The 72,089-nt window shown below is 37.7% G+C and overlaps 1 protein-coding gene and 1 long non-coding RNA gene across 2 annotated transcripts; one reads left to right on the top strand and one right to left on the bottom strand.

Moving 5' to 3' along the window:
- Positions 1 to 17,558: 17,558 nt before the first annotated feature.
- On the bottom strand, positions 17,559 to 32,512 carry LOC118912945 (olfactory receptor 2Z1-like). Its single transcript, XM_057490449.1, has 2 exons — positions 32,299 to 32,512; positions 17,559 to 18,490 (listed from the first exon to the last, which is right to left on the bottom strand). The coding sequence occupies exons 1-2, from the start codon at positions 32,510 to 32,512 to the stop codon at positions 17,559 to 17,561; spliced, it is 1,146 nt and encodes a 381-aa protein (XP_057346432.1).
- Positions 32,513 to 35,844: 3,332 nt separating this feature from the next.
- On the top strand, positions 35,845 to 58,282 carry LOC130680289 (uncharacterized). Its single transcript, XR_008993242.1, has 3 exons — positions 35,845 to 35,897; positions 36,391 to 36,436; positions 57,299 to 58,282. It is a non-coding gene; the product is annotated as an uncharacterized LOC130680289 (long non-coding RNA).
- Positions 58,283 to 72,089: the final 13,807 nt, after the last annotated feature.

Genomic DNA, 72,089 nt, shown 5'->3' with positions numbered 1-72,089 from the left:
ATAAAGATCAGAGAAGAAATAAATAAAATTGAGAAGAATAAAACAATAGCAAAAATCAATGAAACCAAGAGTTGGTTCTTCGAGAAAATGAACAAAATAGAAAACCCTCTAGCAAGACTTATTAAGAGGAAAAGAGAGTCAACACAAATCAACAGTATCAGAAACGAGAAAGGAAAAATCATGACGGACCCCACAGAAATACAAAGAATTATTAGAGAATACTATGAAAACCTATATGCTAACAAGCAGGGAAATGTAGGAGAAATGGATAAATTCCTAGAAAAATACAACCTTCCAAAACCGACCCAGAAAGAATCAGAAAATCTAAACAGACCAATTACCAGCAACGAAATTGAAGCAGTAATCAAAAAGTACCAAAGAACAAAACCCCCGGACCAGATGGATTTACCTCGGTATTTTATCAGACATACAGGGAAGACATAATACCCATTTTTCTTAAAGTTTTCCAAAAGATACAAGAGGAGGGGATACTCCCAAACTCATTCTATGAAGCTAACATCACCCTAATTCCAAAACCAGGCAAAGACACCACCAAAAAAGAAAACAGCAGACCAATAACCCTGATGAACGTAGATGTAAAAATACTCAACAAAATATTAGCAAACTGAATTCAAACATACATCAAAAGGATCGTACAACATGACCAACCATGATTCATCCCAGGGATGCAAGGATGGTACAACTTTTGAAAGTCCATCAACATCATCCACCACATCAACAAAAAGAAAGACAAAAACCACATGATCATCTCCATAGATGCTGAAAAAGCATTTGACAAAGTTCAACATCCATTCATGATAAAAACTCTCAGCAAAATGGGAATAGAGGGTAAGTACCTCAACATAATAAAGGCCATCTATGAAAAACCCACAGCCAACATTATATTGAACAGTGAGAAGCTGAAATATTTTCCTCTGAGATCGGGACCTAGACAGGGATGCCCACTCTCCCCACTGTTTTTTAACATGGTGCTGGAGGTCCTAGCCACGGCAATCAGACAAAACAAAAAAATACAATGGATCCAGATTGGTAAAGAAGAAGTTAAACTGTCACTATTTGCAGATGACATGATACTGTACCTAAAAAACCCTAAAGACTCCACCCCAAAACTACTAGAACTGATATTGGAACACAGCAAAGTTGAAGGATACAAAATCAACACACAGAAATCTGTGGCTTTCCTATACACTAACAATGAACCAACAGAAAGAGAAATCAGGAAAACAACTCCATTCACAACTGCATCAAAAAAAATAAAATACCTAGGAATAAACCTAACCAAAGAAGTGAAAGACTTATACTCTGAAAACTACAAGACACTCATAAGAGAAATTAAAGGGGACACTAACAGATGGAAACGCATCCCATGCTCATGGCTAGGAAGAATTAATATCGTCAAAATGTCCATCCTGCCCAAAACAATATACAGATTTGATGAAATCCTAATGAAACTACCAGCAACATTCTTCAATGAACTGGAACAAATAATTCAAAAATTCATATGGAACGACCAAAGTTCCTGAATAGCCAAAGCAATCCTGAGAAACAAGAATAAAGTAGAGGGGATCTCACTCCCCAACTTCAAGCTCAACTATAAAGCCAGAGTAATAAAGACAATTTGGTACTGGCACAAGAACAGAGCCACAGACCAATGGAACAGACTGGAGAATCCAGACATTAACCCAGACATATATGGTCAATTAATATTCAATTAAGGGGCCATGGACATACAATGGGGAAATGACAGTCTCTTCAACAGATGGTGCTGGCAAAACTGGACAGCTACATGTAGGAGAATGAAACTGGACCATTGTCTAACCCATATAAAAAATTAAACTCAAAATGGATCAAAGACCTGAAAGTAAGTCATGAAACCATTAAACTCTTGAAAAAAAACATAGGCAAAAACCTCTTAGACGTAAACATGAGTGACCTCTTCTTGAACATATCTTCCCGGGCAAGGAAAACAACAGCAAAAAGAACAAGCAGGACTATATTAAGCTGAAAAGCTTCTGTACAGCAAAAGACACCATCAATAGAACAAAAAGGAACCCTACAGTATGGGAGAATATATTTGAAAATGACACATCCGATAAAGGCTTGACGTCCACAATATATAAAGAGCTCACACACCTCAACAAACAAGAAAACAAATATCCCAATTAAAAATGGGCAGAGGAACTGAACAGACGGTTCTCCAAAAAAGAAATACAGATGGCCAACAGACACATGAAAAGATGCTCCACATCACTAATTATCAGAGAAATGCAAATTAAAACTACAATGAGGTATCACCTCACACCAGTAAGGATGGCTGCCATCCAAAAGACAAACAACAACAAATGTTGGTGAGGCTGTGGAGAAAGTGGAACCCTCCTACATTGCTGGTGGGAATGTAAATTAATTCAACCATTGTGGAAAGCAGTATGGAGGTACATCAAAATGCTCAAAAGAGACATACCATTTGTCCCAGGAATTGCACTCCTAGGAATTTACCCTAAGAATGCAGCAATCAAGTATGAGAAAGACAGATGCACCCCTATGTTTATCACAGCACTATTTACAATAGCCAAGAATTGGAAGCAACCTAAATGTCCATCGATAGATGAATAGATAAAGAAGAGGTGGTACATATACACAATGGAATACTACTCAGCCATAAGAAAAGGGCAAATCCTACCATTTGCAGCAACATGGACGGACCTGGAGGGTATTATGCTCAGTGAAACAAGCCAAGCGGAGAAAGAGAAATACCAAATGATTTCACTCATCTGTGGAGTAGAAGAACAAAGGAAAAACTGAAGGAACAAAATAGTAGCAGAATCACAGAACTCAAGAATGGACTAACAGGTACCAAAGGGAAAGGGACGGGGGAGGATGGGTGGGTAGGGAGAGATGAGGGGGGAGAAAAAGGTGGGTATTAAGATTACCATGCATGGGGGGGTGGGAGAAAGGGGAGGGCTGTACAACACAGAGAAGACAAGTAGTGATTCTACAACATTTTGCTACGCTGATGGACAGTGACTGTAAAGGGGTATATAGGGGGGACCTGGTATAGGGGAGAGCCTAGTAAACAAAATATTCATCATGTAAGTGTAGATTAATGATTAAAAAAAAGCAGTTCCTGTGTGGTGACCTCCAATGAGTTCTACACAATGATATAAAGGGCATATAAAAGTATAGGCAAAGGTTCTCTTTGTGTTTATACAGAGGATAAAAGCCTAATTTGGCTACCCTGAAAATGAACTAAGATACGATATGAAAAAGAACTTCCAACAACAGCACTCTCAGGAAGACTCATGCCAGAAGATGATCATCAAAACACCCCAACAAAGATCCACGCACTGCTACAGGTGTAGATGCACTCATCCCACCAGTTCCTGGACTTGCCATGTGAATGAAGAAGGAGATATCTAAGCTGGCCTGTGCATACAGTAAAACAACAAATTTGACTGTATCTATACTGTTGGAACTCAACCAAGAATTAGGAGAAGTGCAAACTGTAGCGCTAAAAAATCTTACAACTACAGGCTATTTACTGTTAAAAGAACATATGGGATGCGAACAGTTCCCAGGAATGGGTTGTTTTAATTTGTCTGATTTCTCTCAGACTGTTCAAGTTCAGTTGTACAATATCCACCATATCATAGATAAGTTTTCACAAATGCCTAATGTGCCTAACTGGTTTTCTTGGTTTCACTGAAGATGGCTGGTAATTATAGGTCTGCTTTGGTTATGTAACTGTACTCCTATTATGTTAATGTGTGTGCACAATTTAATTAGTAGTTTAAAACCTATACATGCTGAAGTTACTCTACAGGAAGATATGTCAAATAAATAATCAATCTTCCCAGGTTTTCTTCCACCTGCTACTTCTATAGCTTTTCTTCTTCCTTCCTAATTACAACCCTTAAATAGAATTCATTCCTCATATCAAATTACCGAGTATCATAGTTCTTCCAAGTGGTAAAGATACCTCAATACAAATGCTGGGCATAGAAGCCACAGGGCATAAATATGCAAAGAAGTAAAAAGCTAACCTTTTCTAACAATAAGGCTTCTCTCCCACTTACCAACTTAACATTTCCCTGTATGGCCCCGGAAGATGACTGGTTAGCCAGAGACGGGTAAGATTCCTCAAGGGAGGAACAATCTAAGACAGGCACAGTCACAGGGCGGCCATCAGGTGAGAAAATGGGGATCAACCGAGGTGAGGCTTAGAACCTCACCCCCCCTGTTCTGAGAGAAATCTTCTACATACGTGGATGTTTTATTGCCCTTGTCTTGCTTGGATTAACACACAGTCTACAGGCACACACCTGATCGTCTACATTTGCTCTCTTACAACACTAAACTATGTTTTCTACCTTTATCTTGTATCTACCTACCACTTCAGCATTTTATAAAAAATAATAATAATAAAGAGAGAAATGTGGTATCCACATATAAATCAAGTATAAAAATCAAATGAGTATTCATATTTGAACTGAGTGTTTATAGTTCATAATGCATGAGCAAAACCGAAAGCTTCTGTGATGACTGCCCTTGTAATGTTCACCATGTAACTTATTCACTATGTAAGAATTTGTTCTCCATGTAAGAACTTGTTCATTATGCTTCAGAAGATTGGAGACAGACGAAAATTAGGCTTGGGGTGGATTAATGATTGTGCATTGAGCATTGACCCCCTTATACAGAATTTGATTGTTGTTAACAGCCATTTGATCAATAAATATGAGAGATGCCCTCACACAAAATACATATATATATATATACATATATATATATGTATATATATATATATATACTCACACACTTCCAATTGTAAAATAAATAAGTAACCGGGATGTAATGTATAGCATAAGGAATATAGTCAAAATATTGTAACAACTTGGTATGGTGATAGCTGGTACCTAGAAATATCATGTATATAAATGTTGAATCACTGTGTTGTACACCTGAAACTAATGTAATACTGTGTGTCAACTACCCTTCAATAAAAAATAATTATCTAAAAAATAAATAAATAAATAAATAAAATAAAATATGTAGTATTCTTGAAGAGAATTGGTTAACCTGTTTAACAGTGAACACAAATTAAATATTAACTCATAAGTGATGAAATGCACCATGTAAATTAACAAAGATATGTTTATTCACAATTATAATTAAGAAGAAAAAAATCCAGGTAATTTTTTCAGTATTTAAATGAATATCTACTTGCTGTACACTGTTATCCAGATGAAAATAACCATCATTGATCACCGAGAAAGAAAAGGGCTGCAAGTTTCATCCTTTTTTTTGATTACTGAAAGGCTTGGATCTATAGCCTTGGAAAATTCTTACACTTGTAAATCTCTGCAACTGTGTTTTAGTCACACAGAAAAAGACCTACATCCTACAAATTTTGATTTGAAGATCTCAGTTTAGATATGAAGAAAACCAAATAAAGTATTCTCTTGCCCCAAATTGTTAAATCCCCAAATTTAATGATGTCACAGAGAACTGTCACATCTCATTCATCCAACTATCCCACATTATCTCAAAATAAAGCACCATCTTTGCATCTCTGAAACAAGAAAGAAAGACGTTTCTTCATAGCACCAACCATTGTAAGATTTTGCTCTAATTGAACATCAGAACCTTGAAGGTGAAATGCTAGAACAAAAGTTTACAGTGTATCATCTATTTCTCTGTTAATTTAAATGGATTATATGGGAATAAAACTAAATGTTATGAAAACATATGACTACACACATCAGTCTCTAACATAATCATTATAAGTGTATGCACCGTAAGTTTTGGTAGTATATTCCAGGCTTTGGGATTTATGTATTATGCTTCTACCAATTGAGAAGGACTCATGAAAGAATACTTGATCAATAGATAGATTGATGTTTGTGCTTCCATGAAGTAATCTATGTTTTTAAATCCTTATATACCTTAATACATAATATGTATATGAGATGTGCTTATATATATGATACATAATTTTAGCAACAATAAAAAATCTAAGATCCCCATCCACCTGAGCCCCCAACCAACAGCTAGCACCACCTCTCTGAAGGGTGTGTGAGCCATCTTGGGTGCAGACACCACTTTTCATTTGAGCTGCTCCAACTGATACCTTGCAGAACAAAAATGAGCCTCCTAGAAAACTCTGTCCAAAAAGCAGTTTAATAAACAAAAATATGCTGTTGTTGTTTTAAGCCACTATGCTTTGGAATGACTTGTCATGGAACAATAGTAACTAGAACCTATTTTGGTACCTCGATGAGAGTTGCTCCAAGAACCAAGACTAAAATCATCTGATATTGATATAGGAATTAGGTGGCTGACATAGAATATAGAAGGACCTTAAAGGCACTGTTAGCAGAAATCGAAGTTCTTGAGAATCCTATTGAAGAGGATTTAGAGGGAACTGCAAAAACTGTCATGGGTGGGTGGAGGAAAGGGACACCTTTTATGTAAACTGTGATAATATGTAAAAGAACAAAAGATTCTAAGGAACTCAGTGATTTAGCTAAGGATATCTCTCCAGAGATGATGTCTATAATGCCACCTCTATTTCAGGGACTAGGTCAGAAAATGAAAAGATTGAGATAAGGTAAAGAAAAATACATGCTAATACAGGAAATGAGGATATACTGGGTCTGAAAAGAAAATACTGTTCCCTAGCAAATAAAAATTAATTGAGAATGTGGAGAAAAGGAATCTTCTCAACTGGTACATCCACTGTGGAAATCAGTATGGAGGTTCTCAAAACTAAAAATAGAAATACTATAGGACACAGTAATTCCACTTCTGGAATTTACTCAAAGAAAGCAAAATCACTAAATCAAAAAGATATATGTCTCCTTATGTTTACTGCAACATTATTAAATATGGCCAACATATGGAATTGACTAAGTGTACATTGATAGATGAATGAATAAAGCATATGTCATATATATATATATATATATATATATATATATACACACAATGGAATATTGTTCACCCACAAAAAGAATGAGTCTTGTCATTGTCTACACAATGGATGGACCTAAACAGTATTAAACTGAGTGAAATAAGACAGAGAAGACAAATACCATAATATTTCACTTACATATGGAAACTAAAAAACAAAAACAAAAATATAGACAAGAAAAACATAGACTTCTAAGCACAGAGAATGGGTTGGTGATTACTGTAACACAGGGAGATGGTGAATGGATGAAATAGGTGAAGGGCTAAAGAAGTATAATTTTCAGATTATAAAATAAATTATCCATGGTAATGTAAGTGCAGCATATATGATAGATTCAATAATATTATATATCTTAAATATGAGAAATGCCCTCACACACACACAAAAAAGTACACACTTCCAATGGTAAAATAATAAGTAACCGGGATGTAATGAATATAGTCAAGATATTGTAACAGCTTGGTAGGGTGATAGCTGGTACCTAGAATTATAATGTATATAAATGTTGAATCACTGTGTTGTACACCTGAAACTAATGTAATGTAATACTGTGTGTCAACTACCCTTCAATAAAAAATAATTACCTACAAAAAATAAAAATAAAAATAAAATTAATAATATTATATATATTTGTATGCTTACAAAGGACAATGACACTTTCTGTGGTGAGCACTTAATAATGTAGATAACTGTCCAATTAGCATGTTGTACACCTGACACTAATGTAATACTGTATATCAGCTCTATTTCAATAAAAAAATAAGAAAGGGACTCAGGCCAAAAGTCAAATACAGAATAGAGATGTAAAATCACCAGTAAGAACTTCAGAATGATTTAAAACCTTATGAAACAGTTTAGGCAGACAAAGAGTTAAGGCAGACTTTATGGTCCCGTCTTTTAGATTCTTTTCAGTAAAAAAATAGTACTTCCAAAGGCTTTAGGGTGTTTAGTGCAGCAGCTTTATAGACATCCCATTATGGAAAGGGTTTATATGACAGAGATTCGTAGTTGTGGATTTGTGTTAAAGAGTGAATCCAAATAGGGTACATAGAAAACCCACAGCGCTTGTAAGCAGGAGCACCTCCAGTAAGGACCATGCGATGGGCTCTTACACAGAAACAGTATGTTCTTGTGACAGAGCAAGTGTGCTTCAGAACTAAGCAGCAAGAGCCGTGGAAACAGTTGCCAGAGAGACATTGAGTACTTGTAACTCCAAGGGGAAAATGAGTTCCCAGCCAGGGGCAAATAATCTTTGAAGCTGAAATCAGTCAAAGGGAGAAAAAAAAACATGGGAAAAATCCTCTTATTGCCTACAAACAGTTGTCCACCACTGCTCACCCATGTCTCTTGTGACTCATCTGCAAAAGGACCCCACCACACCTCTCTGGTCCCAGTGTGCACTCACACCCACCCACCTTGTACTCACCTATTGACATGGAGATGGACTACTTCTCTCCACCCTGTGGAGACACCTATTGATATGGAGATGAACTAAGGACAGGTGAGAGATCCTGAAAATATTGCAATTTTAGCCACAGCCCACCCTTCCAGAAATCTCGCCTCACAATCTACAAGTTTCCCATCTTCCACAAGTGAGAAAACTGGAGCACTCTAACCAGACTAATAACATACAAAGGACCACTTCCCAGATTCCAAGGATTGGGAGTGTAACTCTGTAAAGAGGAAATCCTGGGGCAAAATACCTAGCTGAAACTGAAATCAGTCAAAGGAAGAAATAAGTTTAAAACCCATTTATTGTGTACAAACAGCAGCCCAGGGGCCATCTCTCTCATCTGCTCCAGTAGAAGCAAACGAATCCTCCCAATAACCTCTCAGGTTCATATAAGCCCTCAGTCACCCAGGAAATGGCCCATCGATATGGAGATAACTACTTCTCTCCACCACTTAGGAACACCTGTTCATATGGATATGCACTAAAGCCAGGTGAGACATTCTGGAATATTACAATTTTACCCACAGGCCACCCCTCCAGAAATCTCACCTTACAATATACTCGCTCCACATCTTAAGCAATGTCCCCTGGGCACAAAAACTTGAGTATTGTGACCAGACTAATGACGTACAATAGCAATAGCAATAAAATAATGATAATCCTCAAGCAGAAGATTCAGCTAGGTTCAAAGTCCAATGCAAAGTTAGCTTGTCCATTACAGAGGCAGTGTGTAGCTGAATGGGTAGGGAGTTCAGAGCAATAAACATGTGGCAGCGGAGGCCAGGGGACAGGTCTAGGCTACAGGAAATATAGAAGAAAATATACTTAAGTTCAATAAGACACATTTTAATGACATGAACAAGGCAACTCTTGTCCATCAGGTAGGATGCATGCAAGAGAGTGACAGTGGCAGGAATGGGATCTCATCCTGGTCTAGTATATCAGACTTTCACCCACCTCCCTGTGGGAGTTACAGATGGTTCAATATGGTACATGCACTGGCCATAAAGATAAAACAAAACTTCCCTGTAAGATGCTCTTACCTCCTGGATGTTTGGGTACACTACCATCATGTACTTTGGGGGCCATTTTGCTGTCACTCTAGGAACAAACAGGAAGCCAGTTTCCAGAACTTTAGTTCAAGGTTCCAGAAGGGTGAGCCATCACTGGTCCATGTGTCAAAATGTCCAGGGCCACATCCACTCAGCAGAGTCTCCAGGGTTTAATGCAGTTGGGGCTGCCAGCAGGATGTAGCTCTGCTGGACATATCTTGGCTTCAATAACTCCTCTTTGGTTTGCACATACAGTTGTATAGGAGAGGCAGCAACATGTGTGAGCATGTCCACAGGGCTCAAGGATCCTTTTTTGGGGCTTCTCATTCAAACACTGTAGCATTGTCCATAAGTGAACTGATCAGTCCTGTAGACTATTGATGACTGACTTCAGGCCAAATTTCAACAAACTATTGTACCTATCTATCATGCCTTTCAGAGGAGGGTTATATGGTACATGAAACTTCCTCTTTATTCTTAATTGCTCCAGCAAAGTGGGTGCCTTAATCACTCTCAGTCACTTGTGGTTGGACACAGGCTGTAAGAGATGCTCTATGGTCATTTGATGATCTGCATGACATGCAGGAAAAGCAACCAATAGGCCAGTAGCTGTGCCCACACAAGTCATGGCATACTGAAGTCCTTCTGATATGGGCAGAGGCCCAATATGTCAATCTTCCACCTGACAAGGGTATTGGCCCCTTTACCATTGTCCCCATATTGTTGTAGGAATTGTATGAGCATACAAGGCAATACTTCCTTCTGGGCTCTTCTGACTTCTTTAAAGGTCAAAGGTAATTCCCACTGATGGGCTACAGCCCACACTGACTTTGTCCCGCATGCAACAAATGCTAATGTAACCATTGGGCTGCATCAGAGGCAGGCTTTCCTTCCAGTCAGAGCACCTGGGCCAATGTGTCTGCTTCATCATTCCCTGGGGATGCCAAAGGCAAATGGCCAGTCACATGAATTACAGTAACTGTCATAGCCTGACCAAGGCCCATAGGTATTGCCACAAGTCTTTCCCCGAAAGGGACAAGTACCCAACCATCCAGTTGGCATGGTACCATGTTGGTAGCCACAGGGTCAAGCCCCAATAGACCACCCAGTTGTCAGTGCACACAGTTATAGGAGAGGACTCCTGGGTTATCATGAGCCATACTGCCCACAACTCAGCCCATTGACTGCTCTTCCCCTCTCCATCCTCCATCCATATTGTCTCAGTCTTAGGATGGAAACCCACAGCCTTCCACATCAAGGGCTGCCCATGTTGAGGGGCAAGAATAGTAAGTAGGGATCCAGGAGAAATAAGGAAGGGGTATGGAGCACCAGATTTCTCATTCTTACACTGAGCAACTCATTAGGCACAGGGGGTCCATATTATAGATATTTTTCATGCCCAACTCCCATAACACCTGCTGGAGCTCTTCATACAATTTCCAGTTAGTGGACAAGTATAGTAAATCACTCTGATTAGGCCAAACTGCTCTGATGGCTCCATTCAGCCAATACAGGAGAGCCTGAGTGCCTGAGGTGTGATGGGCACTTTGCAATCTCTGCCAGAGGGAAGGGTGTCATCAGGGAAGCCAGTCTACCCATTTCAGAACCTGACATATCAGTGTTTTTCACCTCAATATCCCGGAGATGCAAAAGCCATGCAGGCAGAAGTTCCAACAGATTCTGCCAAAACCAGATGCTTATATCCACCAGCTCATATAGGGGCAGAGCATGGAGTGCTCCACAGTCTGGGGAGGGAGCTGTTTCTCCCCCTGAGGAGCCTGTGGTTGTTGCGTTTTTATTTTCTTAATTACAGCCAGGTGGGCCTTTAATATAGGAGGGACTGGGTCCTCAGGGGTGGCCCCTGCAACAGTTCTGCCCAGGCCCCACCCCCTCATCCTCTCCTAGCAGGTCCTCTACCGTCTCCCAGGCTGCAGTCCCCTCTCTCTCCTGCCCCTCCCCCATGGGAGGATTCTCCTGCAACACGGATTCTCCTGCTGCCTCCTCCCTGGCTGCTCACATACCTTCCAAGGGCACAATCTGTGTTCTCAATAACTGTCTCTTTCTTCAGGGCACTCCATAGGTCATTGCCCAGCTCCTCCAAACAATGTCAACACCTGCGTTTCTCCTTGATAAGCCTTTCCACTATTCTTGAGAAGCAAGCATCCCACAATCTCAGCTACCACACAGTCACTCAGGGCTCCTAAGCACTCTTCTATCTCATGGAGGGCTAATTCCACAGCTTCCAGTGTCGCCAACATTTCCCAACTCTGGGGAAAGGCCCAGCCATCTAGGAGGTGCTTTACTGTAGACCAATTTCCCACAAGGGGTGTCCCAAGGGGAAGCCTGAAAGTTAGGGGGCTCCCGGGTAAAGCCGCATCCTCCACCACTGCAGCCACTAGGACCTCCCCACCATCCATAGGAGGGTTCCAGTCATCTCCCCACCATCTCCAGGGGCAGCCTGCCCAAGAGTCACACTCATGAATACAGATTTTGGGTTGAGAGGTCCTGCCAACTGCTGCAAGGTGTAACTCAAGGGGAAAATATGTTTCCAGCTGGGGGAAAATAACTTTGAAAACGAAATCAGTCAAAGGGAGAAATAAAGTGGGAGAAACCCATGTGTGGCTTACAAGCAGTCATCTACTTCCGCTCACCCATCTCTCATGACCTGGCTGTAAAAAGACCCCGCCACACCTCTCTGGTACCAGTGCAGACTTGCTCTCCACACCCCTATAATCACCTATTGATATGGACATGGCTACTTCTCTCAACCCCTTGGAAACACTTCTTGATAGGGAGATGCCCTAAGGCCAGGTGAGAAATTCTGAAAATATTGCAATTTTACCCACAGTCCTTTTCATGGATTGACACCAAGTGTCCAACACGATTATAAAATTTAATGAACCAGTGGCTATTTTCCTCCTCCTTTCCCCTTTTTGTTGAAATTGTACTAACAATAATCCTGAATCAAAAATTATATAACTCATGTTGTGACAAAGCCCAGAGTCCATGGAGCAAACTGAGGTAATTATTACAATTCCCAGCTGAACTCCTCTCCGACCCCCAGAACCTATCCAGCCATCTGGAGAGGGGTCCTCCATCTCCTATTTATACAATTTCTTCTCCTGCTGCATAGAACAGAGATAAGATGGTCTTGCTGAAACCTGGTCATTGAAGCTTCCATTGAAAAAATAAATGTGTGTCATTTTAGACATCTATTGCTTTAAATACAGAAATAACAAATAGAATGTTACTTCAATAATTATTTGTTTTCCCCTAGACCCATGACAAAGATATCAATATTATTCTTACATTTTTTTTCATAATCTGGAACCACTGTTCTGATAAATTCATATTCTGTTGGGTAACATTTTTTTACATTAGGAGAACTCCCTTACCACTTCAGCTTTAATAAAATTTCCTTAAATGCTTTATAGAGAAAATAATTCAAATGCATGTATTTCAGGTAATACATTCTGAATTCGGTATTAGATGCTGAGGGGTCCATCATCTGGGAACATGTACCTTTGCTTCTCTGTGCATAGCAACCCTTGCTACGAAAATAGCATTGCTCCATCTTGAGCAAAAAAAAAAAAAAAATTGGATTTAAATTTATTTAAATATCATGAATATATAATGATATAGACTTCAATGTCTGTATGTGGGGTAGATTAGCTACATGACCAATCCACCAAAATTAGATGGATAAACAGGCTGTTTTGGCAATATGTATATATTATATATTTTTTGCCAAACAAAATTAATTATATATATATATAATCTGAGGTGAAAATAAGAATCCAGACAAATGATAATCATATGAATCTTTTCATTACCAAGAACATAAGTCCTAGGACATAAACAAACTGCTATCACAGGAGCTGTACAGAGTGGACCCTCAGCATTAGCCTCAGCTAGAATTAATCTCCTTCCACCAGTAGGTGCAGGAACACTGAGAATATTGTTTACCTTGCTGCCAGTAAGTTGAGTGCCTGAGGCTTTGCTTGATAACTTGTAGGTCATGTGAACTGCCACCTCTTCTCTGCTGGAGAGAGAGGCCATGCAGGTCAGCACAGAGCATCCAGACATGTGGGTGAAGGCCTCCTGGACACACAGCCAAGCCAAGATCGTAGACTCCAGCCAAGTCTAAGAGCAATCTCAAGGGAAACCCATCCCAAAAGAGGAAGTCTCATTGAGCCAAGTGATCTCACAGTACTTGGGAGGTAAAAGTAATATAATTGTTTTAAACAGGTAAATTTATTTATGCATGCTACACATTAATACATACAAAGATTGAGTGAAATTATACAATATCATTTATTGTTTGAAAAGACTTAATGGTGCAACAAAATTAGTATGGATTAATAAATTCTATATAATGCATCTTAGTCATTAAAAAAATAGAAACATAGTACATGTTGTCTCAATGGGCAGAAGCAAAGCATAACGTGGAAAATAATCCATTCACAAGAGACAGGAATGAGAAGACAGGGAACCTGGAAAAGTAAATAATTGGAAAGTACTAAGTGAAATGGTAGAAATGAATCTAAATACATCAGTTTTTGAGAAAATATAAACATACCTAATCCTCCAAGTAAAAAAAAACAAAGAATGAAGACTTGTGAAAGATTATTGTTTTAAGTATGTATATCCAAAATGTACAGATACAGAATGGATGAAATGTTAAAAAAAAAGGTATGTCAGGCAAACGTTAACTCAAATATTAACTAAGCCCTAATTTTATTTAGCTACATTATTATTAAAGTAACTAAATTTTAGGGTAAAAATATTAGATCTAAAAACATTCACAAATAGCATATAAGATAGGTATTATTCCCAGCATGCAGGTCATTAACTGTTTGTGGACAGTCTCATTCCCTGCCTTCCTCTGCCCTGTTCTGGGGCTGAGGGTGGTGTATTTCCTAAGACCGACAGAAAGGTGGCTGGCTTTCTCTACAAAATTCTGTTCTCAGTAGCTGTGAAAATTTGGAAGATCCACCTAATTTTTTCTTTCTCTCTCTCTTTTTATTAGGATCTCTGGTAGTAGCTGAGACTTCCCATGGTCCCAGTTCCCACAAGAGAGACATTCACATGTTCTCATGTGTAAACTTCTTTCTCACACAGAAGTCACATTTCAAGGATATAAGGGTGAGCAAGATGGTTCAACAAAGAGAGTTTCCCTTACCTCTCACAGCAATGTGGCCACACTCTAAGGCGAAAGGTGCCTCTGGGAGAGCTTTTGGATGCAGACAGAAGCCTGTGAAGCCCCAGAATGAGAAGGTTCCTTTGAGAAAGTGTGTCACAGCCTCCGTGGGAAGCTCTCTAAAGGCGGTCCTGGCTGCAGGCCCAGAAAACCCCATGTCCCTCAGGTCTTACCGTCAGCTCTCTCCGGCTTTGGGCCCACGCTCAGAGCCATCTGCACAGAGCCCGGGGGTACCCTCCCCCGCCGGCCCCCAGAGGCCGTCCTGCCAATCTTGTTTCAGCCATGGAGCCCGAAGCACCCCTGGGAACCTCCTCTCAGAGGAGGAGGAACAGCCTCTTGTACAGCTCCTCTCAGCCATAGTCCCGGGGAGTCCCACTTGACCAGGAAAGCGGGAGGGAGACCCCACGACCCCGGGCCAGGCCTGCCGTCCTCCATTCCAGATGTGGTCCTGGGAGCAGCCGAGAGGGGCTCCCACCTTGCTGAGCTGGTGCTCATTGCCGGGCTTGGCTGCTGATGGACCTGCCCGGGACCCAGCAGCCCTCGTCCTGGGCATCTGGAGGGAGCCCTCCCCACCCATACACCCCACAGCAGGTTCACCCCCTACAAATAAGCTGGGGACTCTGAAGAGGACCATTTTCCCAGCGGTAACCCTATCGAACAACATCCTGAAGGCAGTCCCTTTCATGAGATACACACACACATGAGCGATTGGGCTGAAAGAAGTATTAAAACTAGCTACAACTAAAAGTATTTGATAATGGAAACACAATACAAGAAGATGTGAAGTGTGATGTCAATCGGATAAAATGCTACTGAAGTTAAGTTGTAACCAGTTTAAAATAGACTGTTATAATTAAACAACTACTGTTATTAATAAAATAGACTTATGATATTTTGTAAGCCTCATGGTAACAACAAAGTAAAAGGTTATAGTAGATACACAAAAGACAAAGATAATGAAATCAAAGCCTTACCCCCCAAAATAACAAATCACAAAGAAAGACAGCAAAGTGAAAGGAACACAGACATTACAAAACATAGAACAATTATGAAAAAGTCAATAGTAAGTCTTTACCTATCAATAATTACTTTAACACTAAATGCATTAAATTGAATATCAAAATGCATTAAATTCTAAAAGAGTCTTCATATAGTTTATGAGTGATTTAAGAAAAGTGTATGCTACATATAAGAGGTGATTTTAGGTGGCATATCAGCTAAACATGTATGGTTGGAAACAGCTATCCCATTCAAATGCTTGCCAGGAAAAGAACAGGAATGGCTTTACTTCTAATCAGACAAAAATGATTTAAAGAAAATCTGTCACAGGAGAAAAATAAGATCATTACATACTGGTATGAGTTGGCTAATCAAGAGGATTAAACAATTTAAAATATATATGTATCCACCATTAGAATGCTTAAATATATAAAGGAAATATTAACCACATTTAAGGGAGAAATGGGTACAACAAGAATTGGGGCAACAATCTCCCCCTTGAAGCAAGGGCTACATCATCTGGACAGAATAAGGACACACCTAATGGGCTGTCCTTTACAGAAATGTCTTAATCACTTTGAGAAGACTGAAATAATGTCAGGTATCTCTCCCAAACACAGTGTTAAGGAAATGAAAATCAATCCTAGGAGGAAAACTGGAAATTTACAAATCTGTGGAGATTAAGCAATACATTACTAAATAACCAACAGGTCAAAGAAGAAAATAAAAAGGAAATCAGTGTCTTAAGACAACAGAAAATGGAAAAGAAAATATACAAATATGCATGGTGTATAGTGAAGACAGTTCTGAAAAGTAGGTTTATAAAGACAGACTACTTATGGTGAAGGATATTTACTAGGTTCATCTTTGGGTCATTCACAATACATAAAAATATTGAAATATTTTGTTGCTCTCCTGAAAAATTACAGTGTCTTCTATAAATTATGTTAGTAAATAAGAAACTTCAATGTTCTTATATAACACATTTCAGGGGAAATGATAATATGCAATTGCCATATTGTGACAAAAGGTATGATTAGTGATAAATATATTTCAGATACTAAAAAAAAATACAAAGCAAAAGTCATTAAAAACTAGACGTAATGTATAAAGCCATAAAACCAGGCAATTTCAGAAGTAAATATTAAACAGCTAAAGATAACTGTAATAAAAAGTGATGGGTATCAAAAAAATTCTATACAATAGAAATAAAACATCTTCACAAAAATTTGTTTTATTTTGGAAATGACAAGTATTCAGTCACATAACAAAGACAAAGTAGATAAAGCAATACTTTAATAAAAGTATCTTAAGAATAAGTGAAACAAATTATTTAATTAATTTGTATTGAAAAATATAGTGAATTACTAAATATTTCAATAATTACATGTCAGGCTTTAAGAAACAAAATTTTCTTAGGAAAAATAGTTAGAAAAATGTATATACTTTAAAATCTTTTTATTATAGTACTTACAGTGGTAGCTTGGGAATATATATCTAAATTATTCCAATAAAGGAAATTAAATGATGTCCTACTTCTCTTAAATAAATATGTGTATTTATAAAATGAACAAATAAAATAGGAATAAAAAGTGTTCTATACATTATATGAATAAAATATCTCAATTTTTGTTGTCATTCACTTCTAATGTACACATAATTAGCTATCAGAAAATGACCATGTCAAACTGTATCATTATACATGGCATTATATGCTTTCCTCTATCCCCTATTTCTCAAATACATGGTGTCACCTGTTAAATGCACATGGATATGTCTGTATACATACCTGTTAATTCCATTTCAAAGCAGAAGCTCACGCTGTAGTGGATTCACATTGTAAACAACAGCACAGCACAGCCCTCACTTCCTGAGAAGCCGCCTGAGGGCTCTGGCGATGTCCTTGTTCCTCAGGCTGTAGATGAGGGGGTTGAGCGTGGTGGTGAGGATGGTGTAGAAGATGGAGTGCACTTCATCCCGCTCAGGGGGGTGGTAAGACTTGGGCAGAAAGTACTTGAAGATGAGAGCCCCATAGAACAGAGACACCACAGTCAAGTGAGAAGAGCAAGTAGCCAAGGTTTTCCTGAGCCCCAGGCTCGAGCGCATGCCCAGCACAGTGAACAGTATGTGCCCATAGGAGGCCAGAATGGCTGGGATGAGAGGGAGGAGAAAAATCACCCCACTGACAAAAATACCCTTTTCATACTGGGAAGTGTCAGCACAGACCAGTTTCAGTAAGTGTGGGATCTCACAAAAGAAATGATGGATTTGCCTAGAGGCACAGTAAGGGAGATTCATAGTATAGATAATATGAATGGAGGCATTGAGCAGTGCACCCAGCCAGGACATGAGCACCAGGAGTGTGCAGACCCTAGGGCACATGAGGATGGGGGTAGTGCAGTGGGTGGCAGATGGCCACATAGTGGTCATAAGCCATGACGGCCAGCAGCAGGCACTCGGTCCCCACAAGGCTTGTGAAGAGGAACATCTGAATGCTACACCCCAAGAATGAGATGCTATGGTCCCCAGGGAGAAAGTCCCTGCCATTTGGGGGACAAATGTGGAGATGCACAAGAGGTCCACGAGGGAGAGCTGGCCGAGCAGGAAGTACATGGGACTGTGGGGATGAGGGTCAACCCTAATGAGGGTGATCATTGTGGTGCTGCCCAGCAGGGCCCCCAGGAGATCCAGCACCATGAGGGCAAAGAAGGTCCAGGGAGCTGAGGGGCCTTGAAACAGATCCGAGAGGAGGAAGTCATGCCCTGAAGTCTGGTTGTTCTGCCAAGGAATCAGACCTGTGGCAATGATAAAAGAATTAAAGATCATGTAGAAACTTTGAAATCAATATGAGAAAGACCATGCTCTAATAGAAAAATGAGCAATAGACTGGAAAAGGTACTTCATTATAGATATCCCTTCAAACACACCAACATGGCTACTATGAAAAAGGCCAACAGTACTGTACTGGGGAGTCTGAAGAACAAGTGGAGATCCCATACACTGCTGGGAGGAGTGTTTAAGGGGAAAACTATTTTGGAAAACAGATAGTATTCATTTTAAAGCTGTGAACCCAACAATTCTTCCTTCCAACAGAACTATGTTCACCAAAAGAAATGTTCAGTGAAAGAATATTCATAGCAACACTATTCCCAATAGCAAGTCTCAGTAATATCTTGAGAGAAGAATGGATAAATAATATAAGGTATTTCTATATAGTGGAATACTATATAGCAGGAAAAATGATAAAGTACTGTTATATAAAACAATATGCATGAGGTCAGTCACAAATTAATACATTCTATGTTTCTGCTTACAATCAAAAGCAAACAGAACTAATCTATAATGTTAGATGCCAATAAGCAAAATCAATACTTGATATGCTCTTACAAACCACAATTCTAAGAAGAAAATCAGCAGCCTTTCTGTAAAAGGAGGAAACATTAATTGGCAGTGGAGAGTAAAACTCATGGCAGCATTCACAGTATAAACAGCAAACTCACTAGCAAAGGACTAGGGAAAACATGCAGCTCTGCCATGGGGCTACCATACCAATTGGGGTAAGTGACATTTTATCCAGGAATGTAGTGAGTTTCCAGTAAAGGAAAGAATTTATGAAAGGTAAAGTAAACCCCTCTAATATACCTTGCTGTAAAGCCCCACATGTACAAGTAACCTCATAAACTAAAATCCAGTAGGTGATACCCCACATGCTTCTTCTTTGGCAGAGAGTAAAAGCAAGAGGAAGGACCACAGATACAAAAAATATGACCAGATAAGGTTTCAACGAATTTGAAAAAGTCTAATATGTGCTCCCTTGATAGTTTAAGATCCCTGAGTACCCCAGATATATAGAGTTTCTCCCTCTGAGGCACAGGTGCACCAGGCATTGGACAGTCTGAGGGTGGAACAAGAAAAACCAAACAAATTTGTAGATATTCAGGATTGTGAGAGACAACTGAGTGAAACCTTGTCTGAGAATTAAGGCTAACAGCAACATCTGTATGTCATGTGAGAGCAGAGCAAAAATACTGAAGCACTGCACACTCCAGGTCACGTGTGAGGCACTGGGCATGAGCAATGAGAAGGGATGATCAATTTGTGCTTGTTGAATGACAACTGCTTGGCACATGTCCCTCTGTGCCAGGAACGTTTCACAAGGGTCCTCACTTGCCTTTCCCCAGTTCCATCCATCTGTAATGGGCATCTCAAATATCCCCATGTATGTTGAATCGATTAGCAGTCCTTAAGGCATGTTGTAATTAATTTAGAAAAAGTTCCCTTTTTGGCAGCCAATCTAAGTGTCAGGGTTCAAATCTAACTGTTTGATAACTCATATGAAATGTAATCCCTCACTGATTAATGCATAAATACTTACACTCTGTACTTTTGTCTTTTCTCCAATTATCCTGTTCCCCCAACCTCAGGCTGGTGAAGCTCCTCCCCATCTGGAAGTCTCTACTAGTGTGAAAACGAATATGGTTTTGTTTCTTCATGTTTGTTGTTTGTCATGTCATTAGCACAGCCAACCTTAATTTCCAGCTTACTAGGAGAGAGGCAGCTTTGGGGAGGTCACTTCAGAGTCGATCAAAACACCATCTACCACTGGAAAAGGGGAAGGAGAACTGGGAGTGATGCCAGAGGTGGGCACATCGGGCAGGTGAAAGTAGGGAAATGACAAAAAACTAAGATAGAACTTCCAGCCTTCAGATCTCAAACCTGAACTTGCCCTCTAAAGTAAACTGAACTGTATAAATTAAATATAACTAAAGCAACAAAATTCAGATCCAACTAAATTATAGAACAGATTAACTTAAATACCCACTCTCATAGCCTAAAAGAATAATAATCATATCCTTTTTGGGGATCTTTTATCACATAATGTCGATTATGAAAAACAGGTGAAACATGAAACAAAAGGTGAAAATGTCTGACCCTTTTTTAAGACACTAAATAGTCAATACAATCAAGCTCAGAGAAGGACCAAATTTAGAACTAGACTGGAACTTTAAAATAATTAGTGTGAAAGTTGGACATTTGTGAATGGTTGGGAGTTTTAGGAGAGAGATTTCAAAAAAAGAACCAAATGGTAAGCTACATATGAAGTTATGATTATCAGTGGTAATGAATGCATCCAAAGGGCATATAATTATGTTAGATGTAAAAAAAGAAAATAAGTACACTCTAGGACATACCAATAGAAATTATTCAAATTTGAAACACAATGGGGAAAAAGAATGTTAAAAATAAAAATGTTAAAAATAAAACAGATATGTAGAATCCCATATCATTCTACAATGGGATAATATCAGTCTAACATGGTAGGATAAATATTTTAAGAGATAATAAATTAATGCAAGATGTCAACCCACATATCCAAGCGGCCCACAGCTCTCCAACCAGAATAAAAGAAAAAATAAACAAAACAGGAGCACAGATTAAAGATGGCAGCGTGAGAGGAGAGACAGAGGCTTCCTTCTAAAACTGGATACAATTAGAAAATATAGTCGGTGCAACTAATCCTGAGATAGCAACAGGAAAGAGGACACATCAGACTGCACACACCTGGAGAAAAGAGCAGACCTCAGCGAAAGGGGTAACGTACCAGACCTGTGGCTCCATGGGACCTGAGCCCCTCCCACACCCCAGCTCACCGATGGGAGGAAGACAAATGGAGCAGGGAAGGAGTGGAAGGCTTGGGACTGCTGAATACCTAGCTCCAGAGATCTGCCCTGAGAGCACAAACCTACATTTCATGGTGCTTTCATGAGACTCGCATGATTACTGGGTTGGAAAGTTAATACAGGCAGAGTTCCTGGGGAGACTGGGATTCCAGCTGCTTGTGGAAAGCAGGGATCCATATCCAGCTGCTCTGGGACAAAAACTTATACCTGTGTGCCCGGCCCACTAGCTCAGGCAGTGGAGACAGGCACAGCAGCCGGGAGGTGGAGAACAGCTCTTTCCTCCCCCCAGGCACCAGCACCACTCCACTGCCATCCCCAACATTGCTTCAGGGACTGAGCAGCTCCAGAATGGCGCTTCTGGACACTAGAGGGCGCCATATACAAACATGAAACGCCAAAGGAACCTTGTCAAGAGTAAAATTATTAATACAACTCCAGAGAAAGATTTAAATGATATGGACCTCGTGACTCTTCCTGAAAGGGAGTTCAAAATAAAAATCATCAACATTCTAATGAAGGTACGGAAAGACATCCAAGAACTCAGGAATGAATTCAGGTCGGAGATCCAATCACTGAAGAACACGATGGAGGGTATTAAAACCAGACTGGATATGGCGGAGGAGACAAGAATTGAAATAGAAACTAGAGAATGGGAATACAAAGAAGCTGAGGCACAGAGAGAAAAAAGGATCTCTAAGAATGAAAGAATATTGAGAGAACGGTGTGAACAATCCAAGCAAAACAATATTTGCATTATAGGGAAATCAGAAGAAGAAGAGAGAGAAAAAGGGATAGAAAGTGTCTTTGAGGAGGTAGTTGCTGAAAACTTCCACAGTCGGGGGAAGGACATAGTCTCTCAGGCCATGGAGATCCACAGATCCCCCAACACAAGGGAACCAAGGAAGACAACACCAAGACACACAGTAATTAAAATGGGAAAGATCAAGGATAAGGACAGACTGTTAAAAGCAGCAAGAGACAGAAATAAGATCACATACAAAGGAAAGCCCATCAGGCTAACATCAGACTTCTCAGCAGAAACCTTTCAGGCCAGAAGGGAGTGGCATGATGTATTAAATGCGATGAAGCAGAAGGGCCTGGAACCAAGATTATTTTATCTGACAACATTATAATTTAAACTTGTAGGAGGGATTAAACAATTTCCAGATAAGCAAAAGCTGAGAGAATTTACCTCCCACAAACCATCTCTACAGTCTATTTTGGAAGGACTGCTATAGATGGAAGTGTTCTAAGGTTGAATAGCTGTCACCAGAGGTAATAAAACATCAGTAAAGAAAATAGAAGAGCTAATTATGTAGCAAAAGTAAAATTAAATTAACCATCCCCAAAGTCAATCAAGGAACAGACAAAAAGTACAGAATTTGATACCTAATATATAAAGAATGAAGGAGGAAGAAAAAGGAGGAGAAATAGTAAAGAACCTTTAGATTGTGTTTGTAACAGCATACTAAGTGAGTAAAGTTAGACTCTTAAACAGTAAGGAAAGTAAATTGGAAACTTTGGTAACCGCGAATCTAAGGCCTGAAATGGCAATAAGAACATACCTATCGATAATCACCCTAAATGTTAATGGACTGAATGCACAAATCAAAAAACATACAGTCACTGAATGGATAAAAAAACAAGGCCTATCTATATGCTGCTTACAAGACACTCACCTCAAACCCAAAGACATGCACAGACTAAAAGTCAAGGGATTGGAAAAAGATATTTCATGCAAACAATAGGGAGAAAAAAGCAGGTGTTGCAGTACTAGTATGAGACAAAATAGACTTCAAAACAAAGAAAGTAACAAGAGATAAAGAAGGACATTACATAATGACAAAGGGCTCAGTCCAACAAGAGGATATAACCATTATAAATAGATATGCACCCAACACAGTAGCACCAGCATATGTGAAACAAATACCAACAGAACTAAAGGAGGAAATAGACTGCAATGAATTCATTTTAGGAGACTTCAACACACCATTCACTCCAAAGGACAGATGCACCAGACAGAAAATAAGTAACAACACAGAGGCATTGAACAACACACTAGAACAGATGGACCTAATAGACAGCTATAGAACTCTACACCCAAAAGCAACAGGATACACATTCTTCTCAAGTGCACATGGAACATTCTCCAGAATAGACCACATACTAGGACAAAAAAAGGGCCTCAGTAAATTCCAAAAGATTGAAATTCTACCAACCAACTTTTCAGACCACAAAGGCATAAAACTAGAAATAAATTGTACAAAGAAAGCAAAAAGGCTCACAAACACATGGAGGCTTAACAACATGCACCTAAATAATCAATGACCAAATTAAAATGGAGATCCAGCAATTTATGGAAACAAATGATAACAACAACACAAAGTTCCAACTACTGTGGGACGCAGTAAAAGCAGTCTTAAGAGGAAAGTATATAGCAATCCAGGCATATTTAAAGAAGGAAGAAAAAATCCCAAATGAATAGTCTAATGTCACAATTATCAAAATTGGAAAAAGAAGAACAAATGAGGCCTAAGGTCAGCAGAAGGAGGGACATAATAAAGATCAGAGAAGAAATAAATAAAATTGAGAAGAATAAAACAATAGAAAAAATCAATGAAACCAAGAGCTGGTTCTTTGAGAAAAGAAAATAGATAAGCCTCTAGCCAGACTTATTAAGAGAAAAAGAGAATCAAAACACATCAATAGAATCAGAAACGAGAAAGGAAACATCACGACTTACCCAACAGAAATACAAAGAATTATTAGATACTACTATGAAAACCTATAGCTAACAAGCTGGAAAACCTAGAAGAAATGGACAACTTCCTAGAAAAATACAACCTTCCAAGACTGACCAAGGAAAAAACTCAAAATCTAAACAAACCAATTAACAGAAAAGAAATTGAATCAGTAATCAAAAAACTACCCAAGAACAAAACCCCTGGGTCAGATGGATTTACCTCAGAATTTTACCAGACATATAGAGAAGTTTTCCAGAAAACAAAAGTGAAGGAATACTCCCAAACTCATTCTATGAAGCCAACATCACCCTACTACCTAAACCAGGGAAAGATCCCACCAAAAAAGGAAATTATAGACTAATATCTCTGATGAACGTAGATGCAAAAATACTCAACAAAATATTAGCAAACCGAATTCAAAAATACATCAAAAGGATCATACACCATGACCAAGTGGGATTCATCCCAGGGATGCGAGGATGGTACGTCATTCGAAAATCCATCAACATCATGTACCACATCAACAAAAAAAGACAAAAACCACATGATCATCTCCATAGATGCTGAAAAAGCATTCGACAAAATTCAACATCCATTTATGATAAAAACTCACAACAAAATGGGTATAGAGTACAGGTACCTCAATATAATAAAGGCCATATATGATAAACCCACAGCCAACATCATACTGAATAGTGAAAAGCTGAAAGCTTTTCCTCTGAGGTCGGGTACAAGACAGGGATGCCAACTCTCCCCACTGTTTCTCAACATAGTACTGGAAGTCCTAGCCATGGCAATTAGACAAAACAAAGAAACACAATAAATCCAGATTGGTAAAGAAGAAGTTAAACTGTCACTATTTGCAGATGACTTGATATTGTACATAAGAAAACCCTAAAGACTCCACTCCAAAACTACTAGAACTGATATCAGAATACAGCAAAGTTGCAGGATACAAAATTAACACACAGAAATCTGTGGCTTTCCTATACACTAACAATGAACTAATAGAAAGAGAAATCAGGAAAACAATTCCATTCACAACCGCATCAAAAAGAATAAAGTACTTAGGAATAAATCTTACCAAGGAAGTGAAAGACCTATACCCTGAAAATTATATGACACTCTTAAGAGAAATTAAAGAGGACACTAACAAATGGAAACTCATCTCATGCTCTTGGCTAGGAAGAATTAATATAGACAAAATGGCAATCCTGCCCAAAGCAATATAAAGATTTGATGCAATCCCTATCAAATTGCCAACAACATTCTTCAACGAACTAGAACAAATAGTTCAAAAATTCATATGGATACACCAAAGACCCCAAATAGCCAAATAATAAAGTGGGGGGGATCTCGCTCCCCAACTTCAAGCTCTACTACAAAGCCACAGTAATCAAGACAGTTTGGTACTGGCACAAGAACAGAGCCACAGACCAGTGGAACAGAATAGAGACCCCAGATATTAACCCAAACACGTATGGTTAATTAATATATGATAAAGGAGCCATGGATGTACAATGGGGAAATGACAGTTTCTTCAACAGATGGTGCTGGCAAAACTGGACAGCTACAAGTAAGGGAATGAAACTGGATCACTGTCTAACCCCATACAGAAAAGTAAATTCAAAATGGCTCAAAGACCTGAATGTAAGTCATGAAACCATAAAACTCTTAGAAGAAAACATAGACAAAAATCTCTTGGACATAAACATGAGCGACTTCTTCATGAACATATCTCCCTGGGCAAGGGAAACAAAAGAAAAAATGAACAAGTGGGGCTATATCAAGCTAAAAAGCTTTTGTACAGCAAAGGACACCATCTATAGAACAAAAAGGTACCCTACAGTATGGGAGAATATATTCATAAATGACAGATCTGATAAAGGCTTGACATTCAAAATATATAAAGAGCTCACACACCTCAACAAACAAAAAGCAAATAATCCAATTAAAAAATGGGCAGAGGAGCTGAACAGTTCTCCAAAGAAGAAATTCAGATGGCCAACAGACACATGAAATGATGCTCCACATCGCTTGTCATCAGAGAAATGCAAATTAAAACCACAATGAGATATCACCTCACACCAGTGAAGATCGCCACCATCCAAAAGACAAACAACAACAAACGTTGGCGAGGTTGTTTAGAAAGGGGAACCCTCCTACACTGCTGGTGGTAATGTAAATTAGTTCAACCATTGTGGAAAGCAGTATGGAGGTTCCTCTTAAAGCTCAAAATTTGAATACCATTTGACCCAGGAATTCCACTTCTAGGAATTTACCCTAAGAATGCGGCACTCCAGTTTGAAAAAGACAGATGCACCCCTATGTTTATCGCTACACTATTTACAATAGCCAAGTAATGGAAGCAACGTAATTGTACATCAATAGATGAATGGATAAAGAAGATGTGGTACATATACACAATGGGATATTTCTCAGCCATAAGAAAAAAACAGATCCTACCATTCGCAACAACATGGATGTAGCTAGAGGGTATTATGCTCAGTGAAATAAGCCAGGCGGAGAAAGAGAAGTACCAAATGATTTCACTCATATGTGGAGTATAAGAACAAAGAAAAACTGAAGGAACAAAACAGCAGCAGAATCACAGAACCAAAGAATGGACTAACGGTTATCAAAGGGAAAGGGACTGGGCAGGAGTTGTGAGAAGGGTGGATAAGGGCAGGGAAAAAGGAAGGGGGCCTTACAATTAGCTTGTATAATGTGGGGGGTGCTTAGGGAGTAATGTGCAACACAGAGAAGACAAGAAGTGATTGTACAGCATCTTACTATGCTGATGGACAGTGACTGCAATGGTGTTTTGGGGGGAGACTTTGTGAAGGGGGGAGCCTAGTAAACATAATGTTCTTCAAAAAAAAAAAGAAAAAAACATACCTAGGCACAGCAGAATCAACCTGCTACAAAATAAAAAACCTTGACAGCAGCCAGAACGAGAAGGACATATTAGATTCAGTGAAAAAAAAAATACATGCAGTGAAATAATCTGAAAAATTTTGGATGAGTCAGTAAGACAATAGAATTGAAAGAAGTTAAATGCCTGTCAATCAAGAATTCTATGCTAGCAAAAACTGTCACTGAAATGAAGACATTTGGAATTACATAAATGCATTAAAAAATTTCAAAAACTGAAAAATACTTGTACTACAAAAAACACTTTTTTATTATGTTGAAGAAAATAACACCAGTTAGAAATTACAAGGATGAATAAGTGTGATGATAACTATAAAGTATTTAACTCTTGAAACACTACTAAAAATAAACATAACACTGTATTGTTAGGTTTATAGTGTATGTAGAAGTGAATTATATGACAGCAATATCACAAAGGGTAGAGGGTGATAATTTATACACCGATATCCAGGAACTTGACTTTTTTGACATTTCTAAAATGCTACACACAACCTCAGAATATATATTCTTTTCAAGTATGCATGGAACATTCAGGGACTTTTTACATTTTAATCTCCTAACTAGATGTTTTAAATTCTTCTCTTTGAAATACTGCTCATATTAAAAATTGTTGTATAGTATTCTCAGTTTAGCTAGCAACCCAGGACATTTTCCAGAGTGTTTCTCAATATCCCTGTTCCCAGACTCATTAATGTAATACTGACACATTTAGAAATCACTTACCACTTGGAAACTTTTTAAATATTTAAATTTATTCTTCCTAGAAGAAGTTACAAAGGTTCACAGTAGCATCTTGACACACATAGTCACAGTAGCATATGCATTGCCTTCGATGAATTGGAATGAAAATCCACTCTGCTGGACAAAAGTGGCTGATGACATGCCCTGGGAAGCCCTATGACACTTTTTTAAGAGGTGTCATTCTGCAAACCATCTCAGGGATCCCCATCAGTATCTTGGGAGGTACAGGAGATTAAGTGTATCTCAAAGTGATTATTTTTCTCCTCCTGCTCTGCTTTTTGTATAATTATTCATGGTTCTTTTTCAAGACTATGTTGAAATTATGAATGTTAGAGTGTGGACTTTAGTTTGAAGCTTCATTAAATCATGGCTTTTGAAACAAAATGTTACTTTTAAAGTGTCAAAAACTTTTAAAGTTTATAAACAAAATTTATATAATAGTATGCTGGAGAATGACATTAAGTAGACCAATAGTTTTTAATTCACAACATTTTTGTTTTCTTTGGGTAAATACCCAGAACTGGAATTACTGAATCATGTGGTATATCTATTTTTAATTTTTTGAGGAACCTCCATAGTATTTTCCAGATATGTGTACCCCTCTGTTTATTGCAGCATTATTTACTATAGCCAAAATATGGAAGCAAAATAAGTGTCCATTGATAAATGAATGGCTAAAGAAGAAGTGGTACACATATACACCATGGAATATTACTCAGCCCTAAAAAATGAAATCATGCCATTTGTGACAACATGATGGACTTAGAAAGTACTATGTTACATGAAATATATCAGAAAGATAAACACCATATGATTTCACTTATATGGAGAATCTAAAAACAAAACAAATGAACAACAAACAAAACACAAATAGATGCAAAAAATATATAAAGAACAAATTGATGATTGTTGCCACAGGGAGGGTGGGGTGAGGACAAAACAGGTGAAGTGAATAAAGAGGTAAAACTTCCAATTACACAAGGAATAAGTCAAAGGTATGAAGAGTACAGCATAGAGAATACAGTCAATAATGCTGTAGTAACTTTGTATAGTGAAGGATGGTAATTACACTTACAGTGAGATTTTATAATGTATATAACTGTATCACTATGTTGTACTAATATAAACTGATATAATACTGTATATCAATTATACTGCAATAAATAATAATTTGCAATATTTCTGTTCCAAAAAATGCAAGTACACATTGTTTTTACTTCAAATTGCTGGGATATAGGGAAGATGCTTAACAAATACAGCAATTTTCAGAGAGCTATGCTTTCTTGTGCTTCATACTCTGTTGCTTGGGTGAAAAATTGTTCGCCCAATGCCCTATCATGGCTAATGCCTTGGAGAGTATTCCTATCAGCAAGAGTGAAAAATGGAAATTAATTTAAAATAGGGTAACAGGAAATTTTCACACAGTGAGGTGAGGTTAACTGTGGGTCTTAGATATCAGTATGCCCTTTAATGTTCTTAAATAAGGATGTAGCCATTTTCTATAATTAGGCATTTATTCTTCAGAGTACTCATGATAACTGGCAAAAGCATGTAACCTTTAAAAGAACATCAGTGATTAATCTCAGGATTGCCATAAAAATCACTGAAATCATTTTTCTTTAGATTCGGCAGATCTGAGTTTTCCTCAAAATCACTGCACAGCTCACAGAAGGATGACCTAATCATTCCTTTATGGCAGAGCTGCCTCACTGCCGGTCTTTCTCTGTTGTGGAGGATTAGTACTAAGTCTAGGTCACCCACTAATATTCAGGAAAAAAGTGAGATGTAAAGAATTCGTTCCAGTTAGTGTAGCAATATTAAGTTGATAACACACCCCCCTCTTAAATATCACAATTAAAAACATTTTTCCTTAAAAGAAGAAATATATATCATAATATATCCAAAGTCAAAATCATGTTTACTCATCCACAAAGCACCTGTTTATATATTGATGACATGATTTACCTTTAACTGTCACAAAAATGTAATATTTACCCTTCAAATATAATACTGAATATAAATAATAATAATACAAACAGTAGAAATTAAGTAATCTCCCAGAATTGCAAAAGTACTTGTTGATTCTATGAGAATTACATAGTCTTTAGACTCCAGGAAGTGGCATATAATCTGAAGACACAAAATCTGCAAGTGTTATGCACCATTATTCACTGAGTTAAAAAACAAAACAGGGTCTTTCAGTGAAAACTAGATATTTAGATAACAGACTATGAATCAGCTTCTCCCAGCTACCTGCAGTTTTGAACAACAAAACAAAATAAAAATATTTTTTCTAGTCCGTTTTATTTCCCTTAATGTTTAGTGATAAACATAGTAAATGAACCTTTTAAAGCTGGGTAACACTAGTGGGAAATATTTCGTGCTGGCGGTGTGGCTCCCAGAGCAGGGGTTTATGGGCAGATAGAGACAAGAACCCACTCCAGACACTGCGCATTTCTGAAATGTCAGGGCATCACAGAACCAGAGAACGGAAGCAAACATGAAAGACAGACTAGAACCTGCCCTGCAAAGAGAGCCCTTGGAGTGATGACCGCCAGCAGCGCTGCTCATCCCCAGTACCCACCGAGCAGAATGCGCGCGGGAGGAGCTCCACAGCCAGGCTGCAGGTACGCCACCCCGCCGCATCCCTCGCCTCGGCCACAGAGGAGGGCGCAGGAGAAACAATTCACAAATCACAGCGCACCAGAGAAACCACAGCAAGCCAAGCAACAACATTTTGATAAAGAATGAGAGATTTTACCTCTGAAAACGAGAGCCGCCTCAGTCCCAAAAACACAATACCATTTTGATCTGAAACAGAATGCAGCAGGGATATCCTTCTTGGTTTTCATAGGAAAAGCAACTATATTTGTTTTACCCTTGCTTGTGAAGATAACAGTATTTGGAATATCGAAATATAACTTGATTTATATATATATAATTAAATATATAATTTAATTCCAAATTCTACAGGCATAAAGTGTTTACGGTGGAAAAAAGCAATGAACTATGGGTAAATGCACAGCTCAACTACTCTAGTGGAACTGCCCAGATATGGTGGAAAGCAGGCCTTATGCCAGGAATTATCAGCGTGTTGTGGGCAACACTCAGTGCATTTTGAAGAGTAAATGGAGAATGCCACTTCATCTCACTGGCTTTTAGACAGAGGCTAAAGCAGCCCTCCACCTCACACATTTGTTGTAGACACACGTGCATTTGTTTTGTACTTGTGACTTATATGGTGGGATAAGAAGTGAGAATGAGAAAGAACAGGGCCAGGGTGTCTTATGTGACCAGGGCTGTGACGGAATGTCATCATGGAGGCCTCACACCTTGTGGCTCCCCGACCTGGCTGATACACTAAGCACCACTTACAGCTTGTCCCTCAGTTCCAGAACTGTCACCTCTTTCATCTGCCATCTCTACCCATTCAGGAACCCATCCTGTGGTAGGCAGCATGTAAGAAAATACCACATCTGCTCCTAGAGTTCCTAACCTATGTGTACTGCAACTCAGTTCACCTCATGCCAATGCAGTAATACCCACCCACCGTTTTTTTCATGATTTGTGGCCCCAGAGGTGTTCCACACAGCTCTGCAAAAATATGCATAATGTACGGGCCTTAGGAATCAGTGAGGAGTTTCTTTTCAAAAACACATTATTATATTTAATCATTTTAGACTATTTTATATTTCATTAAGAGATTTAAATTACATTACATTGTTACAATAAGTTAGTACTAGGATAAAGTGGAAATCACAGGATCTTCAAACTGGATAAAACCTTTCATAACTTGACACCACTATATAAATATAAAATGTAAATGAAAACTGCCTTTAATCGAGGGCAGAAGAAGCAAAATAACATAACTGGAATAAGCAGTCTCCATTAGTCACATGATTAATGCAGAATACTTTTAAGAAACCAACACTTACAGAAAAATACGGGACAGAAGGATGATTTTGGATTATGTTTTTGTTAAATGGCTGTGGGTAAACTATCAATGTTAAAAAGCATTAAACTGATACAGTCGTTCTATTTACTAAAAGTGTGGATGTTTTGTCACAATCCTCAGCAAATTCTATTTTATTGAAACATTATCATCTGAGGTTCTACAGGTGGTGTTTGTTGCACAGGTGGTCCTAATACCTCATCACAAACACCAGCTGAACTGTGTAATACCATTACCTAAATAGGTCTTTTTTTTTAACCCTCCCCCCATCCTGCACCCCAGGCACCCTCTCACCATGCTCTTCATTGTTAACATGCCCTTTATGTCTACCCTTGTCATAAAACACTGAATCTACTGCCAAAAGAATTATTATGTGACATATTTATCCAAATTAAGTGCATCGGCTATGATACATTACCAAATCACTTAAGTTCTACTTTAAAATTTCATCCTACTTTTTACTTTATTTAGAATTGAAAGATACCGCTTGAGAAATCAAGGTGATACATATGAAGGCTCTCTTGCCTCTGCAGAGGAGCAGCGGGTATTACGTTCCGGGGTCAGGCATTTGACAGCCGCCCACCGGCGGCCCTTGGGCGCGGCCAGCTGACCACCGCCCCGGAGTCCGGGGCGACCTGGAAGGCTCCTGCGGCCCGCTGGGGCCGCGCACACCCACACTCGGCTCCTTTTCCTCACCTGCACCTTGCTGACGTCCTCCTGCAACTTTTGATAGCTGTTCCTGTTGCCTTCACTTCCGGCAAACATTTCCAAATTCTTTTAAGCCTGTGATATTTCTCACTCAGCTCTTGGCTCAGCTTTCTGGGATTTTGGATTCTTTCCTCATTACAGTTTTTATTTTCAATCCCATCCTCCATTCTGTTAAGTAGGAGCTCACCAGACAGGACAGAGGGGAAAGTATTCAGAAATACAGCAAAATTATTCAGAACAGATCTCAAATATCCCCCCCTTTTTTTCTTTTAAAAGCTCCACCACATAGCCCCTACACACACTCCTCTGCAATGTAGCGTATTTGTGTGTTTGCACACGGGGCTGCCACGTGACATGGTGGCTCCTGTAGGGCAGAGACTTCTTAATTTTTGCTCCCCCTACAACGCTGTGTGTCTAAGTGTTATTATAAACGTGTGGAATTACGTTGAACAGTTCTGCCCTTCTAGGGAGAGGGCAGAACCTGTGTTTTCATAGACGAGGCTTCCCCACCCAGGTAGAGCACCCAAGGCCAGAAGAAACACAGCTGAATGAACGGAAGATTCCAATATAAAAATACACATCCTCAAGGACTCAAGAGATGCATTCCAATATGCATCCTCGCACCCCACCACTGGCACAAAATGTTCTCGGGTGTATTTCTGATTCTACCCACGGAACCATCTCTGCCTCACCAGGAGTTTGGAATTTTCACTGCTGCTACCATTCTGCAAAAAACAAAAGAGCGTATTCCACAAACTGTTTCCACATGGCCGCCTTTCCAATTCACCACTCTTTAGCCTGGCATTGGATGATGCCACATGTGCTTCATCTGTCACAGTCGGTCCCCACTGGAAACACTGAACTTCACGTACAGGGTTTCAGGAGTGGATTGAGTTATGGTAAGTGCTGCGTACGTGCTCGCTCCTGCAAACAGGTGCACTGGTGCTTGCAGGTGCTCAGGGTAAATTTTTAACATCCCTTCTTGTAAGAGCCCTGCTCATCCTTGGTAAACCCATCCCTAGCCTCTACAGTCCTGGGGCACCACCAGCCTCGGCAGTGCATTCACACCACTGCAGGGGGACATGTGGGACCCAGGCTGGGTTATGGGAGACCTTCCCCTTAATTTGTGAGTTAAAAATGGAAGGAAGGTATCCCATCTTCTTGGATCTTAAGCCTGAGATTGTAGGGCTCTCATGAGCCATTTTTCACAGTGGAGAAACTTTATATAAAAAATGAAATCCAGGACAAACCAGCACAGATATTATAGCCTTAGTAGCACTGAATCCCAGTGTCCATGTCTGAAGCCTTGATTCTAAGCTTTTCTCCTTTGATTTGTTACCTGCTCCAGGATTCGTCCCATCTACTGGAAGAAGCGTCTTTTGTTTTTCCTCCAGGTGATTTGAGTTGTAATTCTTGCCGCCTGCATCTAAAGACAGACTGCCACTACTACACTGTGATAGTTGGCTGGGAATCTGAGAGTTCAGTTTGCTGTCAGTCTGCTTTAGTCTTGAAAAGTTTATAAAATGAAACTTCTAAACCTAGAAGGTTTAGATCATCTCACGAAATGATGAAGTCTTTCTAAAATATCATAGCTATTTTTATGCAATTGTGAACTATTTTTCTAAGTAAAAAAATCCTTAAAGCCAGACACTGTCTTTTCCAGCTTTGTAACATTTGTGCTCAAAAGCACTGGTTAACAATGCAATTTGCATCTTATTTGTAGTACTAGATTATAAAAAGTATTTGTCCTATTTTAATCCTTATTGGCCTTAGAGATGAGACTTCAGACAGTGAAGTTTTACCTCCAGTCTCTTACCACTTCTTCTGTCTCAATATTCTTGACATATGGGTAAGAAAAGATCTCAGATGTTAAGAGAATATGAAAAATAGATTATACAGGTAGAGAACAAAATGCAAGTAGGTGCAACATTAAAACAAATATATTAACAACTAGCATAGGGACAGTTGAACCTACCTTACACGGGACAATTGGGAGTGAACTTTTCCTCATGAAAGGAAGTGTACCTTGAGGTGGATATTGCCCTGCTCTGGGGAGGAGCCTGTAATATCTGTTTAGTTCCATCTGGGCTGCATAAACCAGGAGAAACATACAACTGTTTACAGCTGGCATCTGTTTGGATTGGTTGATGCCTGATGTAACTCCAGAAGGGAAAATATTTTCCCACCCTGGGACAAAATACCTTTGAAACTGAAATCAGAGTGAGAAATAAAGTGGGACAAACCCATTTATTGCTTAGAAGCAATCATCCACTTCTGCTCACCTGTGTCCCTCAGGACCCTGCAGAAAAAGGGCCCCCACCCCACCTGTCCTGCTCAGACATGCCCTGCTCCCCCTTGTAATCACCTATTGATATGGAGGTGGACTGCTTCTCTCCACCCCTTGGAAACACCTAGTGACAGGGAGATGCAATAAGGCCAGGGGAGAGATTCTGGAAATGTTGCAATCTTACCCACACCCACAAAGTAGCAGTTATTGGATTGTTAAATGCCTTGAAGGTCATTCCAGGATATCAAGGATGATTAAGGGTTGGGACCTACATAGAGGGAGAGTAATGCTAAGAAGAAATTAAAAGATAAATAAATACAACAAGAAATAGTTACAGTGAGGGCTAAGATATCTGGAGATTTTATAACATTTACATATTACATTTTGTTACCACTACTTCTCCATAATAGTAATAAAATGATCAAAATGAAAGAGGTTACCTCTTTCCCTCTTCTTTCCTGCTTTCCTTCTTTTCTGTCTTTACTATTTTTAATACTATTTTGTTCCCTGAAAGATCAAGAATGATGTGGGTAAAAACTGCAGTATTTCCAGAGTCTGTTGCCTGACATTAGTGCATCTTCATATCAATAGGTGTCTCAAGGGGTGGAGAGAGGTGGACCACCTACATATCAATACATAACTACAAGGGCATGTGAGGGTTTATCTGGACCAGAGACGTTGGGTAGAGCTGCTGCTGAAGCCTGGTCAAGAGAGATATGGGACAACTGCTTGTGAGAAACAAATGGCTTTCTTAACTTTATTTCTCCCTTTGACTGATTTCGGTTTTAGAGGTATTTTGCCCTGGGATTTTCCCCCTGGAGTTACAAATGAAGGCAAAAATCTGTTACTCAACAGATTATTATATGGTGAAAGGAAGTCCAACAGCTGGGAGAAGGATGCAGCTGGAGAGAGAAGAGAAGACAAAAATCTGGATTTTAAAAAGAAGGGATTGGGGTTGTGGGTAAAAACGCAACATTTCCAGAATCTCTAGCCTAGCCTTAGTGCATCTCCATATAAACAAGTGTTTCCAAGGGGTGGAGCGCAGTAGGCGGCCTCCAATGGGCCAGAGAGTTTGCGTGGGGTCCCTTTTTCTGCAGTCGGTTTGAGAGTGACACAGGCGAGTGGAAGTGGAGACTTCTTGTACGCAGCAAACAGGTTTGTCCCACTTTCTTTCTCACTTTGATTTTGGTTTCAGAGGTATTTGCCCCGGATGTCCCCCACCCCCCGGAGTTACAGAGGTCCCGTCGGTGGCATGTGTTGGTGTGGGCCTGGATAGTATGCTTTATTCCCTTCCTGCTTTACGCTTATTCAGAAGATGGGCATTCTGTCGTTTACATGAATTCTGAATTTCTACCAAGTGATTTTTGGAGAGTAACTTTATAAGTCCTTCTCCCCCTAGTTCTGAGCTATGTTTTGAGACCCAAGTCTCAGTAGTAGTTAAACTGCCTTGGAGGGAAAATGTGGTAAATATTTCTTTTCATATATCTCATACCAAGGCCAGAAATATACTAAGAGATTGAATAAATATGAACTGGAGTAATGTGGCAGGCATTCCAGACTTATTTTCTTCTTCAAAAGAGAAGGAAAAAAGCTATGAACTCTCGTGGTGCATGTAGATAGTACTTTCATAAGCCTGCTTTCTTTTCAGAATCATTGGAAATTCTGGAAAAATGGAGTCTGTCTGAAAACAGTGTGTGAGTATTTTTCTGCTTTGTGTTAAAGCTGCACACAGAAAAAACACTAGACAAAACTCATTTTCAAAAGCAACTGAGATGTAACCCTAGATCGAAATTAAAGGAGTGAACAGAAATATGTGACTTTTTCTTACATAGAAGGCATTTAAAAAAAATAACCCAACAGAAAGAACTAGGGAAATGACTCACTAGAGTACTCCACATTTGCCAATGGATATGGCAGGTCAACATTTCAACACTACGTTAGATGTGACACTAATATGAATATTCCTAATATTTATTGTCAAAGAGCTCAATTCATTTTACTCTAGCTCAAAATCTTAAAAGAGCATTTAGAAAATAGAGTACCTTACCTCGATTCATTAGTTAGAGGAAATGGCTCATTCCACTTTATTCCTGGAATTTATTTTAAAATTAGGAATACTGATACCCTGCCAAGACTCATACTTCCCTTGGAAATATGTTCTGATCCAAAAATAAAGCCTATCATTTAGAGAGCTACAGCTTTTTGAAAAATGAAACAACACATTAACAAGGACAACAGCAGATAGTACAGCAAAATAAAATTTTTAAAATCCAATCTTTTCATTTCCTTTGTTTTGGTTTTAATATTGCTTATTATGTGTACTAGAGTTTGTTATTTACTATTGTTATATGATAAAATAATTATTCAGTATTGATAAGAAAGCAAATGAAGAAGTCTTGAAAACTTGAGAAAAACTGTTAACTTGAAAAATTTATGTCTTCTTCTGATCACTTATTCCATTTCTCTTGACCAGTTACCATTACCTTAAGCTCTAAGATTCCAGATTCTTTTCCTCTTTCTGAATTCTATATAAGTAGAATCATGCACATACATTTCCTTGCATCTCATTTATTTTGCTAAACATTAAATCTGAGTGATCTATCTATGTTATTGCTTATAACCATAGTTGGTTCATTTTCACTGCTCTTCAGGATAAGGCACTATGATTAGCCCACAGGTTACTTACCTATGTTCTTGTTGACAGACATCTGTGTTGCTTCCACTTTGAAGATATTATAAATAATGTTATGTACATTACTGAACATATATTTGGTGAACACATATACACATTTTATTTGAGCAATATCCTAAAATCAAATTCCTATAAACCTACATTGAGCTTATATTTATTGCCAAATACTCATTACGAACAAAGAGACTGTACCAACTGACACTTCCACAAACCAGATATGAAAGTCCACTTTCTTTATATCCTCCACAACACTTGATGTTGCCTGTCTTTCCCACCATGTACTGGTAATGCACTGTGGTTTAAATTTGAATTTCTTTAATGGCATTTTCTTCAGTTTATGGTTTGAATTATGTCACCAGCCAAAAATTCACATATTGACATTCTAGTCCCTAGTACCTCTGAACATGGCCTTTTTTGGAATCAGTCATTTTATATGGAATCAGTTAAATTAAAATGAGGTCCAATGGGAGTAGGGCGAACCCCAGTGCAAGAATCTGGTGTTCTTTTACAAAGGGGAATCTGGACTCGAAGACACAAGGGGGAATGCCATGTGCAGACTGGAGTTAGGCAGCCGCAGCTAGGGAAAGCCAAAGATCACCCATAAACCAGCTGCAGTTATAAGAGAAACATGAATGAATCCTCCCTCAGAGCCCTTAGAAGAAGTCAACCTTGCTGACACCTTAGTTTTGGAGGTCTAGCTTCTGGAATGTGAGACGACAAATTTCTGTTGTTTAACCGCCCAGTTTGTGGTCCTTTGTTACTACTGTACTAGTAAACTAGCATGGTGACTCATGTTTATTTGTATTTCCTTGTTTACTAGTGTTGGCAATTGGATATTCTTCGATGTGCCCATTCTGAGGTCATTGCCTGTTTTTTCTTCTTGTTAAGTGCTAAAGCATATAAGCGACTGGCCATAAGCTGACTTTCAGTTACATATGTAAATATCTTCTCCACAGTGTAGTGTTTTTACTTCCTTAATGGTGACTTTTGGTAAGCAGGTTCTTAATTTGTATGTAATATAGTTTACTAGTGTTTTCCCTGATGTTTCATTGTTTTTATATCCCTAGTTGCTGCTATATATTTCCTATCTAATTATACAATATTTCTAGAATTGATTTTGTTGTGTATGATGTGTGGTAGGATACAAGTTTTTTTGTAAAATCAAGTGTATTTATAATTGTGGTCTTCCTTTATGAATCCTTATTATTTGCTTAGACAATGAGTTTGTTATTTGCTTATAACAAATCAAAGTTTGTAGTTTGTAATGGAGACACAAAACCTAAAGGAACATTATTTCTATAAAAAGCTAACTGATTGTTTGATAGTAAATTTCCATGAGAAATATGTTCATGTTTGGCATGTATAAAAACTGAACTAGAGAAATAGTTTAATATCCATTTGATTTTTTAATGGCTGTGAGTTCTGGACACCTTGATTCAGAAAGGTCTACATAGAGAACATTCAGGTTTCCATATTTGCTTTACCAGATTAGGTAGACCTTGTGACCAATATGCCATGAATTTTTGGGAGTCTTACCTGTTAAAATCTTGGTTAGTGTGAGTACTCCTTTTGAAAATGAGTCTGCGTTTTGTCTCTTACATTTTTGAACTTATTGCCTTAAAGTTGGTTGACTTTGAATATTTCTCTTTCTCAGGGAAGAGAATTCGAGTGTTACAGAAGAAATATAAATAGAATTAGTCTTGCAATTAATAGTATTGCATTGAGAATGATTTTCTAATTTCCTCTATTTTCTAATATCCTCTATTTTATACTAACTCATTTTTCAGAGCATTGAAGAAGGTGGTTTAATTGTGAGATTAATGGGAAAAAAATCATTGCATTTTATGCAACAAGAAACAACTAGAAGATTAAAGTAAGTTGAAAGAAAATACTACCCAGAAAAATATTAAATGTTTAGAAATAAATCAAATTACAAGACCTTCTACAGGTAAAACTCTAAATCCTGATTACAACATTTTAGGTAAGACCTAAATAAAGTGATATTCTATACTCACAGATAAAAACAGTATTACAAGTATGTCCATTACCCCAAAACTAATGTACATACTCAATGCAATTCCAATTAAAATCTCAACAGAGATTTAAATGAAAAGTTATAATTTCTACATTTTAATGGAAGATTAAAGAGTCAAAACCCACCAGGATAATTGAACAAGACCTATGAAGAAATTGAAATGTACACAGTGTGGCATTAGCATAGGATATACGAATTCACAACTGTAGTAAAAGAGAAACTCCAAATAGAGAATCATGTATTTATGGAACAATGACAAAGGCAGGACAATAGATCATTAAGAGAATTAGGGACTATTGACAAAGCAGAGTCTAAAAGATGGTTCTCCATAGGGCAAGGAATAAATAAATTAATTACTTAGTAAGATTAAAAAAATACTCTGTATACAAATTTCAACTCCAGATCAACTAAGAATGTTAATGTTAAAGCTTTTAAAATTTCAGGGAAAAATTTAGAATCTTATATTTTGGACTTTGGTGATGGCTAGGAAATTTTTCAAAAATCCATTCTGCTCTGCTCAGAAAATATTAACATATTTTACTGTATTAAAATGAAGAACTCTTTTTCATCAAGAGAATCAAAAATGGAATAAAAGGATAAAAAACAAATGGAAAATGTATTTACAATCCCAAGAAACAACAAAGCAATAGTATCAAGAGTATAAAAATAACTACAAATCAGTAAGAAAAGCAAAACCTACTAAATTGAAAAAAAAACAGCAAAATAGATGAATAGGCATTTTGCTGCAAAAGAAACATAAGAAGCGAAATTATTAGAAATCAGGGAAATTTAAATCATCCTTTTACATTATGCAACTGATAAAAACTATGTGACATTATCAAATGTCAGAGGGTGCACAACCACACAGAATCTTTTATACATTTATATTAAGAGCATAAATAGATGCAAATATTTTCAGAACAGTTTAGCATTCTCTCCTAAGGCTGAACATCACATATCTTACAAGGCAATGATTCTTCTCCTAAATGTATGTATGGAAGAAACTCTTGTCCATGTACAACAGAAGGCATGTGCAAGAATGTTCATAACAATATTGCTCACAATGGCAAAAAGTGGAAGCAATCCAAATGTTCATAATGAGAACAGAAATGGGCTGTAGTGTATTTACACAATGGATTGTCATTCAGTGGTCAAATAAACTATGGCAACATACATCAGTAAAGATGGATCTCAGCAACGTGTATAGTGAAAAAGAAAATCACAACTTCAAGACTATATGAAGCATGGGCATTTCAATAAGGTGAACAACTAAAATTAAACCTACACTTTTGGGAAATATGCACAAAACCATAAAAGAGGTATGAGATTACATCAAATAAGGTAAAACAGGGTAATAGGGTGGACAAACACCTATGTTTATATATATATAGGTTAAATTGGTGAATTCACTTGTACTGAATATATGCATGAAAATATTTAACATATATAATAAATAAAAGCACATGTTATTGAAACAGCCATTTAAATAAGCCAACTTTTATGACTTAATCCAATTCTATACTTACAAAAGGAGAGGATTCTGAGGAATTTTAGTTAACAATCTAATATGTAAAAAATATGCAATACTACCTGTGGGTAAAATTGCAGTATTTCCAGAATCTCTCACCTGGCCCTACTGCATCTCAATATCAAAAGGTGATTACAATGGGGAGTGAAGGCATATCTGGACTGGGGAGGTTTAGTGGAGCCCTTTTGCAGCCGGGTTGTGAGAGACAAAGGGCAAGCAGAAGTAGACAACTGCTTGTAAGCAATAAACAGGTTTCTCCCACTTTATTTCTCCCTGATTTCAGCTTCAAAGGTTATTTGCCCCAGGGTGGGAATATATTCCCCCACCTCCCCTCCCTGAGTTACATCACCCAATCACATCTTGGTACAGAAAATGACTGAGTAAACTGAATGGGGAGGAAAAATGCAGTTTTACTCATCTTTCACATTTTACTGTAAAGTTTAAGGTTACATGGTGGGATTTTTGGAAAACATTCTGATTGTGCTATGCTTTACCTGTCTTACACTTCCATTTCTGTACACTCTGATTGTGTTTCCTAGCAGAAACACTAAGGCAGTATCTCAGGCACAATTACATACCTCTTTTGGCTCACAAGAGGCTCCATCTAGTGGGGCAGGTTCCAGTCTCTAACCAATATGATACATCTATTCATAGAACCCTATGCTGTTCAGGTAAGTCTAATGCCAATATAATACGTGGAAATTGAACAGAGGCATAATGGACGATAAGAAAATGGATTGCAGAACATGTGCAAAATATTTTCAGAGCACTTCACAGGCCATACTCTGATAACATGTTTACATGTTTATTTTCTTCATTAAAATTAACTCCTTGAAAGGAGAGGCTGTATCATTTCAGGAAGTGAATCAGCAATTTCTAATGAGTACTTGGTTCTCGGTAGAATTTTTTTTTTTGCTTAGAAAATTCTTTATTTACTGCCTGACAACTAATAAATACTTAATAAATGTTAGCTTTCATTGTTATTATACAGCATTTCATACAGAATTGCTAAATATATATTAAAAGAATACATTTATTTAGTTTTGTGATGATCTGTAAAGCCTCTCTCAAAAAGGCATGAAAGCAACAAATTATTTGCTTTGCTATAATCTCTAATCATTCAGGATAGTAGTTATATATATATATATATATATATAGAGAGAGAGAGAGAGAGAGAGAGAGGGCATCACTCATATTTATTGATCAAATGGTTGTTAACAACAATAAAACTCTGTATAGGGGACTCAATGCTCAATGCACAATCAATAATCTACCCCAAGGCTAATTCTCATCAGTCTCCAATCTTCTGAAGCATAATGAACAAGTTCTTACATGGTGAACAAATTCTTACATAGTGAAAAGTTCTTACATGGTGAACAGTACAAGGGCAGTCATCACAGAAAATTTCATTTTGAATCATGCATTATGAACTATAAACAATCAGGTCAAAAATGAATATTCATTTGATTTTAATACTTGATTTATATGTGAATCCCACGTTTCTCCTTTATTATTATTATTACTATTATTATTTTTAATAAAATGCTGAAGTGGTAGGTAAATGCAAGATAAAGGTAGAAAACATAGTTTAGTGCTGTAAGAGAGCAAATGTAGATGATGAGGTGTGTGCCTGTAGACTAAGTGTTAATCCAAGCTAGACAAGGGCAATAAAACATCCACTGATGCAGAAGATTTCTCTCAAAACAGGGGGGGTGAGGTTCTAAGCCTCACCTCTGTTGATCCCCAATTTCTCACCTGATGGCCCTCCTGTGACTGTGCCTGTCTTAGGTTGTTCCTCCCTTGAGGAATCTTACCTGTCTCTGGCTAACCAGTCATCTTTCGGGGCCATACAGAGAAATGTAAAGTTGGTAAGTGAGAGAGAGGTAATATTGTTTGAAAAGGTTAGCTTTTTACTTCTTTGCAGATTTATGTCCTGTGGATTTTATGCCCAGTATTTGTCTTGAGGTATCTTTACCACTTGGAAGAATTATGATACTCGGTCAATTTGATATGAGGCACAAATTCAATTTAAGGTTTGTAATTAGGAAGGAAGAAGAAAAGCTATAGAAGTAGCAGAAGGAATAAAACATGGGAAGATTGATTATTTCTTTAACATATCTTCTTGTAGAGTAACTTAAGCATGTATAGGTTTTAAACTACTAATTAAATTGCACACACACATTAACATAATAGGAGTACAGTTACATAACCAAAGCAGACCTATAACTACCAGCCATCTCCAGTGAAACAAAGAAAACCAGTTAGGCACTCTATGCATTTGTAAAAACTTAACTATGATATGGTGGATATTGTCCAACTGAACTTGAACAGTCTGAGAGAAATCAGACAAATTAAAACAACCTATTCCTGGGGACTGTTCACATCCCATATGTTCTTTTAACAGTAGATAGTCTGTAGTCATAAGATTTTGGAGTGCTACAACTTGCACTTCTCCTAACTCTAAGTTGAGTTCCAACAGTATAGATCCAGTGAAATTTGTTGTTTTACTGTATGCATAGGCCAGCTTAGATATCTCCTTGTTCATTCCAATGGCAAGTCCAGGAACCAGTGGGATGAATGCAGCTACAACTGCAGCATAGCCTGGATATTTGTTGAGGTTTTTTGATAATCATCTTCTGGTATGACTCTTCCAGAGAGTGCTGATGTTGGAAGTTCTTCTTCATATCGTATCTTAGTTCATTTTCTGGGTAGCCCAATTAGGCTTTGATCCTCTGTATAAACACAAACAGACCCTTTGCCCACACTTTGATATGCCCTATATACAATTGTGTAGAACTCATTGGAGATCACCACACAGGAACTGCTTTTTTTTTTTAAGAGGAAGAAATATTATCAGAAAAATGTACCTCCATAGCCGATCATCTGATACCCTTTAAGTGATCAAAATTAAGGACATGTAAAGCATACATTAATCGCTGATTTACAGTTAGTTTTATCCTATCGGGGAGTAATCCCCCTTTTCTTTCTTATTTTTTTGTCATTAATCTACACTTACATGAAGAATATTATCTTTACTAAGCTCTCCCCAATACCAGGACCCCAATATAAACCCCTTTACAGTCACTGTCCATCAGCATAGCAAAATGTTCTAGAATCACTACTTATCTTCTCTGTGTTATACAGCCATCCCCTTTCTCCTACACCCCCAATATACATACTAATCTTAGTAACCCCCTTCTCCTCCCCCTCTTATCCCTCCCTACCCACCCATCCTCTCCAGTCCCTTTCCCTTTGGTACCTGTTATTCCATTCTTGGGTTCTGTAATTCTGCTGCTGTTTTGTTCCTTCAGTTTTTCCTTTGTTCTTATACTCCACAGATGAGTGAAATCATTTGGTGTTTCTCTTTCTCCACTTGGCTTATTTCACTGAGCATAATACCCTCCAGCTCCATCCATGTTGCTGCAAATGGTAGGATTTTCCCTCTTCTTATCGCTGAGTAATATTCCATTGTGTATATGTACCACTTCTTCTTAATCTATTCAGCTACTGATGGACATTTAGGTTGCTTCCAATTCTTGGCTACTGTAAATAGTGCTGCGATAAACATAGGGGTGCATCTGTCTTTCTCAAACTTGATTGTCGCGTTCTTAGGGTAAATTCCTAGGAGTGGAATTCCTGGGTCAAACAGTAAGTCTGTTTTGAGCATTTTGATGTACCTCCACACTGCTTTCCACAATGGTTGAAATAATTTACATTCCCACCAGCAGTGTAGGAGGGTTCCCCTTTCTCCACAGCCTCGCCAACATGTCTTGTTGTTTGTCTTTTGGATGGCAGCCATTCTTACTGGTGTGAGGTGATATCTCATTGTAGTTTTAGATTGCATTTCTCTGATAATTAGCGATGTGGAGCATCTTTTCATGTGTCTGTTGGCCATCTGATTTTCTTTTATGGAGAACTGTCTGTTCAGTTCCTCTGCCCATTTTTTAATTGGATTATTTGTTTTTTGTTAGTTGAGGTGGGTGATCTCTTTATATATTTTGGATGTCAAGCCTTTATCAGATCTGTCATTTACAAATATATTCTCCCATACTGTAGGGTACCTTTTTGTCCTATTGATGGTGTCTTTTGCTGTACAGAAGCGTTTCAGCTTAATATAGTCCCACTTGTTCATTTTTGCTGTTGTTTTCCTTGTCCGGGGAGATATGTTCAAGAAGAGGTCACTCATGTTCTTGTCTAGGAGGTTTTTGCCTATGTTTTTTTCCAAGAGTTTAATGGTTTCATGACTTACATTCAGGTCTTTGCTCCATTTTGAATTTACTTTTGTATATAAGGTTAGACAATGGTCCAGTTTCATTCTCCTACATGTAGCTGTCCAGTTTTGCCAGCACCATCTGTTGAAGAGACTGTCATTTCACCATTGTATGTCCATGGCTCCTTTATCAAATATTAATTGACCATATATGTTTGGGTTAATGTCTGGAGTCTCTATTCTGTTTCACTGGTCTGTGGCTCTATTCTTGTGCCAGTATCAAATGGTCTTTATTACCATTGTATGTCCATGGCTCCTTTATCAAATATTAATTGACCATATATGTTTGGGTTAATGTCTGGAGTCTCTATTCTGTTTCACTGGTCTGTGGCTCTATTCTTGTGCCAGTATCAAATGGTCTTTATTACTATGGCTTTATAGTAGAGCTTGAAGGTGGGGAGTGAGATCCCCTTACTTTATTCTTCTTTCTCAGGAATGCTTTGGCTATTCGGGGTCTTTGGGGTTTCCATATGAATTTTTGAATTGTTTGTTCCAGTTCATTGAAGAATATTGCTGGTAATTTGATAGGGATTGCATCAAAACAGTATATTGCTTTGGGCAGGATGGCCATTTGGATGTTATTAATTCTTCCTAGCCACAAGCATGGGATGAGTTTCCATTTGTTAGTGTCCCCTTTAATTTCTCTTAAGAGTGACTTGTAGTTTTCAGAGTATAAGTCTTTCACTTCTTTGGTTAGATTTATTCCTAGGTATTTTACTCTTTTTGATGCAATTGTGAATGGAATTGTTTTCCTGATTTCTCTTTCTATTGGTTCATTGTTAGTGTATAGGAAAGCCACAGATTTCTGTGTGTTAATTTTGTATCCTGCAACTTTGCTGTATTTCGATATCAGTTCTAGTAGTTTTGGGGTGGAGTCTTTAGGGATTTTTATGTACAATATCATGTCATTTGCAAATAGTGACAGTTTAATTTCTTCTTTACCAATCTTGATTCCTTGCATTTCTTTGTTTAGTCTGATTGCCGTGGCTGGGACCTCCAGTACTATGTTAAATAGCAGTGGGGAGAGTGGCATCTCTGTCTAGTTCCCGATCTCAGAGGAAAAGCTTTCAGCTTCTTGCTGTTCAGTATAATGTTGACTGTGGGTTTATGATATATGGCCTTTATTATGTTGAGGTACTTGACCTCTACTCCCATTTTGCTGAGATTTTTTATAATGAATGGATGTTGAATTTTGTCAAATGCTTTTTCAGCAACTATGGAGATGATCATGTAGTTTTTGTCTTTCTTTTCATTGATGTGGTGTATGATGTTGATGGATTTTTGAATGTTTTACCATCCTTGCATCCCTGGGATGAATCCCACTTGGTCATGGTGTATGATCCTTTTGATATACTTTTGAATTCGGTTTGCTAATATTTTATTAAGTATTTTTGCATCTACATTCGTCATGGATATTGGTCTACAGTTTTCTTTTTTATAGTTGTCTTTGCCCGGTTTTGGTATTAGGATGATATTTTCTTCATAGAATGAGTTTGGGAGTATTCCCTCCTCTTCTATTTTTTGTAAAACTTTAAGGAGAATGGGTATTATGTCTTCTCTGTGTATCTGATAAAATTCTGAGTTAAATCCGTCTGGCCCAGGGTTTTTGTTCTTGGGTAGTTTTTTGATTACCGTTTCAATTTCTTTTCTCTTAATTGGTTTGTTTAACTTCTGTGTTTCTTCCTTGGTCAGTCTTGGAAGGTTGTATTTTTCTAGGAAGTTCTCCATTTCTTCTAGGTTTTCGAGCTTGTTGGCATATAGGTTTTCATAGTTGTCTTTAATAATTCTTTGTATTTCTGTGCAATCTGTCATGATTTTTCCGTTCTCATATCTGATTCTGTTGATTTGTGTTGATTCTCTTTTTCTCTTAATAAGTTTGTCTAGAGGCTTATCTATTTTGTTTATTTTTTCAAATAACCAGCTCTTGGTTTCATTGATTTTTGCTATTGTTTTATTCTTCTCAATTTTGTTTATTTCTTCTCTGATCTTCATTATGTCCCTCCTTCTGCTGACTTTAGGCCTCATTTGTTCTTCTTTTTCCAATTTCTATAATTGTGATGTTAGACTATTCATTTGGGATTGTTCTTCCTTCTTCAAGTGTGCCTGGATCGCTATATACTTTCCTCTTAAGACTGCTTTCACTGCGTCCCACAGAAGTTGGGTCCTTGTGTTTTTGTTGTCATTTGATTCTATATATTCCTTGATCTCTATTTTAATTTGTTCGTTGATCCATTGTTTATTTAGGAGCATGTTTTAAGCCTCCATGTGTTTGTGAGCCTTTTTGTTTTCTTTATAGAATTTATTTCTAGTTTTATACCTTTGTGGTCTGAAAAATTGGTTGGTAGAATTTCAATATTTTGGATTTTACTGAGGCTCTTTTTGTGGGCTCGTTTGTGGTCTATTCTGGAGAATGTTCCATGTGCACTTGAGAAGAATGTGTATCTTGTTGCTTTTGGATGTAGAGTTCTATAGATGTCTATTAGTTCCATCTGTTCTACTGTGTTTTTCAGTGCTTCCATGTCCTTACTTATTTTCTGCCCGGTGGATCTATCCTTTGGGGTGAGTTGAAGTCTCCTAAAATAAATGCATTGCAGTCTATTTCCTCCTTTAGTTCTGTTAGTATTTGTTTCACATACACTGGTGCTCCTGTGTTGGGTGCATATATATTTAGAATGGTTATATCCTCTTGTTGGACTGAGCCCTTTATCATTATGTAGTGTTTTTCTTTATCTCTTGTTTCTTTCTTTGTTTTGAAGGGTATTTTGTCTGATATTAGTAGTGCAACCCCTGCTTTCTTCTCACTGTTGTTTGCCTAAAATATGTTTTTCCATCCCTTGATTTTTACTCTGTACATGTCTTTGGGTTTGAGGTTACTTTCTTGTAAGCAGCATATAGATGGGTCTTGCTTTTTTATCCATTCTATTACTCTGTGTCTTTTGATTGGTGCAGTAAGTTCATTTACATTTAGGGTGACTATTGAAAGATATGTACTTATTGCCATTGCATTCTTTAAATTCGTGGTTACCAAAAGTTCAAGGATAGCCTCTTTAGTATCTTACTGCCTAACTTTATTCACTTATTGAGCTGTTATATACAATGTCTGGAGATTCTTTTCTTCTCTCCCTTCTTATTCCTCTTCTCTCTATGTCAGCTTCCTCTTCATATGTTGGGTGTTTTGTTCTGTGCTCTTTCTAGGTGTGCTCCTATCTAGAGCAGTCCCTGTAAGATGCCATATAGAGGTGGTTTGTGGGAAGCAAATTCCCTCAGCTTTTGCTTGTCTGGGAATTGTTTAATACCGCCATCATATTTCAGTGATAGTCGTTCTGGATACAGTATCCTTGGTTCAAGGCCCTTCTGTTTCATTGCATTAAATATATCATGCCATTCTCTTCTGGCCTGTAGGGTTTCTGTCGAGAAGTCTGATGTTAGCCTGATGGGTTTTCCTTTATAGGTGACCTTTTTCTCTCTAGCTGCCTTTAAAACTCTTTCCTTGTCCTTGATCTTTGCCATTTTACTTATTATGTGTCTTGGTGTTGTCCTCCTTGGATCCTTTCTGTTGGGGGTTCTGTGTATTTCCATGGTCTGTTCGATTATTTTCTCCCCCAGTTTGGGGAAGTTTTCAGCAATTATTTCTTCCAAGATACTTTCCATCCCTTTTCCTCTCTCTTCTTCTGCTGGTACCCCTATAATGCGGATATTGTTCCTTTTGGATTGGTCACGCAGTTCTCTTAATATTGTTTCATTCCTGGAGATCCTTTTATCTCTTTCTATGTCAGCTTCTATGCATTCCTGTTCTCTGCTTTCTATTCCATCAGTGGCCTCTTGCATCTTACCCATTCTGCTTATAAACCCTTCCAGAGTTTTTCATTTCTGTAATCTCCTTCCTGGCATCTGTGATCTCCCTCCAGACTTCATCCCATTTCTCTTGCATAATTATCTTTATCTCTGTCAGCATGTTTATTATTATTATTTTAAATTCTTTGTCAGGAAGACTGGTTAGGTCTGTCTCCTTCTCTGGTGTTGCCTCTGTGATCTTGGTTTGCCTGTAATTTTGTCTTTTCATGGTGATAGGAATAGTTTGCAGAGCTGGGATGAGTGATGGCTGGAAGAACTTCCCTTCTTGTTGGTTTGTGGCCTTCCTCTCCTGGGAAAACAGCGACCTCTGGTGGCTTGTGCTGGGTAGCTGCGTGCAGACAGGGCTTCTGCTTCCTGCCCTGCTGCTATGGAGTTTATCTCTGCTGTTGCTGTGGGCGTGGCCTGACTCGGGCTATTGCTCCAAAATGGTGGAGTCGCGTTGGAGGGGGAGCGGCCAGGAGGCTATTTATCTCCATATAGGGCCTCTGTTCTCCCTGCTGCCCAGGTGGTTAGAGTGCCCAGAATTCCCCAGATTCCCTACCTCTGGACTAAGTGTCCCGCCCTGCCCCTTTAAGACTTCCAAAAAGCACTCGCCAAAACAAAACAAAAACAAAACAAAACAAAAAAATTAAAAGGAAAGAAAAAAAAAAAAGGGCCACTCGTTTTTCTCTTGTTCTCTGGCGCCGGCCTCTCGTACCCACTCACTGGTCTTACTGTCCTGTTTCCCTAGTGTTGGGGTCCCTGTGCCTTTAAGAATTCCAAAAAGCACTCACCAAAACTAAACAACAACAACAACAACAAAAATGGCTGCTCGTTTTTCTTTATTCTCCAGCGCCAGGCTCAGGCACCCACTCACCGGTCTTGCTGCCCTGTTTCCCTTGTATTGGGGTCCCTGTCCCTTTAAGACTTCCAAAAAGCACTCACCAAAACAAAACAACAACAACAACAACAAAAAATGGCCGCTAGCTTTTCTGTCGTCCTCCAGCGCTGGCCTCCGGTACCGCTCACTGGTCTTGCTGCCCTGTTTCCCTAGTATCCAGTACCCCACGCATGCACTGTGTCTGCACTCTGGTCCAGATGGCTGGGGCTGGGTGTTCAGCAGTCCTGGGCTCCCTCTCCCTCTCCGCTCAGACTCCTCTCCTCCTGCTGGGAGCTGGTGGGAGAGACGCTCAGGTCCCGCCGGGCCGGGGCTTGTATCTTACCCCCTTTGCAAGGCACTGGGTTCTCGCAGGTCTCGATGTGGTCTGGATGTTGTCCTGTGTCCTCTGGTCTTTATTCTAGGAAGAGTTGTCTTTGTTATATTTTCATAGATGTATGTGGTTTTAGGAGGAGATTTCTGCTGGTCTACTCACGCCGCCGTCTTGGCTCTGCCCCATCTCTCTGTAGAATTTTATTCAAAGAAAAAATGAATACTTACTATCTTATCATATAATATATGTTATATATCTTATTATATATTACAGATGGTTTAAAAGTTATGAAAACAATCATTACAATGGAGTAACAAAATACAATGTTTCCCCCAAGTGAACTTAAAAGGCGTGTTTCTGGTGAGGAACTGTATCTTTATATGCTATGCAAATACAATGTTCTCACAATATTTGAGAATATGATACATAATTACTTCTGAAGAGAGGCCTAGAGAATCATTTCTCTCCAGATTCCCTGCTTATTAGTGCTCTCCTTAATTAACCTGGTTATTGTTTCCATTCCCTTTCAGAACTGCATTCGCTATCACTTAAACACAGAAACTGTCACATTATCCTGAGTTGCTCCCAGCCTTGCTACTGTGCTTTGGCAACACTTCTCTAACTGACAAGAAATGGGGCTTTAGGCAGAGATAAGAGATGATAGACACACACAGAGAAGAGGAAAAGAAAGTGGTAAAGTTGGTGAACAGACAAGATAGAGCCTTCAGATAAAGTGATCAGAAAATAGATCCCAAAATGATAAAAGTGACTTTAGTGCCAACTTCACAGCAATATAATAGTTCATGTGTGTGGAAACTACAAATCCCAATCAATAATAACCCTTTTAGGTCATTTATTTCTTTGCCAGGCCTTAAACTCTGGCTTAATATATATGTGTATTGTCATATACCTAAAATGTATACATATGTATAATAAATAAAATGTATAGATATATAAACATGTATATATGTATGCATATGTGTGTATGTATAGCATTACTATCTTACCCTAATTCCTATGTCCTCCTTAATGAAATCTAATAATAGGTGTTTTAAACTAGGCTGTCTTTGTTAGGCATTCAGTTAGTCATAGGAAATGATCCAAAGGTTTTCCTTAGGTGGTATACAGGGACGACAAGAATAACTAAGTTATTAGGGAATCTCAAACACAAGGAAAGACAGAATATTGTTACCATCAACTAGATCACCAAAGCTTATACTGCATTCTGTTTTCACTCCTTCTTTATTCATAAAATACAGCACTAAATTCTCTAGGATCATAAACTCTACATTTTTTATTTAAGTGGAAAAGCTTTGTAAGGAAAAGGCAAATGGGAGGCAAAAGGTATAAGAAATAAAAATAAAAGTTCAGGCAATACGTAGCTAATCAAACATGAAGGTAAAAATTTCAGTGCAAAGACCAACAGTGCCCAAGATAAAACCACAAATATACTTGAAAGAAGACAGGACTAAATAAATACATGGATATACATTCAGAGAAGGAGAAGAGCATGGAAATAACAGAATGCTCTGGAAACCCATTTTTTTAAGAGTCACCTATTGCAAACTTAAAACCTAGAAGTTTGGGGGACCTAGGCCATTTGTGGGAAAAGGTGATCTCCCTGCCAGCCACACAGCTTAAGATATGCACCCATACGTAAAGAATTACAGTGGCAGACAGGTAAGTATTTTAATAAAAATGTAAATTATGACGTTAAAAATAAACAAAAAACAAAGACTGTGTTTCTTCCAAATGGGCATGAGAACCTTATTAAAATGAGACTAGCTAACAGAGGAAAAGCTGAGCTCAGTTTAAAGTCAAGTAGACCAGAATCACTGTAACCTCAACTAGCTTTCCATACAGTAAGTAAATGATAATTATGAAAACTACTGAAAGTGTAAAAAATGGGTTCCAAACTGAAGTTTGGGAGAAATGAAGTATTTTATATAGAAGCAAAATGAATTTAAAAGAAAGAGTTATTGCCCAATAAATAATACATTATTTTAATGTATCAATAAAACATAAAATGTATAAAGCAATAGTTAAATAAGATAGAAAGGAACACATGCAAGAAATGAGCAAAGGTAAAGATAATATCCTAGTAGAAACAGCAGTCTCAGCATTCCTATTTTTTACTGTTAACTTTTTTAAAAATTAATTTTATTTTGGTATCATTAATCTACAATTACATGAAAGACATTGTTTACTAGGCTCCCCCTTCACCAAGTCCCCCCCACATCCTTGTTCACAGACACTGTCCATCAACATAGTAAGATGCTGTAAAATCACTACTTGTCTTCTCTGTGTTGCACAGCCCTCCCTGTGCCTCCCACGCACTATACATGCTAATCGTAATACCCCCTTTCTTTTTTTCTCCCCCTTATCCCTCCCTTCCCACCCGTCCTCCCTAGTCCCTTTTCCTTTGGTAACTATTAGTCCATTCTTGGGTTCGTGCTTCTGCTGCTGTTTTGTTCCTTCAGTTTTCTTTTGTTCTTATACTCCACATATGAGTGAAATCATTTGATACTTGTCTTTCTCCTCCTGGCTTATTTCACTGAGCATAATACCCTCTAGTTCCATCCATGTTGTTGCGAATGGTAGGATTTGTTTTTTTCTTATGGCTGTGTAATATTCCATTGTGTATATGTACCACTTCTTCTTTATCCATTCATCTACTGGTGGACATTTAGGTTGCTTCCATATGTTAGCTATTGTAAATAGTGCAGCAATAAACATAGGGGTACATCTGTCTTTTTCAAACTGGAGTGCTGCATTCTTAGGGGAAATTCCTAGAAGTGGAATTCCTGGGTCAAATGGTAAGTCTATTTTGAGCATTTTGAGGAACCTCCATACTGTTTTCCGCAATGGTTGAACTAATTTACATTCCCACCAGCAGTGTAGGAGGGTTCCCCTTTCTCCACAACCTCGCCAACATTTGTTGTTGTTTGTCTTTTGGATGGTAGCTATCCTTACTGGTGTGAGGTTGATATCTTATTGTGGTTTTAATTTGCATTTCTCTGATGACAAGCAATATGGAGCATCTTTTCATGTGTCTGTTGGCCATCTGAATTTCTTCTTTAGAGAACTGTCTATTCAGCTCCTCTGCCCATTTTTTAATTGGATTATTTGCTTTTTGTTTGTTGAGGTGTGTGAGCTCTTTATATATTTTGGATGTCAACCCTTTATCGGGTCTGCCATTTATGAATATATTCTCCCATACTCTAGGATACCTTTTTGTTTCATTGATGGTGTCCTTTGCTGTACAGAAGCTTTTCAGCTTGATATAGTCCCATTTGTTCATTTTTGCATTTGTTTCCCTTGCCCGGGGAGATATGTTCAAGAAGAGGTCACTCATGTTTATGTCTAAGAGATTTTTGCCTATGTTTTCTTCTAAGAGTTTTATGGTTTCATGACTTACATTAAAGTCTTTGATCCATTTCGAATTTACTTTTGTGTATGGGGTTAGACAGTGATTCAGTTTCATTCTCTTACATGTAGCTGTCCAGTTTTGCCAGCACCATCTGTTGAAGAGACTGTCATTTCCCCATTGTATGCCCATGGCCCCTTTATTGAATATTAGTTGACCATATATATTTGGGTTAATGTTTGGAGTCTCTATTCTGTTCCATTGGTCTGTGGCTCTGTTCTTGTGCCAGTACCAAATTGTCTTGATTACTGTGGCTTTGTAGTAGAGCTTGAAGTTGGGGAGTGAGATACTCCCCCACTTTATTCTTCCTTCTCAGGATTGCTTTCACTATTCGGGGACTTTGGTGTTTCCATATGAATTTTTGAACTATTTGTTCCAGTTCATTGAAGAATGCTGTTGGTAGTTTGATAGGGATTGCATGGAATCTGTATATTGCTTTGGGCAGGATGGCCATTTTGACGATATTAAATCTTCCTAGTCAGGAGCATGGAATGAGTTTCCATTTGTTAGTGACCTCTTTAATTTCTCAATTTACTGTTAACTTTGAGTAGGGGACAGACACTTGAAAGTTAATATATGTAATCTAATTTGGCAAAAATGTCTAGGACTCAATGATTTATGAAGGGAATTTATATAAAAGAAATGTGAATTTAAAATGGAAGATAGAAAGTCTAAAGTAATAAGATACTTAACACTGAATAAAATAACACGTTAAACATTTGACATTATTAATTTTACTATTATAATATACTGGCATATACCTGTTCAGGTTAGGTTAATTATGAGTAATATATGAAAATTCTGGCTATGTGAACTCATTCATAAAGTTTCATGCAACAAAATTTAAACCTTTTTTTAACTTAATAGATTTTATGTTTCACGTAGTTTAGGTTTATAGCAAAATTTAACAGAAGGTACTGAGATTTCCCATATATCCATTCCCACATATGAATAGTCTCCCCCCACCAGAGTGGGGTATTTACTACAATTGATGACCCCACATGACACATTATAACCAGAGCCCACAACTGACATTAGAGTTCACTTAGTGTTGTGTATTCCGTAGGTCTGGACCAAAATATAATGGCATGTACTCATCATGATAGAATCACATGGAGTAGCTACACTGTCACAGGAATCCTCTGTGCTCTGCCTGTGCATCCCTTCCTCCCTCTAACCTCTGGTAACCCCAGTATTTTTATTGTCTCCATAATTCTGCCTTTTCCAAAATGTCATATAGTTGGAATTATACAGGATGTAGCCTTTGCAGGCTGGCTTCTGTCACTTAGTAATGTGCGTTAATGGTTCCCCTGTGTCTCTTCATGGGTTAATAGCTCATTTCTTTTTAGTGCTGAATTTAATATTTCATTGTCTTGATGGGCTACAGTTTATTCATTTACCTACTGAAGGACAGGAGTGCTTGCTTCCGCTTTGGGCAATTATGTATAAAGCTGCTGTAAACATCCACATGCATGCTTGTGTGTGGATGTATGTTCTCAGCCCCTCTAGGTAAAATCACAGAGTATAATTATATGGTAAGAGTATGTTTTCTTTTACAGGAAACCACCAAATGGTCTTCCAAAGTAGGAACTCTTAAAAAAAAAACACTTGAAGAATATTCTAAACATTTCCATGGGTCATTAAAAACAAAGGCCAGCACTTTAAAAGACTCTTATGATGTGTCACGTGTATTTCCTTGTCCAGTTCTTTTAATAGACTAATCATAGACATCAAAAACTAACACCACACTTTGCCAGATAATAAGTCACTTCAGAAAGTGGTGGGCAAAATAGCTCATTTCATCCATGCAGAGGAGTCTAACATTTAGAATTTACTTTTCTTATTTAAAATTCATAGGTCTGCACTCCAAAGATTTTTTTCAGAGCCTATGTGTATGTAAGTAATGTGAAGCAAACAACTGAATTTCACAAATTATTGAGAACAAGTGTTATGCTGATACAATGGGAAGTTATAAGCTGACTCATACTTGGTTTATGGATTGGAGATTCTGCAACTTGCTGGAAGGGTTTAACACAAATCATGAGTTGATCACTTTTATTTATTCCATGGTCATTACCCCTGATGTACAGCCTGGCAGAAGAGGGGACCACACAGGCTGTGACTAAAGCAGACACCATTCCTACCTGGCTGCCTGACAAACTCGTGGTGTCCTAAAAGATCACTCAAATGCTACCTCCTCTCTGAAGACTTCTGGCATCTTTTTATCTTACATTTCTGTAACGTGTCTTCAGGAACACTTTGTACATACATCTGTTTACCCTTGTCTCATGGCTGTGGTTGTCTGGTTGCGTGCCTGTGTATCCTCACACACAGAAATCTCTGAAATTGTCATGCCATGAAGAGAAAGAAAAGTGACCAATATGTTTTGGTGCATTATGATCTGACAAATTGTGAAGAACCCAGGAAGTATCAATACCTTGCCTGTTTTCTGATTACAAAGATTCTTAACCTTTTGAATGAATGGTAACTGAAAGTGATTTCTTATGAACTGTCCATCAAAGTGATTGTTCCTAATTTTGTCCTTCAGATTCAATATCAGTTTAAATGCATTGTCCATTTAAAAAACATTCTTTATTTGCTCCACTGCTTTATGATGTCCATGTATTGTTTTTAACAGCTTACCTCCTTCATGGCATACTTCAAAACTTTTTTCATTCTCATCTCTTTTCCAACTAAACTTTGATATCCCAGAAAGAATTAGCTTCTAAAAGGAAGAGCCCTATTTACCCACTGGTTGAGCCCAATGCTTTACCCAGAATTCAGTAATTGTGACTTATTGTTCATTTGAATTAACTATACATTTAACATTTAGAAAAATCTAAGAACACTTTGGAAGGAAACATTTGTGCAAGGATTCCTAATTCTCTTAAGAAATATGTATGTGTTAAAAAATGTTCTTTCTCCATTTTCTTTTGTTACTTTAAGAAATGTAGAAGTGTTTTCCTCAAATGAAGCTGGGTGTGAGATAAGGTTTACAGGAGAGAGACGTTTGTTTCTGCTGGGGATTATTTCCTATCCATGTCCCTGACTGAATCTGCACTAAGAAACAGCATGAATATCAAATCTTCATTGGAAAATTGGGGTCAAAATCTACCTAGACCTCCTCTGAATAAACACTAAGCCCTGTGATTATATATAGACTCAGCAGTTGCTGGGAACTTACCATGCACTACAGAAAACATTATACTCTATAAGATGCTTGCCGCACATCACATTTTGCAGTTAAAAAACAATAACCTCTTGTCAGATGCACATATGTAGGTGACCCTTAAATTTCAAAGCTAAATTGTGGGGGTGCAGCCTGGAAATTGCTTTGATCTTCTACACATGATATTATTTTTCCCAACTGATTTTAAATGAGACAAAACTGAGGTGAGGGAGTGCTAACATACCACCAAACTGATGCGCATAGAGTGCTATTCTTCAAAACCAGAATATAAAGGTTATGATCTATGAAGGCTTACAGAGAAGTCGACAGAGTCAGATGTAGATAGACAATGTCATGGAAAAAGGAAACATTGTTTTATTTCATCACTAGGCATAGAAGCAGAAGATCAGAGCTGGAATGAATCTTGGAAAGACTGCTCCACCCCTTAATTTACAGAAAAGGACACTGAGGACAATGGGAATCAAGAATTTCCCTACGGGCATTTTGGGAAGAAATGAAAGAGCACGAGTTTAAAGCCTTGAAATCAGTATCATACATAGATACAATTACAACGCCTGGCTCTACTTTCCCCTTTTGTTTTTTCACTGCTATACAAGGTTTCATAAGAGAGTGATTAAGGATGTGGTCTCCTGGGTGGAACTTCCTGGGTACGCAGTGTATTCAGTCACCTAGCAGCTGGGTAACAACAGGCAAACTGCAGGATCTCCCTGTGCCATGAATTCCTTCTGTGTAAATAAGGATTGAAGCAGAACTTTTATCACAGTGTCACTGTAAAGTAAATTAATACACACAGAAATGCTTAGAAGAGTACCTGGCATATAAGACAAGCTAATGCAAGTCACCTATTAATATTATAATGTCTATTATTATGATTATGATGTCCCATCTCTTGGCATTTGCCTACATATAAAGTGACCAGTGCTCTTCCTTGCTGTCTTGTTTCTCACATACAGGTAAATATAGAAAGAACATTTATCTGTTGCCTCTTGTGTACCAGAGATAAAATCAAGGCTGTCAAACTGAAATAAAACCTGAAGATAGTCTGATAAATTAATTCACCAAATACTTATAGTTGCTAATGGTTTCATATATTTCACCTGCCACATACAGGTTTCTTTTTAAGAGTAGTTCTTTTAAGTATTTGAATAGTAAGGGAAATGTATAGAGAAATACAGGATACTGCGTAGAACCAATAGGATGTATATTTTGGTGCATGTTAGGGTCTTCTGTAGCTGGCAGGTTGCTCTTGCCTTCTGCAAGTAAAACTGTTACAAACAGGCAATAAACAATTTACCCAAAGATTCTGATGTGGGACTTCTAGTTTAATATGGCAACATTTGACCAACCTCAAAATTAGAAAAATCCTATTCTGTATGATCAACTAAGAAGTTTATAAACAAAAATAATTTGTAATTGGGAACACAAAATTGACCCCAAAAGTCTTTGTGTATATTGTATATTCTCTTGTGTGTGTTTGTGTGTGTGTGTGTGTGTGTGTGTGTGCGTGTGGATAGTCAAACACACATATTTTCATATGTAGTCGAACACAGAAGAGAAATTTTCTTACATTGAACATGTAAAGTGAAAAGGGGTACTTCATTTTAAAACATACCTATTTTTCTAGGTGCAGAAATATGGAAGTTCATAACGTTTATATTTCAATAAATATTTCATTGAAATTGCTTTTTTGGAAACATTCTCTTATTTTCTCTGAAGGCATCAGGGAAACAACTGTGCTATAAAATAATGAAAATCTAGACTAGATTTCTAATATTTTCAGTCATTTAACTTTTTTCTTATATGGTTAAAAACATTTTTCTTAACCCCAAATTGAAAAAGCAAACTAAGTGGAAGTCCTTAGTGTTTTTTACCCTTTATGTACTTGACTGATGTTTTTGCATGCAAATGACTAAGTGGCAGTAAGAATAGGACACCCTCTGAATTATTAAGCTTTAAATATCACACCAAATGACTTAAATGATAAATTCCAAGTCATAGTAAGGTGACAGGACTGATAATTTCTATTTAAAACCTGTTTTCTTTAACAAGTCTAAAAAGACTGCAGTCTTTGGAGTGGGAAGTAGGGAGAGAGATGATCAGCAGAGGAATGTTAGAGCTAAGCATTGAAGTAAATAATGGCAGCCTATTTAATCATAATCTAGAAGAAAGGGAACTTTACACAACAGACATTGACTACCTCCATTTCACTGGCAAAATGATCACTCTCTTAAATGAGGAGGTATTTAAATTGGTAATCATAAAACTCTTTTTTCAAATAGTTTACACCAAGCATGGAATTTAGTTTATCTGCATTCCCATGATATGATACATTAGCCAGGCCAAGACTGGTATACCAGCCTGTAGGAGAGTTACCATTCCTATTGTATAAATTGGCATTTGCTTTTCTTCATAATTCTTGAGAGCTCAGCTAATGGGATTGGAACTCTGGAAAAATGCTGTGCTCTCAGTTTGCAGACACGCATGTGTTTTAAGCCAGAATCAAAATTATGGAACACTCGTCAGGTGATACCATAATATAGTTCTTCTGGGACAGTCACCTGTTCTTCCACAGGGGATCTAAGATCTCCATTAACTGGATGCTTGGTTGTTCATTAGTTGTTTTTGAAATACTGCAATTTATGTTATTGAATTACTACCAATAACAATTATGTATGATAAACACCAATAACCAGAGTATGAAAGGTTGGCTGCAAAATTTCAGTATCAATAAGAATAATAATAATCAAAGACAATCAACACTAAGGGCTTTACAGGGATTATCTCATTTCATCTTCAGGACAGTATTTGAGAAGAATATTATTATGGCTGTGATTTTTTTTTTAAGAGAGCAAGTGAGAGGCTTTTATTTAGAGATAACAGGAGAGGACAGAGCTCCTGGCTCACACCAGGAGGCGACAGACAAGAGAGCCCCAGGGTGGTGCTTGTCTAGGGGTTTTACAGGCAGTTGAGAGGCAAAGAGCTAGGGATGCACACCTGCTAAGTGGTCCCAAAATGTTTATCTTTGAAGAGACATTAAGTTTCTTATTAGTCTTCCTTGTTATTTACAAGAAATTTACTGCTCTAATTTCCTCCCTGGATAGCAGCTTCCTAGTCCAGGAGCATATCAATCAGAACTGCCTGCTTTGCTCCCAAGGTGGACTGAGTTACTGTCTGTTAAAGAGTATGTTAAGAAAATTACTTTTTAAGTAATTGGGTTTTAAAATGCAATCTTACCTTCAAGATGGAATCCTTCTTGTTTTTCTACTTGTTTTGGGCTTGCTTGTTAAGTTGCCCAGGTGGCAAATCACCTGACTAGGGCTGGAGGAAGAAAGGCAGTGCCTGGGTAAAGTCAGAAGAACAAGCTGGGCCCCCCGCAGCCCAAAGCAAATCTCACAGTGGATTTGTTCTTTTGTTTTGGCTTTGTTTTATCCGGAGGCCCTCACCCTACTGTCTAAACCGGTGGTCCCTGTCTCATTCCCCCTCTAATAAATAGAGGGGGAATGAGTTAGAGAATGAGTTACTCATCTTATTCAGCACTTGATACAAAGTCTCGAATCTGGAAGCTTGATAAAGATTTGTTGGATTGAGTCAAAAATCATCCAAGATCATTAGGTCTATGAACTGAGTGAAATGAACTAAAAAATATTTTCAGTAAAAAATAAGTTCTAGTAAGATTTCTGTGCTCTTGAAAATAACCAAAAAGTTAAGATATTGAACCCTGGAAGTCTTTCTAACAGGTACAATATTTTCCCCATTTCTCTATATAGAGTGAGTGGTAGCTGTATTGGCACTAAAACAGTTTTTAAAAAGGATTTTGAAGAACTTTCAATACCTCTAAGTCTCATTAATGTTTCTCTGTATTTTTCATTTTGTTTCTCCATAATTCAATAGACCATTTTAGATAATCAGGTATAAACTGTCTTATTATCAAAAGAAAAGGATATAAATACCCATTTATTAACAGATGATATGGCATTTTCTTAAGAAATGGCTGAGACTGACAGCCCTGTTAGGTAATTAATTCACGAAGAACGCAGATGAACTATTCCTAACATTTAATTATTTCTAATAGATGCTTCCTGATATTAAATATTAACTTTAATTTTAATTTTGTTGGTGGTATTATGGAGTGTGTCTTGCATACAATTTATCTGCTTGGTGCAACAAGGATTTAGTTTTGACAAGCATTCTATGGGAGCTTAACTGAGGCAGCTGTGTGGATGTTAACAATTTCAATAGTTTTTTCATGTGGAAAATATACCTGGCTAATGGTATATGACCTAGAATTTTATAACTTTTATCATAAATTCATCTGGGCATTTAAGCAAATTCTGGTCAATTACTTAAGGGTAATATGACCCCGTACTTCCCACGTCTGCATAAGGTTGACATGGTCTTCAATTCCGCCCAAGCTTGGGCTGGCTTGCAACTTTCTGGAGGGATCAGTGGTCTCAACTCCAGTCGGTAGACTGTTGAGCGGTGTATATAATATATGTAATAAACACGGAAAAGCAGCTTTCCATTCCCAAGCCATCCTATCTCACCCAAGACTCCGGTGTGAGAAACCACATTTAAAGTGGATGGCTTGAAGCGGTTCTCCTTGTGTTTATTCAGACCAGCATAGGGCAAGACTGGCATTCTCTCAGCCACCAGAAGCATACTTAAGTTCCCTTGGATGGCATGCCACTAGCTCCTGCTGGAGGTCAGACTAAGAAGTTCCCTTAAATTAGTACTTAAATATACAACATGGCTATTTTGTGGGGTGGATCCAATCCCTTTATTGTAGGGGCCCCTCCCTGCTGTCTCCCTCTCCAAACCTACCGAAAAACCCCAAGCTCGGAGCATGCCGGGGAGGGGGGAGGGGGTGGGAAACCTCCGAGCTCCTCCCTCTGGCCTGGGCAGCGGGACAGCCAGAGGGCCTAGTGGGGTGGGCGGGCAACTCCACCCGCGGAGGAGGCGTCACTGGCGGGGGATGCGTGGGCGCAGAGGCCTCTGGGACCTGTCGGGGAGTGTTGTGCAAGGGTGGGTGCTGAGCCTGGGCCTGGGACAGTGTCTGGGACAGCAGCCTTCCACCTGCTGGTGCCATTGCACCTGTCTGGCTGTTTACTGCAACGCCCAGCCTCCATATCTTTCTTTCCATATTCTTACTTTCATTTCAACACCTTTTATTTACATAGACCACCAGGATAAATTCCCTCCATGTTTAGAACAACAAAATAAGACTTAATTAAGCAATCACTTTGTTGACATATTATAGACAGTTTGGATTGGGTCCCTCCACGGGTTTCTCCTTCTGATTGCCTGTGAATATGTGAGAGTGCAGTCTTTGGCTCATACATGAATCATATGGGCCATTACGGCATGATTTGAAAGCATTAACTGGACTTCATTTTATACAGCTGTCATATTTTAAAAATTATTAAAATTAATTTTTTAAATCTTCTTGCATGTGATACATGTTTTAAGGTGATGTTTTTCCTGGGTATGCACATAGGATACACAGTCACGTGACATGATACCCTTTACACTCTGCCAAATGATTTGACCACAAAGTTCTCATAAATCTAAACTCCCTAACCTTAACCTCTGCAAGAGGCTCTCTGAGGCATCTGGATTGTTCTCCATGATGCTTTCTGAAGTTACTACCGAAAGGTGAAAAGTTTCATGATCAGGGGCCTCCTATAAACCCTGGAGCTTCACTCTCATTTGCTAGATGTTAATTCTGAGAAAGAAGGTAAGGAAGGAAGGAGAAAGTGATTTGCATTCTGAAAGATGCATTTCTAAGACATTCGGTGAGCAAAGCGCATTATGCCCAGGCTGGGAACTACATATACTGCAGACAAACCCGAAGGAGAAGCGGAGCTGTCCACAGCCTGGCCTCCAGGATTCATCAGTTCTCACGTGCAGCTCTGATGAAATCCCGACCCAGTGTTCACATCACCTGCGGTTTTGCAGTCACACGCTTTCTCAAGATAACAGTAACAGTATTGCCATTTTCAAAACCAAAATCCATGAATAAAAGTCAAATACTCAAAATCTATCTGCCATTTTTAAAATGTATGATCACGGGGGTGGGTTGCAAATCATGACCTCCCTGCAGGTGTGCCAGCAAGGTAATGAAGTCTGTGAACTTGGCAGAGTTTGCCTGTGGTTTAATGGAAAGGGTGCAGTTACGATTTATCTTCAGCTGATTGATGCCATCTGAAAAATAAGAGCACTAATGTGTCTGGTTATCCTGCCAGAAATATGGCAATGTTTAAAAAAAGTCAAATATATAATTTTACCAGTTTAAAAATTAAAGTGCTATGCAGGCCAAAGAAAACATCCTGCCAGTTTGTGTATTTTAGTTTAAATGTACATAAATACCTCAAAGACAGCTTGTGTTTTTTTAAAGAATACCTAGAACGTTGGAAAATAGCCCATAGATCTCAACTGCACAGAAAATCTTGAAGAGCTTACATTTGTATTTGTGTAGCCATACATCCATTCGAGAATTCACTAGGCTATACACATCAATGCAATTTTGAAAACTTGACAATCATCTACTTCAGCAAATACTGAAAAATTATCAGCTAACTATGATGATACAAGAGTGTATGGTAAAAAAAGACATTCAATCTAAATTGGCACATTCTAAAGGGTAGCTTATAAATCTCAGATGATGATTAAAGTAAATATTGACCTTGATTAAAGCTTGCATGTTTCACTCAGTAAAAGTAGAAAAATAATTGGTTGGGAACAGCAGACAGTTTTTTATGTCATTTTGAGTCCTATATTACTAAATTCCACATCACTAGGAAATCTGCCCCAAGCAACTAGATATTTCTCCGAACCACCTTACCTCTTTGGGTTCTTCCAACATCAAACTGTATGTTGGTCGCATCCCATTTTTCTCATCTCCTGACCCTGCCATATACCACGTGACATTAGACAAGTCAGCTTACATTTAGATGTTATTTACTGAGAAACAGAAATGCTGTAAGGAAGAGGTTTTTCAAAACTATTTAGTTAATTCATTTTTATCTACATATTGTTTAATAATGATTCTTAACATTAAAAATATAGCTTGATAAAATATACTTTAGAAAGTTAAGAAAATTGATATAAAGTGACAAAAATGTTTAGAAGGTAATCTAAATCTAGGTATATAGTAATTATATGCATATAAACACATACAACAATCATAAAAACAATAACTCTCTTGTCATTCAAAGGTTAGTAACATATTTGGCTCTAAACATTCTAAAAACCAAACAAATGGAGAACTACAATTAAGTATCAGGGTGTCTGTAAGGTAAGAAGAAATCAATGACTCTGATTTTATTTTTGATTCTCATAAAAGAGACTTTAGCTATAACTCCACAAAGAATTAATGCTATGTAACACATCTTCCTTATAATAAACATAGGGATGAACCCCACGTTTTCCTGTAACATTCAGGAGGGTCAAAATATATCATAACAGAATATAAACCATTGGATAATGAATATAATGCAGTATATGCAATATGCTATATAGTATAATAAAATCCAATTACACATTCATAATGACATGGCTGCACTTTGAACGAAGGTGGAGGTGCAAAAATCAACCCTGATTAAGAAGTACCATCCTAGAGAGGTAGATGATTGCACAAAATCCTCCATGAATAATTCTTTCAGCTGATGCTTTGAAAGCTAATAAGTGCTGTCAACTCAAGCTCAGAGTGTCTCAGAAATACCTAGACTACAAGTATTTGTCAGAAAAAATGGTATCAAAAAGAGCAGAGATTTAGACTTGAAAAAATAGGCTTCACTGATGTTGGCTGAGTGAGGAACTCCTAGCTATTTACCACAAACTCACCATCTCTTTTTCCTGGGCTACAATAAAAGGAATTTGCAGCCCCACATATAAATAAATTAGGTCATATGGCAGCATTCTAGCCAATGGACTGTGAGCAGAAACGATGAGTACCATTTCTGGGCAGAACTTACAAGAAGCAGGTCTGAACCCACCTTTCTCTTCTCACCATTCCTCTCCTACACTAGATGCAGAAAATGATGGTCGCCAGGGAAATAAGTTGACAAGATGGATGGACCCCTAGTTCTTGAAAGGTAAGTGCAGAAAAGCTAATAGTCCTCTAGGAACACCAGCGTTGGTATGTTCTGCAACTGAGAAAGAAACTTTAAATATGTTTGAATCCAAAAAGAGTTTGGGTCTAGGTATCACTATGGATTTGCTGACACTAATAAAACAGAGGATAATGCCCTCTCCCAACCTGATGAAGCCAATATAGACCTCTGCAGGCCATCTCATTGTTTTTAAGCACTGCTTTAGTACATGGATATTTGTATGTACTGTCATGTGAATATTAGTTCCATAAAAGTTTTTATCCTCAAAGGTATTATTTTGAATGTAGATGATACACCTCATGACACAGGACAGAACACAACAGAATAAAAGAATAAACAAAGAAACAAATAAATTTTCTTGCATAAAAATTCTAAAGAGAAAAGTTACAATACTAGATTCAATTTTTATTCCTATTTCTGCACAAGGAATATTCAAGTTAAAGCAATTGGCCTTTAATTCTTAGGTGAGCCTCTAGAAATCAATTGCACTGACCAGATCAGTTCTCCTTGATGATGTATCAGTTGCTACCTTGCATTTTAGTCTCTCCCTTATTTCCTAATGTGTGTTTGGTGGGACTGGAACTAGGAGGGCATAAACGTAGATGAAAATTGCCAAAATGAAGAGCTCCACAAGCTCTTCCTGGCATGGCTCGAGGAAAGGTGAGGCCAAACATTCTCAGTCTCCTAACTGGGAAGTCCCAGTGCCTCTGCAAGTGACCGTGAGCCTGAGGAAGCTCCAGGGAAGCGTCAGGTCTGCGTCTCCTTTAGGGAAGGTGGATGCTAACTGGATATGCTCGCTGGCATCCTCTACTAACTCAGACTAATCATTTAGGCAAAGTTCTCAAAAATCACGGTGTATTCTTATTCCACAACTCCTTACCCACTCCCCAAAATCTAGGAGTTTTGAAACAAATTACTAGAAATCAGAGTGTGCTGGATGTTAGTAATACCGTATCCCTCTCATATGGATTTTACTGAACTTTTTGACCCCATAACCTAGAGTAAATGCCTTTGTGTTGTGGACAAGGACACAGTATGTTCAATACAGAAAAAATTGTGAATAATTGTACTGAAAATATCTGTTATTTTCTAATGTGTATGTGTCATGTAAAAATGGCAATCTCTGATAGACTAAAATAACCAAAATTCCTTGTGAAGCTCTTAATAGATCTACCAATGATAATACAAATAAGAACTGATCCTTGAAATAAATTAACTGAAAGTTCTAGTGTCTATTATGATTTGGTTCTGTGGTTTCTAGATCAGGAGTCATCAAATTTTTCTGTAAGCAGCTATCTAGTAACTATTTTAGGCTGTGAGGGCCATGCATTCTCTGTCACAGTGTCTTAACTGTGCCATTCTAGTAAAAAAGCAGCCATGGACATTATGAAACATTTAAGTGAGTGTAGCTGTATTCCAGTAAAATTTTGTTTACAAAAACCAATGGTGGGCCAGATTTGGTCAGTGGGCCATAGTTTGCCCATGTTATTCTAGATCATATTATATAAATAACGATCTGTTAAAATTTTCTTCTATATAATGAGTGAACTTTAAAGATCCAAAATTACTTTTTCTGAATGTTGTTTCATTTACTGGTATCTTTATTTTGCTTTCAGATCTGTAGGTAAAACATTACTGACATATTAACTATAATTATTTAAAGTCCATTAAAATTGGAACTCAACTCTAAAGCTACTTGAGTGGTAATAGCACTTTTACGCATGAAATAAAAAAGTAAATGGAAGTTCTAGGCAATACCTCAGTATTTGCATTTATGCAAAGGGAAGCATTTCTCCATGTGACTTGCATTTCTGCACATCTTGGAATCAGAGGCTCTGGCAGCTTTTGTCTGCACTATATTTTCCAGGATGTTTGCATAGTGAAGAGCCTCAGAAGGTAGAAACAATGTCTCCATCTAGATCAGAATACATTTGCTTGCTGTCCAGTAAAATAAAGATGATACCTTCCTAAAAGGTAAAACTTGAATGGGTTTTCTTGCATCCCATTATAAAAGATGCAGCTTCCTTGTTTTAAATTAAGAAAAGACTGAGAAATTACATAAGAAATACACATTGTACAAAAATGTATGCAAATCTCTTTGGCCTTTTGTCTTATGTAGCTCTCTGTTAGGTTCATAATGCAGGCGAGGGTTCTCACATGCCGTTAGTGTGTGAAGCAAGGTTCTCCTGGCTCAGATGATGCAATTGCTGAACTTTCAGGAATTTTGCAAGATGGTTGTTAAGCCACTGGTAATTTGAAATCAGGGTGATGAAATATTTACAACACATAAATCAACAATGCTACAGATTGCAAATTAAAGCTCTTCTCTTTCTCTTTTCCTGACTGATTTTCAAGCATATAACTTATGCTATAATTAATGACAACACTGCTCCTTGTTGACTTTCCTTAATTTTACAAATGAGTTTTGTATAATGTCCCAAGGTAAATGGATATGAATATTGTGCATTAAATCAATGTGTGTTGTATGAACTTATTACCATTTGACCCAGTATTTCCACTTAAAGGCTATTCTTATAGAATAGTTTATCATATCACAGTTACCAAAAACAAAGACCTGAACAACAAAAATGAATGATTTAATTCTTGTTTAAATGCCCTATTACCACTTCAAGTAAGCCAGACATTACTCATGGTTTAGGCAGAAAATAATATGAGAAAAACTTTTTATCACAAAATCCTACAATGTAATTATCACTCTCAAAGTCTGGGAGAAGTTAAGAAGAATAATGAGGTATTAAAGGACACAGGAACAAAAACTGTAACTATGCATGTAAAATGTCCTGAAAAATAGTTTGCCTCAGAAAATATGAGGGCCGCAGCAGAGTACCTCTGAGAAAATGATCACAGGCAGCTGAAGAAGCTGCTTGCCTTGCCTCAAGACCTTTGATAACCTGTAAGGATGACACCTAATAACTTAACTGTATGTTGTCAAGGACGTAAGCATTGTCTTCAGGCTTATCATTTAAAGGTCAAAGTCACCACCCCTGAAGATCCCACACAATAATGTCCACTTGTACAATCTGACCCACAGAGTCCTGACCATGGAATATATATTGACCCTTGCTAAGTGAGGTACACCAGATTTTCTTCACAATCATTCTGATAATAGTGGTGAGAAAACTAGACCTACACATCCAACTGCAAAGTATTGTCAAAGCAATAGGCAAGGAGAACATCACTTTTTCTGAACACCAGAAGAAAAAAATTACACTTCTACAAATCAGAGTGCTTGCCTGCCTAAATGCAGTATCACCACCAACTGAAATGGAAAAAGGAAAGCAACTAATTCATCGGAAGATCCCATCTGTGTATTTCTCTGACCTGTGCTACTCTCAAAGATTGCTGTCTGTGTAGCCTGAAATGCCCTTAGAGATTTAATTATTTGTTGACAAATCAATGAGAATACACCATAAATGCTTCAAAAACTCTTTGGTGGCATGGTCCAAATACTAGCTGTGTATAAGGTATATAATGGCTGTGCTTCTCAAACTCTGATATACTTACTGATCACCTAGGCAAGTTTTAATATTTTAGATTTCGATTTAGTAGGTCTGGGGTTGGACCTGAGATTCTGCATTTGTAACAGGCTCCCAGCTGATGACACTGCTGATGGCCTCCAAGGTAACAAGGAATTAACCATGTGGATAGATTAGTTTTAATAACTCTAAATTATATTTTCCCCATGTAAGACTTTGGTTAAGTAGAAATTGTAACACCTGTCTTAGACATACCTTCAGATACTTCATCAGGGAGTAGAGTACATAACAGCCCTGCTTCTTCCATGCACTGTTTAGCTAGGTAGCCCAGAATAAGATAGAACAAATATGGTTGCACCAGTATCAGGTCCCTAAACTGACTCTAGTATATAACCTAACCAGCCTCTTACTAGAAGCTGTTTTCTGCCTTAGATTACTGACAGAATGGGCTCCCTATAGCCTTATCAGTAGACCAAGAATAAAGACATCACTTACAAACCTGGGGACCTTGAACCACTGAAAAAAAAAATTGACAGTCTATCTTAATTGGACATAACAGTACTTGACAGTCAATCATTAAAACAAATCAAAATTCAACCAACAAAGTAATTCAAACAAAATCATGTAGCTACTATGAATTATTACATTATCTTTTACTTTGCTCACAATGACCCAGACCATTGCCACCTTGGGAAATTATATTACCATTGCTCAATCTGTGCCAGCAGCTGAGCTAGCCCAGATGGGTCCAGATGGATCTGCCCTCAGTGTTCCAGCCTGTCTGTCTGACCATCTGAGATCTGACCATCTGCGTTACATAAAAATATTGTTCAGATTGAGACTTACCCATGGAGTGTGAGCTTCTTCAGCTGCATGTGATAATGCCAAAATTGATATCAATCTGTGTGGATTAAATAATTGCATTCATTGTAAATGGAAGAAAAGCAGAGAAACTGGGAAATTTTCTTCTCTAGCACATGGTACTGACATATGATGCTAAATTTGTTGAGATTTGCATGCTGCCAGTTTTCAGGATTGAGTTTTCATGAACTAAAATGCAGGCATTTCTCCTCTATCTCAAAATTAAAACTAATACCATGTACTGATTAGGTAGTTCTAAACTTTCAACTCTCACAATGAATCTGTTTTTGCATTACCAAATTTTTAAGATTTATGTGAAAACATATTCATGCTACATAAATTAAGAATATTATTAATGAAGAGGGCATCCCCTGACCATTCTAAATAAACACAGAGCAAATTTACAAACATAAGTACAGTGTATTTGCTACTACAAAATAATATCTGTTCATTTTATTTTTTTCTGTTAAATAGCATCCTTTTTAACTTTGTTTTGATATCTATTCTTGTGCATTTATTCGTCTATTTAAACAAACAGTTCTTGGATTTACTTTTGATTTTCACTACTTTTCTGTTGCATTAAATTTGGATTTTATTTTTCTCATTTTCTCAATTTTCTCTTTTTTAGTTTTCTGAATTCTTTGGTTAAATGATGACTTCTTTTTTTAAACTGTTTTTATACTTTTATTGTTTCAAAAATAATGCGTTCCTACTGTAACATTTTAAGAGTATGGAGTAATATAGTGACCCACCCCACCCAACCACCTTTCCTTCATTTAACTAATTTTTCCTTTAACTCATACACCTGAGCTAAGTATTTAATTATACAGAATTCATTGTAATGGTTTAAAATTAAAGCTCAGAATAGATAAATCTATTCATCTATCCACTCATATCATTGCTTTTAACTTGTACACAGCTTTCCATTCTTTAAGAGTATCTTAACTGACTGAATTATCCTTCTAACATGTATTGTCTATGTTTCTGTTCTTACGTTGCTTTCAACATCCTCGTCCACACGGAGCGGTGCTCCAGTGTATTTATATTGAGAATATGGATTCCTATATGGAAATTTTTGTATGTACATTTTAAAATTGGAAAGGCAAAATAAAGTTAACCTGCATAACTGTACCAATTTCTATTTACACAGAGTGTTTGAGAGAACCTCTTTCTATCTTCTCAACATCTTATTCATTGTCAGTGCACAGCTACAAAATTAAACCATGTTCTAATACTCATTTATTTTACTGTATGTGAAATTTTTTTTTTAATGACTTGTATCTTGGAAATCATTAGTAAACCTTCATATTGGATTACATCTCTGATTCATCTAGCACAACGTTATTTTTACTTACCACTGCTGATGTCGAAGAATCTCACGTTTGCTGTTTCTGTTAGTTGAGTCCTTAGGATGGAGGGTTACCACCAGGAGTATTGTCACCATGGATGTGGCCGTCAGGTGACTGAGCTCCTCCAAGCTATCTAACTCTTTTGGGTATCACTTGATGTGTGTGGCTGCCAGAGATATTCAAAACCCTTGAGAGGATACAACACACCAGAGAGGTTAATATGATGACTATAAGGAGAATAATAGCCAAAGATTGAAAAATTCCCCAGAGATTCCCAGGAGCCAAGATTTAATCAATCAAATAAATCAAATGAGTTCTAATCAGACAGAGGTTTTACCTTTCTAAATCTGACTTGTTTAATTGTGTCCTGTTACAAGGAGAGCTGATTCTTATTTAGCTTTTGTAAATATATATATATATATATATATATATATATATATATATATAATCATGAAAAATAAGAATATTTAATAAGAGTTTCCAAATTCTGAAGGGATCAGGTAGAAGAGAAAGATTAAATGTTTCAACTTTTGTTTACAAAAGTATACTTTGTCAAATTGCTGTAAATTACAGGTAGCTTAAAAGGGAGGAGAGAAAGGGGTCTTTTAAATCTGGAAAACAAAACATTAAGGAACCAGAAATGTTTTAAATGAAGTCATAAAAATTATAATCACCCTCATCTGTTTATTCAGTCTCATGTAATAAATTATTCTTTTGATCATGGGTTAGAAGATTTATGGTGAGTGTTCTATTAGAGTTTTAGAAGTTTTTACCCAGTTTAGTGTTATGGTCTTAAAGTTTTAGAATCCTGCATTCTAGACTAGTTTTCAGAGCCTTTTCCATGTATCTCTTTGAAAATGAAGCAGTTTTTGTCTGTAGTTGATTGTAAATACTTTCATAGAATAAGAGTAAAACAGTAACTGTGAGTGACAATAGACTTAAAAATAACCATGTTTAAAGATCTGGTGAGAGTTCACTAAAAAAAATGATGTGATTGAGAAGCAAATTGTTCCCTTTGTGATATACAATATCATAAAACAACTACAATTATGACTAATAACATTATACCAGAACATATAAGATTTTTACAAATTGCATATAATTTCTGAATTACTTATTTTAATGATCTATATCCTATATAAATATAAGGTTAAGCATTACATTTTACTTGACAATGTTTCTCATGTAACTTAATATATCAAATAAGCCTAAATAAACATTTCTCTTTTTTATAAGGAGAAAGAACAACTCTTTTGAGATCTTCCAGTAGACCTCTGAAAAATCTGTTTGAGGCAAAAAAGATTTCATTCAGAATTTGATGTGGTGAAGTTTTCTAAAATGT

Source organism: Manis pentadactyla, chromosome 13, assembly GCF_030020395.1.
Source record: "Manis pentadactyla isolate mManPen7 chromosome 13, mManPen7.hap1, whole genome shotgun sequence".
NCBI classification, from domain to species: domain Eukaryota; kingdom Metazoa; phylum Chordata; class Mammalia; order Pholidota; family Manidae; genus Manis; species Manis pentadactyla.
This window is presented reverse-complemented; position numbering and strand designations above follow the sequence as displayed.

Excerpts from the sequence above, each read along its gene's own strand:
- LOC118912945 (XM_057490449.1), bottom strand. The coding sequence starts at position 32,512 with ATGTTTGCCGGAAGTGAAGGCAACAGGAACAGCTATCAAAAGTTGCAG. Across the intron at positions 18,491-32,298 it reads CAAATGCCTGACCCCGGAAC|GTCTGATTCCTTGGCAGAAC; the intron begins GTAATACCCGCT and ends TCATTGCCACAG.